Genomic DNA, 65,388 nt, shown 5'->3' on the forward strand with positions numbered 1-65,388 from the left:
TCTCACTGCTGGTTCTAAGTCATGTTTACATTGACAAGGAAGATGGACACAAAATGCTGGTGTAACTCAGCGGGGCAGGCAGCATCTCTGGATAAAAGGAATGGATGACTTTTCGGGCCGAGGCCATTTTTCAGACTAGGTCTCGACCCGAAACATCACAGATTTCCTTCTATCCAGAGATGCTGCCTGACCCGCTGAATTATTCCAGCATTTTGTATCGACCTTCAGTGTAAACCAGCATCTGCAGTTCCTTCCTGCACATTACAATGACAAGGAACAGGTCTGTGCCTGGCCTGAGGTGTTGCAACACAAAATAACACACCAATGTAACATAGACAATAGGTGTCGGAGTAGGCCATTCGGCGCTTCGAGCCAGCACCGCCATCCAATATGATCATGGGTGATCATCCAAAATCAGTACCCCGTTCCTGCTTTCTCCCCCATATCCCTTGATTCCTTAGCCCTAAGAGCTATATCTAACTCAACCCTTGAATACATCCAGTGAATTGGCCTCCACTGCCTTCTGTGGCAGAGAATTCCACAGATTCACAACTCTCTGGGTGAATTTTTTTTCCCTCATCTCAGTCCTAAATGGCCTACATCTTATTCTTAAACTGTGACCCCTGGTTCTGGATTCCCCCAACATGGGGAACATTATTCCTGCATCTTGCCTTAAGCATTTTATATATTTCTATAAGATCCCCTCCAATCCTTCTAAATTCCAGTGAATGTAAGCCCAGTCGACCCATTCTTGCATCGTATGTGATCATACGTTAGAGAAACCTCGTTCACTAAGCCTCCAAACTGGAAGGACTTAAACACAGTTGGGCGTGGAAATGGGGTGGGGCAAAATGATACCTGATCTGGAGGTGTTTTCAAATTGAATGACAGGAATGTTCACTGCCTGGCAGGAACATCGATAGACCGAACTCTGGAGGTTTAGCAGAACTACCCTCTCATTATAATAGTGCGGCTGTAACATTCGTGGAGACAAAGGTCTCCAAGTAAATTATAATTTGCAGGCAGTCTCTTAGCAACATTTCTAAACAGTGAGGCACTGCAACAAAAGGGCTGCTGTTTGTATAAGGATGGTCCTTCTTTCCTGTATTGGGTTGAATGGTTCTGTGCATTATTGGCAATAAACATGACAATATTTCACTCCTTTGCCCCCAATTTTGAGAGAGGGTTTAATCTAATGGGTCGGATCATGTTGCCGACTAATCACTGCTGTATGCAGACCATAGTCACCCTTGTTTCTGCACCTTCGAGTTAGAACAAAGAGTAATACCATAGAAACACGGTCCCTTCAGCCGAAGATAGACACGAAATGCTGGAGCAACTCAGTGGGTCAGGTAGTTTCTCTGGAGAAAAGGAATAGGTGATGTTTCAGGTCGAAGCCATTCTTCAGCCCACACAGTGTCTGTGCCGAACATGATGTCAAGTTAAAGTCATGGACGTGATCCACATCGCTTCATTCCCTGCATATCCATGTGCCAATAGCTACTTGTGTGAGAAGGAACTGCAGATGCTGGTTTATACTGAAGATGCTGAAGTAACTGAGTGGGTCAGGCAGCATCTCTGGAGAGGAGGAATGGATGACGTTTCGGGTCGACACCTACAAACCGGTATGTCTTTGGAAAGTGGGAGGAAACCAGAGCACGTGGAGAGAACCCATGCAGTCACGATGGCTTCGGGTCAAGACCCTTCATCAGACTGGGAGTCAGGGAGTGGGGAACTAGAGGTATCGGAAGGCACAGAAAGCAGAGCCTGCATAGAAGCATAGAAACATAGAAAATAGGTGCAGTGGTAGGCCATTCGGCCCTTCGAGCCTGCACCGCCATTCAATATGATCATGGCTGATCATCCAACTCAGTATCCTGTACCTGCCTTCTCTCCATACCCCCTGATCCCTTTAGCCACAAGGGCCACATCTAACTCCCTCTTAAATATAGCCAATGAACTGGCCTCAACTACATTCTGTGGCAGAGAGTTCCAGAGATATAATTCAGTCAGTGCATAATTCAGTCAGACTCTGACGAAGGGTCTCATTCGGAAACGTCACCCATTCCTTCTCTTCAGGGATGCTGCCTGTCCCGCTGAGATACTCCAGCTTTTTGTGTCTATCTTAGGTTTAAACCAGCATCTGCAGTTCCTTCCTATAAATACTGCATAATTATTTGCCATGATTATACTTGCTATAGTTCAATTCTGTATTTTTAATCATCATTCAGTAGGTATCTAAAAGCCGCTGTCGTATGTATCTCCAAAAGCACCCTCTCTGGCAGCGCCTTCCAAGCACCCACCACACACTGTGTGGGCCACATCACACTTGCACCTCGCATCTCCTTTCATCTTTGCCCCTCTCACCTCAATTAAACAAACATTACAATGCAGAAGTCGGCCAAACACTGGCCAAGACAGCTACATTCTTGAATAGTACATGCATCAAGGGTTATGGGGAGAAGACAGGAGAATGGGGTTAAGAGGGAGAGACAGATTAGCCATGATTGAATGGCAGAGTAGACTTGATGGCCGAATGGACTAATTCTGCTCCTATCGCTTATGACTGAATGACCTTATGACACTGGATCACCCTTCTGTTCAACTGTTGGATTCAGCAACTGGTCCAGATGGAACCTCTATACATTGAGCTGGGGGCTTAAAACATTTCACTTGTTGTAATGTATAGCACAGCGCATTCATTTGAATAAACTAAAAGGTTCTTTCATTATTTTACATAATCTTAATTTTTATTGACATATTTTAATTGTTTTAATTCATCTTAATCACTCAATTATCTAAATCTTTTCCCACAGTTCCTAGGAAGGCCTTTGATAAAAATGCGTTAGCGTGCTATCCAGTCACATCCTACCATACACAAATACAATAAGCCATGCACGTACAACAGGTAGTTCAAAGAGAGAAATAACCAGAGAGCTGAATATAGTGTTACAGCTGCAGAGAAAATGCAGATTAAAAAGGGCCACAACAAAGTAAATCGGGAAACGCGTTCAATAGTTTGTTAACAGTGGAGATGAAGCTGTTTCTGCTTTCAAGCTGTTGGCATCTTCTGCCTGACGGGGAGAGGGAAGAGAGAATGACCAGGGTGTGAATGTGTTGGCTGCTTTCCTGAGGCATTGTGAAGTGGAGATGGTGTTGACTGGGTGGGGGAGGGGTGGTTGGAGGGGGAGAGGTGGAGGGTGGTGTGAGGCTAGGTGATGGACTAGGCTGGACTAGGCTGCATCCACAACTGATGGACTAGGCTGCATCCACAACGTTCTGCAATTTCTTGCGGTTTTGGGTGAAGTCGTCGCAAAACCAAGTCGTGCAGGATGCTTTCTACAGTGTAGGTGTTGCAAATGGTGAAACTCATTGGAGACTTGTCGGATTTCCAAATGAAAACACAACCAATGCTCTGGTGCCCTTCAGCGACCTTGCTCCAAATTGTCTTTTTCACCATCCTCACTGAAGCAGATGGAGTTAGAGGAGATTAGTTGAACTTGGCATCATGTTTGCCATGGATATTGTGGGTCAAAGGGACTCTTCCAGTGCTGTACAGAGTTGACGTGGATAAGCTTTTCCCACTGAGAGTAGGGAAGCTTCAAACAAGGGGACATGACTTGAGAATTAAGGGACAGAAGTTTAGGGGTAACATGAGGGGGAACTTCTTTACTCAGAGAGTGGTGGCTGTGTGGAATGAGCTTCCAGTGAAGGTGGTGGAGACAGGTTAGTTTTTATCATTTAAAAATAAATTGGATAGTTATATGGACGGGAAAGGAATGGAGGGTTATGGTCTGAGCGCAGGTATATGGGACTAGGGGAGAATACGTGTTCGGCACGGACTAGAAGGGTCGAGATGGCCTGTTTCCGTGCTGTAATTGTTATATGGTTATATGGTTATATGTACTGCCCTATGTTCAATGTTCAAGATTCAAGAGAGTTTATTGTCATGTGTCCCTGATAGGACAATGAAATTCTTGCTTTGCTTCAGCACAACAGAACATAGTAGGCATTGACTACAAAACAGATCAGTGTGTCCATATTCCATTATATAAATATATACACACTTGAATAAATAAACTGATATGTTCTGTGTTCTATGTGGGCACCCAGGCCCAAATGTCTCAATGTAAAATTCTTGTCTCCGTGTCCTAAATCCAGCCAGGCTCTTCTGACCTCTCACGTCTGACACCGACTCCAGCTCAACAGGGTTGGAGAATGCCCCAATCCTCTAAATCATCACAACATATCTTTTCCTGAACCATCAGCTGCCTATGACCTATGACATAAGATGTTGGATTCTCTACCAATCCTCATGGCGGCACGGTGGCGCAGCGGTAGAGCTCCTACTTTACAGCACCAGAGACCCGTGTTCCATCTTGACCACGGGACGCTCCCTGTACGGAGTTTACACATTCTTCCCCGTGAGCGTGTGGGTTTCCTCCAGGGGGTTCTGGTTTCCTCCCACATTCCAAAGATGTGGGGGTTTGTGTGTTAATTGGCTTCTGTAAATTTGTCCCAGGGTGTAGGATAGAACTAGTCTACCAGTGTAGAACTAGATTGTTGGTCAGCGCGGATTCGGTGAGCCGAAGTGCCTGTTTCCACACAGTATCTATAAAGGGAACTCTCCAACTCGGTGGGCCGAAGGGTCTGTTTGCACGCTGTATCTCTAAACTAAACTAAACTAAACTATCCACCTGTTTAAGGAGGAACTGCAGATGCTGGAAAATCGAAGGAACACAAAATTGCTGGAGAAAATCAGCGGGTGCAGCAGCATCTATGGAGCGAAGGAGATAGGCAACGTTTCGGGCCGAAACCCTTCTTCAGGATCGAACACAGGTCTCTGGTGCTGTAAAGTAGGAATTCTACCGCTGCGCCACCGTGCCAGTTCATTGGCTATATTTAAGAGGGAGTTAGATGTGGCCCTTGTGGCTAAAGGGATCAGGGGGTATGGAGAGAAGGCAGGTACAGGATACTGAGTTGGATTATCAGCCATGATCATATGGAATGGCGGTGCAGGCTCGAAGGGCCGAATGGCCTACTCCTGCACCTAATTTCTATGTTTCTATGAGGATTGGTAGAGAGTCCCAGATCTTAGGTCTGAAGAAGGGTTTCGGCCCAAAATGTTCTCCTTCACTCCATAGATGCTGCTGCACCCGCTGAGTTTCTCCAGTATTTTGTGTACCTTAAACTCTCCACCTCTCGGTTGTTTGATTATCTACTTTTATGAGACCTCCTTTGCCATAATGTCAATTTTCGATGGATTATGGTTCGGTGAAGCAAGTTGCAAATGTGTTACCAATATAAAGGAGCAACATTCATCTCGAACTTCATATCCTTGTTGATCAAGAGAAGCCATTATTAACATAAACCATCTCACCATGTACCTCCCTTTCAAGAACATGGGGCTTCCCAACCACCAACCCACCACTCCCGGAACATATCATTACGTTTACAGATAGTTCAGACGAATAAAGAATCCCATTTGGTTTTGCTTATGGACAGTAGCAGAAAGCAATGAATGCCTTCTGTATCATATCAATTTCGGAGAGTTAAATATAGAAGTATGGAGAGTTAGACATGGGCGGAAAGGCTATAATTTACTTGGTGGCATCACAAACCGCCATAGCAGTTTTTAAGCAATTTATGAATATTGCCTCAACCAAAGGGATTAAATTACAGCCTTCCACTGTCTACCATCTGTGTTTTCTTAAAAACAAGATACACAGCACCCTCAGTATGAAGGGAAGGATGCTAATCATTCCTATAGAAGCGCTGCCGCCAGTAAATCTGTTTTACTAATCTCTTCCTGTGTTTGTCTGTGCATTGGTGGTATTGCATCCAGCCAGCGAGGCACCAAGGGCTGGAATGTGTCCCTTGCACCCAACATATTCTCCACCCTTCAAACCCCCCATCCAGAAACAACCCCAAAGGGACAGGCAGCATATGTGGAAAGAATGGAAAGTTGGCATTTCAGGTCAGACTGAGGAAGGATCCAAAAAAGGAAGAAAGGTCTGGAAAAGTCTACAGTCTCCAATCTGAAGAAAGGTCCCTATCCAAAACGTATGGAGTTGTAGAAACATACACCACAGGCCCTTCAGCCCGTAACTCCATGTTGAACATCAAATGCTTATCTACACCAACCCCACTCATAACAAACTGCAAGGTCACCCATCCTTTTTCTCCAGAGATGTTACAGGACTCAGTGAGTAACTCCAGCACTTTTTGTCTATCTCCAGTATAAACTAGCATCTGTAGTTCCTTCCTACACAGGGTTCTGGTACACTTCCCTGCGATACATCACTGTCATAAGGTTTCCCATCACAAAGTCAATCTTTGACCATCGTCCTCCACCCTGTCATCTTGGATCCAATTTGCTCATTTGCCGTGGATCCCTTGGATTCTGACCTATTGGTCCCATCTTCCATTTGAGAGATTGTCAAAGACCCAACTGAAACTCGTGAAAACAACATAAATGTGGCACGGTGGCGCAGCGGTAGAGTTGCTGCCTTACAGCGCCAGAGGCCCGGGTTCGATCCTGACTACGGGTGCTGTCTGTATGGAGTTTGTACGTTCTCCCCATGACCTGTGTGGGGTTTCTCTGAGATCTTTGGTTTCCTCCCACACTCCAATGACGTACATGTTTGTAACTTATTTGGCTTGGTATAAATGTAAAAGCAAAATTGTCCCTAGTGTAGGACTGTTGGTTGGTGGGCCGAAGGGCCTGTTTTCACGCTGCATCTCTAAACTAAATTAAACATCAACTGCGCTACCCCCACTAACACACTAAGCTACCTATTTGAACAATGCAATTATACTAGTAAAGCAGTAGCAGTAACAGTACTAGGTAGCAGAGCTATGCTGACTAATCCTGGCCCTCAGTATTTTTCCCAATAATTCCCTTCCCACTGATGTTAGACTCACCAGTCTGTAATTATCGGGCTTATCCCTGTTGGCCTTCTTGAATAAAGATATCACATTTGCTGTGTCTCATTCATTAGCAAGAGAAGAAATGAACATTTTGGTTACAATCCCAACAATCTCCTCTCTTGCCTCTCCCATAGCAGCCTGAGATATATCTAATCAGACCCTGGGCATTTATCTAACTCTAAGCCTGCCAAAACATTAGGACCATACAATATAGGAGCAGAATTAGGCCATTTGGCCCGTCAAGTCTTCTCTGCCATTCTGTCACGGCTGATCTATTTTTCCCTCTCAACCCCATTCTCCTACCTCCCCATATCTACTGCATCTGTTGTTCAAGATGTGGACTCTTATACATCGGCGAGATCAAACGTATACTGGCAGATCGTTTCACTGGACACCTTTACTCAGTCAGCCTAGACGTACCTGTCCTTCCGTTTGCCAAGCACTTTAATTCCCCATTAGGGAATGGGGGTACCCCTCTTCCATCATAGATGAAGTTCTCACTCGGGTCTCCTCGATATCATGCAGCTCCGCTCTTGCACCCCCTCTCCCCGGTCGTAACAGGAGTAGAGAGTCCTCCTAGTCCTCACCTTCCACATCAGCCATCGCATTCAGCACATAATCCCCCAACATTTTCACCACCTTCGATGGGATCCCACTACTGACCAGGTCTTACTATCGCCACCCACCCCCACCCCCACTTCCGCTTTCCGCAACTCGCTGATCAACTCGTCCCCTCCCACCCAAACCACTCCCTCCCCAGGTATCTTCACCTGCAACCCCAGGAGATACAACAACTGTCCCTATACCTCCCCCCTCCACTATGTCTAAGGACCCTGACAGTCTTTTCAGCTGAGGCAGAGGTTCGCTTTCACCTCCTCCAACCTCACCTACTGTATCCGTTATTCCAGTTGTGGACTCCTGTATGTCGGCGAGACCAAGCACAGGCTCGGCGATCGTTTTGCTGCACACCTCCGCTCAGTCCGCCTCAACCTACCTGATCTCCCGGTTGCTGAACACTTTACCTCCCCCTTCCATTGCCACACTGACCTTTCTGTCCTGGGCCTCCTCCATTGTCAGAGTGAGGCCCAGCGCAAATTGGAGGAACAGCATCTCATATTTCACTTGGGCAGCTTACACCCCAGCGGTATGAACATTGACTTCTCTAACCTAAGTAACCCTTGCTTTCCCTCTCTCTCCATCCCTCCCCCTTTGCAGTTCTCTGATCAGTCTTACTGTCTCTGACTACATTTTATCTCTGTTTGCTTTGTTGTTACTTTCTCCAGCTAACAATGATCTGTTCTACATTTCCCTTGATCTACATTCCCTTTGCCCTGTTTTCACACCTCGCACTTCCTTATCTGATATTCCTGACATCAGTCTGAAGAAGGGTCTCAACCCGAAACGTCACCCATTCCTTCTCTCCAGAGATGCTGCCTGTCCCGCTGTGTCACTCCAGCATTTTGTGTCTATCTTCGGTTTAAACTAGCATCTGCAGTTCCTTCCTACACACTCCTCCCATACCCTTTGATGTCCTAACCAACCAAGAAGAATCCAAAACCTTTTTTTTCAATGTTGTTTTGCTGTAAATTTCTTCCCGAATACTTCTTCATTGATTTGCCTTTCCTGTTTTATTTTCCATGCAACAATGTTGTTCTGTGGGTGCTCAGTTACATTTTCACCTGACAGACAATAAATTAAATTCTGTATTTAGAAACTTGCTTCCCCTTTTTAATTCAACGACCAAAAGTAAGTCTCAGAGAAACAGCCCCCCCTAATGGGTGAGAAAATAACTGCATGACTGAAAATTCTGGACCTTCCAAACTATCTTTAATGGCTTTGACCAATGAGTTGACCTGATCTATACTTGGCCTCCTGCAGTTACCAACCCTCGATGTCTAGACTCGGAGTCTCCAGGAATTGTCGACAAAAATACAGGGAACTTGGAGAAAATTCAACAGAACATAAAACAAAATTCATTGATTGGGACAAAGCAGAGTACAGCAAAGGCACAGGCCCTTCGGCCCGCAATGTCTGTACTGAATATGATATCAAGATGAAGTAAACTCCTTTGCTAGCACGTGATCCATATTCCTCCATTACCTGCATATCAATGTGCCATAACTATTTGGGGTCTAAAGAAGGATCAGGACCCAAAAAGTCACCTGTCCATTTTCTCCAGAGCTGCTTCCTGACCCATTGAGTTACTCCAGTATTTTGTGTCTATCTTTGGTATAAACCAACATCTGCAATTCTTTCGTCTTACATTATGCCATAACTACGTGTCATGTTTATATTTGCTATAATTTAATGTGTGTTTTATTTTCTAAGCATTATTCAGGCCAACTAGTGTGGCACTCTCGTCAACACTAAGGTGCTGTGGATTTAGAAACATAGAAAATAGGCCCATCGAGCCAGTCATCCAAAATCAGCACCCAGTTCCTGCTTGCTCGCCATATCCCTTGATTCCATTAACCCCGGGAGCTGTATGTAACTCACTCTTGAAAACATCCAGTGAATTGGCCTCCACTGCCTTCTGTGGCAGAGAATTCCACAGATAACAACTCTCTGGGTGAAAACGTTTTTTCTCATCTCAGTCCCAAACAGGCCACCCCTTATTCTTACACTGTGATTTCTGATGGTACTGTGATTCTCATTAAGCTGAATAAGGTCATAAGTGATAGGAGCAGAATTAGGCCATTCGGCCCATCGTCTACTCGGCCACTGCCATTCAATCATAGCTGATCTATCTTTTTCTCCTAACCCCATTCACCTGCCTTCTCCCCATTACCCCATGATCACATTGAATGGCGGTGCTGGCTCGAAGGGCCGAATGGCCTCCTCCTGCACCTATTGTATATTGACACCCGTACTAATCAATGTAAGACCCGTACGAATCTTGAACGGTTTGATATCTACGACAGATTCTCAGATAGAGTTGATCTCATGTTCCTGTCATCTGGTGCAGCTAATATACTGGAGATAGACACGAAATGCTGGAGTAACTCAGAGGGACAGGCGGCATCTCTGGAGAGAAAGAATGGGCGATGTTTCGGGTCGAGACCCTTCTTCAGACTGAGCAGGCAGAGTAAACCAGTGAGTGGGTAATTGCTAAATAAAGAGGGTATGATTTCCGAAACCACTTCACGGGGCCCGAAAGGGTTAACTTTACTCCCACAGACACTGTCAGCTGACCGAGGGAGCGAGAGAGTGAAATGCACTAATCGGAGCGCAGCCGGAGTGGTGTTGGGACTATCTAAACGAGGTAAGGAAATAATTTGGGTTAACGGCGGAATATCACCCTCAGCCTTCCACCACTAGCTGCTGGGGAAATATAATTAGTCAGTGTCCCAGTAACTCGAAGTAACAGAGGCGTGTTGCGCGGCTATTGCAAGGTGTGTGGGGTTTGCAAGGCCGGGCTGGTGCTTAACGTTTTATTGCCGCGCTCTCTTGTGCGTTTTATTGCAAAATGTGGTTCTACTGGTGTTAATTGCAATCTTGCAACTCCCTCGATGGAAGTATTTGGGTTGAAGGTTACGAGCTGATAGTCGTGGACTGGGGTGAAACTGCAAACAGCTGGAAACTGACACCGGTCTGTTACTGTAGCCATTGAGCATTGATACATTGAGGATTGATACAGTCATACTTCCGGCCGTGGTTTGTACACATACCCTGTTCTCTGCCAACCTTGACAATCTCCTTCCCTCTTCCCTGGATCCGGTTCCACTCAGGAAATTTGAGGTGTAAATCAGGATGCCCCTCCCAGTGTAACGGGGAGAATACTGCGCCGTGGGAGGTGCTGCTTCAAGGCTGTACGTTGAACGAGGTAGCTCTCAGGAACTCTCCCAAGCCTCTATTGTAACGAGATCAGGGGAGTTCTTTACTGTTTTCAAACGAATATTTATACCTCATCGTATTCATCCGGTTGTTGATTCATGTTCCTGCGTCTGAGGTTGTTGCTGTGGGCTGTTTGATGATTGTATTTCCTACAACAGCGACAAAAAAATGGCACTTAATTGGTTTTAAACCCCCGAGGTTCAATAAAGTACAACAATAACGCAGTCTTATTAATTCCGTTTCACACTGTGTTTCTTGGGTGGGGCCTGTCAGCTTCCCGGGGCTTATCTGATTGTAGGGGCGCCGTTTACTGTTGTAAATTGTTAAATGTGCTTTTTATTTTTTTTCAAGTTTTCAAACGTTGTATGGCGACATGGCGTGTGATACAATGATGTCATTGCTTTTGCCTGGGCAATGTTGTCTCATCAAAGCTACCAGAAAGACACATTTTCCTTAATTGAACCGTAAAAGGTTAGCGTCAGCAAGGTTTGTAACTGTGGGAGGTATCTCACCAATCCTTCTAGTAGTCTGAAGAAGGGTCTCGGCCCAAAAACGTCACCCATTCCTTCTATCCAGAGATGCGGCCTAACCCGCTGAGTTACTCCAGCATTTTGTGTCCATCTTCGGTTTAAACTAGCATCTGCAGATCCTTCCTACAATTTGTCACACGGACAGGATTGCTTTTTCCTGACAACTGGCTAAGGGCAGTTGGTAGAATTGTTGCCACACAGTGCTAGAGACCCGGGCTAAATTCCAGCCTTGGGGTTCGATTTTGACCTCGGTTGCTGCCATTGTGGAGTTGGCATGTTCTCCCTGTGACCAGCATGGGTGTCCTCTGATTTTCTCCCACATCGCAAAGGTATGTAGGTTAATTGGCTTCAGTAAATTGCCCCCAGTGTGAAGGGAGCAGATGTGTGAGTGAGATAACATAGAATTAGTGTGAAAGGGTGATCGATGGCTAGCATAGACTCGGTGGGCCGAAGGGCCTGTTTCCATGCTGTATCTTAGGATCAATGAACTGGGCGCTCGGTTGATTATAACTACCTTGGGGAAACAGCCCACGTGATAAGTAAGGACATTTTGAAGTAATTTTATTGATGCTGTGGCACGTCAGCCTCTTAGGAGAGGAAACCCATTCATTCCAGAGTAATTTTTCAAACGTATTTCAAACAATATTTTAATGTAGATGACATCGTAAAATTTCACAAAGCCGAACTTGAGTTGAAGTTGGCATTGGTGGGTCACCTTGAGGCACTCTATACGTTCTAGGAGCAGAATTGGACCATTTGGCCCATCAAGTTTACTCCACCATTCAATCATGGCTGATTTATCTTTCCCTCTCAACCCCATTCTCCTGCCTTCTTCCTATAACCCCTGACTCCCTTACTAATCAGTCATTCACAATCCTATGGGAGTGCTAGCCAAGAATCTCTTGAATCTCTCCACCTTAAAAATATCAATTGACATGACTTCCACTGCTGTCTGTTGTCACTTCATTGTTGAGGAGGATCCAGAGTTATAAACCAGGGGCAATAAAGGCCTAATGACTAGCTTGGAGGAGGGAGCAAGAGACTGGACATTGCACAAGGCTAACGGAATCAAGGGATATGGGGGGGAAAAAGCAGGAAAGGGGTACTGATTTTGGATGATCAGCCATGATCATATTGAATAGTGTTGCTGTCTCGAAGGGCCGAATGGTCTACTCCTGCACCTATTTTCTATATTTCTAAATCCTTGTGTTTCAATCCTATGCTTGTAGGTAATACAGACCTTGGGGTGACATCCTTCTTCACAGAATGGCGGCCGCCACTGGCAATGTCCCCTCTTCCTGTGACTGCTTCGTTGCACTCCCACCGGCCACCGAAGGGAAAGAAGTGATTTTTGGGAAAAACTCGGACAGACCACGGGAGGAAGTCCAGGAAGTGGTCTACTTTCCTGCAGCTGAACATGCAAAGGACTCCAAGGTGGAGGTAAGAGACTGGACATTGCACTTGATTAGCTACATCAGCTACATCTGGCCAACGTCAGATTAGCTACTTCCAGGTATCGAGAGTCAAGAGTGTGTAAGAAGGAACTGCAGATGCTGGTTTAAACCGAAGATAGACACAAAAAGCTGGGGTAACTCAGCAGGACTGAGCATCTCTGGAGAGAAGGAATGGGTAACATTCTGTGTCTATCTTTGATTTAAACCAGCATCTGCAGTTCTTTCCTACACATTTTGACTCCGGTATTGTGGTTCTGGCAACATTTAGCCTTGTCACTGATCTCCCTGCCATACTCTGACTCATCTTTAACTGTTATCCCTTCAACAATGGAGATATTGTGCACAAGCTTAAAGCTTGGAGCTCTACAGCAGTGGGTATATAGAGAGAGTAGAGCAGGGGAGTGAGCATGCCACAGTGAAGTATATAAAGACTCTGGCAATCTTATTGATTCTAAACAAAAATAAATGATGGTTGCAGTCAGCAGGTAGATGCATTAGCATGTTGTAGTTTGCACCATGCATTTCTTCTTCACTTGTGGGCTTTTAGATAGGCACGTGGACATGCAGGGGATGGAGGCATGTGGATCATGTTTGCCATGGATATTATGAGCTAAAGGGTGTGTCCGGTGTTTAAGGTGAGGAGGGAGGGAGGGGGGGGGGGGGGTGGAGGTTTTAATAGGAACCTGAGGGGCAACTTATTTTCACACAAAATGTGGGGGTGTATGAAACAAGTAGACAAAGGGGGTAGATGAGGCAAGGACTCTCACACCATTTAAGAGCTTTGGACAAGTTCATGGCTAGGACAGGTTTAGAAGGATACTAGACCAAGTGCAGACCCGTTGGGTCTGTTTCCCCAACAGCGTTTTAACCACCCCCCAACCACACAGGTGGGTGGAGGGGGGGGGGTGAGAAGAGGGGAGAGGAGGAGGAGGAAACGGGACAGATTTGGGAGGGAAAGGAGAGCGGGGTAGGGGGTGAGAGAGGGGGATGGGGAGAGTGATGTGGGGGAGGTTGGGGAGGGAGGGGTGGAGGGAGGGAGGGGGAGAGGGGTTGGGGGAGAGAGGGGAAAGAGTGGGGAGGGAGAGTGGAGGGGGAAGGGGAGAGGTGCAAGAGTGGGGAGGGAGAAGGAGAGGGGTAGGGGGAGTGATGGAAGAGGGACAGAGGGGTAGGATGAAGGGGGCGGGTGGAGAGAGGGAAGGGGGTGGTGGAGAGAGGGATGGGTAGGAGAGCGGTGAGGAGAGAGAAACATAGAAACATAGAAATTAAGTGCAGGAGTAGGCCATTCGGCCCTTCGAGCCTGCAACACCATTCAATATGATCATGGCTAATCATCCAACTCAGTATCCTGTACCTGCCTTCTCTCCATACCCCCTGATCCCTTTAGCCACAAGGGCCACATCTAACTCCCTCTTAAATATAGCCAATGAACTGGCCTCAACTACCTTCTGTGGCAGAGAATTCCAGAGATTCACCACTCTCTGTGTGAAAAATGTTTTTCTCATCTCGGTCCTAAAGGATTTCCCCCTTGTCCTTAAACTGTGACCCCTTGTCCTGGACTTCCCCAACATCGGGAACAATCTTCCTGCATCAGACAAATGTAATTCAGGACTTTTCACTTCACAAGCAAAGTCAGAATGACGGTTAGTGAAGAATTCGAATATTCGCTGAGCGTTCAGATGCTGCGCGCGCTTCCTGCACCAAAGAGGGGGGAGAGCGTGTGTCGTCACACACAAGATCTTGTAGCGGAGAGCTCCGCTATAAGATCTTTGGTCACATACTAAGCACGCGCCTCCACAAACAGATGAGCGTCTTCTTGAATGGAGAGCGCGTGGCCGCCTCCACAAACAGTCACACACACTGAGGACCCGCCCCCACAAAAAATATTTTGTGAGGAAGGGGAGGAGGAGGGTGGAGAGGGAGAGGGGGAGGGGGGGGAGAAGAGGATGGGGGAGAGAGGTGAAGGGGGGGAGGGGGAGGGGTTGGAGCGGGCGTGCATGAGTCGAGAGAAGAGAAAAGGGCAGAGAGAGAGAGAGAGAGGCTGGTACAACATCAAAAAAGCTGGATAAACTCAGCGGGTGCAGCAGCACCTATGGACCGAAGGAAAAGGGCAACGTTTGTGGCCGAACCCCTTCTTCCGTGTTTCGGCCAAAAACGTTGACCATTCAATTCGCTCCATAGATGCTGCCGCACCCGCTGAGTTTATCCAGCTTTTTTTATGTCTACCTTCGATTTTCCAACATCTGTAGTTCCTTCTTAAAGACAGAGACTGTGCACGGTAAGGGAATGAGGAGGGAGAGGGGGAAGAGTGTGGAGGGAGGGGGAGAGTGTAATTGGAGGGGGAGAGGGGTGGGGGGAGAGAGAAGTGGAAGAGAGGGGAGGGAGGGGGAGAGGGGTAGCAGGAGTGGTGGAAGAGGGACAGAGGGGAAGGGGGCGGGGAGAGAGGGAAGGGGGTGGGGTAGAGAGGGAAGGGGTGGGGGAGAGAGGGATGGAAGAGGGGTGAGGAGAGGGGGAGGGGGAGGAGAGAAGGGGGAGAGAAGTGGAAGAGTGGGGAGGGAGGGAGGGGTAGCGGGAGTGGTGGAAGAGGGACGGGGGAGTGGTGGAAGAGGGACAGAGGGGTAGGGGGTGGGACAGGGAGGGGAAGAGAGAGGGGTGAGGGAGGGAGAGGGGTGGGGTAAGCGGGAAGGGGGGTGGGAGAGAGAGTGATGGGTGGGAGAGGGTGAGGAGAGGGAAACATAGAAATTAAGTGCAGGAGTAGGCTATTTGTCCCTTCGAGCCTGCACCACCATTCAATATGATCATGGCTGATCATCCAACTCAGTATCATGTACCTGCCTTCTCTCCATACCCCCTGATCCCTTTAGCCACAGAGGCCACATCTATCTCCCTCTTAAATACAGCCAATGAACAGGCCTCAACTACCTTCTGTGCCAGTGAATTCCAGAGATTCACCACTCTCTGTGTGTAAAAAGTTTTTCTCATCTCGGTCGTAAATGTTTTACCCCTTATCCTTAAACTGTGACCCCTTGTCCTGGACTTCCCCAACATCTGGAACAATTTTCCTGCATCCAGCCTGTCCAACCCCTTAAGAATTTTGTAAGTTTCTATAAGATACCCCCTCAATCTTCTAAAATCTTGCGAGTACAAATCGAGTCTGGGGCTGATTCTATGGGTGAGATGCCAGTTTTTAAAAAAATATTTGGGTGGGGGGGGGGGGAGGATTTGATTAAAAATGTGTTCATAAACACGACGAAATGTAATCAGGAGTTTCTATAAAATCCCCCCCCCCCCCAAATCTTCTAAAATCTAGCGAGTACAAGCCGAGTCTATCCAGTCTTTATTCATATGAAAGTCCTGACATCCCAGGAATCAGTCTGGTGAACCTTCTCTGTACTCCCTCTATGGCAACAATGTATTTGAGCATTGGGCATTGTGACATCACACGATGGAACGTTCACCATTGGCTGGGGCTCCTGCAAAGGCATATGTAAATGTATCCATTCCGATTGGACATATGTGAGCATCGGGCATTGTGACATCACACGATGGAACGTTCACCAGGGGCTGGGGCTGGTGCTGATTCTATGGGTGAGAAGCCAGTTTATTTTTGAAATATTGGGGGGGGGGGGGGGGGGGGGAAGGATTTGATTAAAAACGTGTACTTAAACACGACAAAATGTAATGAGGAGCGGATACTTAGAAAGAAAAGTGAAATCTCTACCGAAATGGAAAAGATGTCGGCGATTCTGCGTCTGGTTTCGGAGTTGCAGTGAATCAAAGGAAGAAATGCAGCCGGAAGCCGTACGTGTAAATGGATCCATTCCGATTGGACATCTGCGAGCATTGAGCATTGTGATTGGACATCTGCGAGCATTGGGCATTGTGACATCACACGATGGAAACGAATCAAAAGGCAGAAAGGCAGCCGGACGGACGGCAGGCGACAGGCACAGACTTTTGATAGATAGATAGATAGATAGATAGATAGATAGATAGATAGATAGATAGATAGATAGATAGATAGATAGATAGATAGATAGATAGATAGATAGATAGATAGATAGATAGATAGATAGATAGATAGATAGATAGATAGATAGATAGATAGATAGATAGATAGATAGATAGATAGATAGATAGATAGATAGATAGATAGATAGATAGATAGATAGATAGATAGATAGATAGATAGATAGATAGATAGATAGATAGATAGATAGATAGATAGATAGATAGATAGATAGATAGATAGATAGATAGATAGATAGATAGATAGATAGATAGATAGATAGATAGATAGATAGATAGATAGATAGATAGATAGATAGATAGATAGATAGATAGATAGATAGATAGATAGATAGATAGATAGATAGATAGATAGATAGATAGATAGATAGATAGATAGATAGATAGATAGATAGATAGATAGATAGATAGATAGATAGATAGATAGATAGATAGATAGATAGATAGATAGATAGATAGATAGATAGATAGATAGATAGATAGATAGATAGATAGATAGATAGATAGATAGATAGATAGATAGATAGATAGATAGATAGATCACAGGCTGGTGGGACTAGTTTAGATGGGGCAAGTTGGGCTGAAGGGCATGTTTCCACACTGTGTGACCATGACTCTGAAACCAAAGAATGGCTGTTTGTTTCAAAATCATGATTGAAATGCAGAAGCAGAGGTAGGTTAATGTTTCAGTAAGCATAATAGTGATGTAAGAGCAGTAGAAATACATGTATCCCTCTGTCACTCAGTAATGTATCCTGTATCTCAAATATTTCTGCCCGAGCTTGAGTTGCCTGCTGTCCAACAATCTATTGATATCGGCCTTGCTGATACTCGAGATGGATTTGAAGTGTCACAAAGACTTGTGACCTTTTTTTAGAGATACAGGCTCTTTGCCCTGGCGGTTCCGCGCCGATCAGTGATCCCCACAAACTAACACAATCCTACAAACACTAGGGATAATTTACTATTTTACCCAGCCAATTAACCTACAAACCTGCACATCTTTGAAGTGTGGGAGGAAACCGGAGCACTCGGAGAAAACTCACGGGGAGAGCGTACAAGCCCGGTGCAGATAGCACCCATAGTCAGGATTCTTTTGGTGAGGTAGCAACTCTACCACTGTGCCACCATGCCGCCCTTCTGTGCGAAAGAATATCTCTTCAGAAATAGCCAGTCCCTTATCCCAAGAGTATCCTATTTCTAGACTCACCAGCCAGAGAAAGAGGCAGCTTGGGAATATTCTCTGCCAATCCTGGCAGAATCTTATTGATAACATTCAAGCAGCAAGTCTTTCCACAGACATGCAAACGCCATTATACTTGGCAGTAGGACAGTCGGAACCATAAATGCTATCCGCAGTCTGCAAATTGAGAATTAACTAGTTTTTGCTCTTGAAATCTGGAATATGGTCTCAAGGTTTGGAAGAGCTTTGAGGGAAAGTATGTGAGAGTTAGGCAAGAGTATGAATTGGTTGTGTGTGTGTGGTTTGACAGGGCCACATAAAATATATTATAAATAACTTTAGGAGAAGTGCATTTTTGGAACAAGGCGGCGTTTGAATGGAAACAAATAGGGGCAAGAGGTTTGAGTCTAATGGCTTTTCAAGTAGCTTTCATAAAGTTGGCTGCAATTTTTATTTTATTTTAAATTTATTTATTTTTTATCATCTAATATCCAGATGTAGTTAATCTTTTTAGTTTGGAGGTAAGGCATGGAAACAGGCCCTTTGCCCCACCAACTCCAGGCTGGCCACCGATCAACCGTTTTACACTTGTTCTGTGGACGACATCGTCGGGAGCTCGCAGGTCACAGGTTGGTGCCTGTTTTCCGGAGCTCCCGCAGCAACAGCTGCGTCCGCTGGACTGGAGGGTGGCAGCTTCGACCACCCCGGGCCGCGGAGCTTGAACCGGCCCGTTCGCGGAGCTTGGTTGAGCCGTGGGACTGACTACCATCGCCCGGTGGGGTAACAAGATATCGCCTCAGCGCAGAGGGAGAATAAGGAGGGAAGAGACAGTAATTTAAGACTTTTGCCTCCATCACAGTGAGGGGGTGCCTGGTGAACTCACTGTGGTGGATGTTAATTTGTGTTTATTGTGTGTTTTGTTGTTTATGTATGGCTGCAGGCAACGACATTTCGTTCAGACCGAAAGGTCTGAATGACAAATAAAGGATCTAATCTAATCTATGTTAGCCCACTTTTGCCCCAACTCTCTAAACCAGGGGCAATTTGCAGAGGCCAATTAACTCGCGAACTCTCATGTCTATGGGATATGGGGGGGAAGACTGGAGTACCGAGAGGAAACCCAGGCGGTCACGGAGAGAACGTGCAAACCCCACACAGACAGTACCCAAGATCCAGATCAAACCTGGGTCTCTGGCACTTTGAGGCAGCAACTATACCAGCTGTGCCACTGTGACGCCCTATCTCTCCTCACCTCCTCTGAACAACAGCCTTGCAGATCAATGAGAGTCGATGTGATATGCGTTACCCCATTAATATTTCATGTTTATTTAGAATATTTCTTCCTGTTGGATTAATGGAGATGGATCCATTAAAGTACCACTTAAAATAATATGGAGCAATTTACAGTAATCTCATTAAACAATAATGTGCTGTCACTGTTAGTATTTTCAAGTTCTGATGTATATTAATGACTCAATAGAGATCTTAAGTTCAAAACTTTCTTTGTACCACTTTCAATTCCTGCACATCTTATTTTTTTGGCAATAGTTCACTGATGCTATTGCTGGTTAAGAATGCTTTTATAGTTTGTTCTGTGGCACTAATGCAGCTTTTCATCCTGCTATATGAAAGAATACACGTACTGGTTTTCAGTACTCTTAATTAGTGCCTTTTAATATCATAGATCGCTGCATTTTAAAAATTAATAGCACTTGAAAAATGTCCAATTTCAGACATTTTCAACATCAAGGGCAGGTAGTCTTGCTTTGAGGTGAATTACAGTCATAGAGTGATACAGGATGGAAACAGGCCCTTTGGCCTAACTTGCCCACACAACATGCCCCAGCTACACTCGTCCCACATGCCCTCATTTGACCCATATCCCTCCAAACCTGTCCGATCCATGTACCTGTTCCTTAAACATTGGGATAGTCCCAGCCTCATCTACATCCTCTGGCAGCACGTTTCATACCCCCACCGCCCTTTGTGTGGAGAAAGTCACCCCTCAGATTCCTATTGAATCTTTCCCCTTCACCTTAAACCTATGTCCTCTGGTCCTCGATTCACCCACTCTGGGCAAGAGACTCTGTGGAGGTGCAAGTAGAATTTCAATTCCGGCACAGATTTGGGTTTCTCCTGATTCGGGGGCAGTCTCTTCCCAAGTGTTATCAGACATCTGAACCATCCTACCACCAACTAGAGAGTGGTCCTGTCCACTCATCTACCTCATTGGAGACCCTTGGATTATCTTCAATTGGACTTTTCTGGACTTTATCTTGCACTAAACGTTATTCCCTTCATCCTGTATCTGTGGACTGCTCGATTGTAATCATATAACCATATAACAATTACAGCATGGAAACAGGCCATCTCGGCCCTTCAAGTCTGTGCCGAACCCTTATTTTCCCCTAGTCCCATTTACCTGCACTCAGACCATAACCCTCTATTCCTTTCCCGTCCATATACCTATCCAATTTATTTTTAAATGATAAAATTGAACCTGCCTCCACCACTTCCACTGGAAGCTCATTCCACACAGCTACCATTATCTGAGTAAAGAAGTTCCCCCTCATGTTACCCCTAAACTTCTGTCCCTTAATTCTCGTCATGTCCCCTTGTTTGAATCTTCCCTACTCTCAATGGGAAAAGCTTATCCACGTCAACTCTGTCTATCCCTCTCATCATTTTAAAGACCTCTATCAAGTCCCTCCTTAACCTTCTGCGCTCCAAAGAATAAAGACCCTTATTATGTATAGTCTTTCTACTGACCAGATAGCACACAATAATAAAGCCTTTTCACTGTACCTCTAATTTTATGGCCCATGGCACTAATTATTTCACTGATTATTTTTTAACACTGCCACAAACTTTGCTGTTAAATACCTTCATTGGAAATAACTTGTATCTATCATGGATCAATGTGGTCACTAAAATGGCAGAGGCTGGAATCTTGAATAAAAGAGAGTCTTTGACACAATCTAAAGAAGGTTCTCAATCTGAAAGGTAACCTATCCATTTTGGTCAGTAGATTACCTTGTTGCAATCCATGTGTTGTATTTGAAGATGGACACAAAGCTGGAGTAACTCAGCGGGACAGGCAGCATCTCAGAAGAGAAGGAATGGATGATGTTTTGGGTCGAGACCAGGCCAGTCTGAAGCAGGGTCTCCACCCGAAACATCACCCATTCCTTCCCTCCAGAGACGCTGCCTGTCCCGCTGAGTTACTCCAGCTTTTTGTGTCTATCTTCGGTTTAAACCAGCAACTGCAGTTCCTTCCGACACATGCGTTGCATTTCTTCACTTGCATGCCCACTGTGCAAAAGGCAAAGAATCGTCCATGCTTGCTTCAGCGTTATGTTCCCTTGTTATTTTATTGAACAGTGCACATACATTGAAATCGATCAGGTGGAGAAGACGCACGCAGTGATTCTCAGCCGCCCAGCCTGGCTATGGGGAGCAGAGATGGGCGCCAACAAGCATGGCGTCTGTATAGGCAATGAGGCCGTGTGGACGATAGAACCTCTAGCAGAGAAGGAAGCACTGCTTGGAATGGACCTTGTCAGGTAAAGGCTCCTGTTCTAGTTTGTATTGCATGGTATGAAGTCCCTTGCATTTAAATATTGAATTACAATACGATTCAATTTATCTGGTAAGAAAATAATTTTATTTGTAATTTTTACTCTTTTCACAACCTGGGCCAGCATTAATTTGCCCTTTAGATGCGCTCATCAGCTTCTGCCTTCAATCTTCCTCGTGCGCAAAGGGAGTTTGAGGATTTGGACAGGGTGATACATTTCAAGTTAGGATGGTGGGCAACTATGGGAACTTGAGAGTGATTAGTTTATTTTAGAGATACATTGTGTACTTTACCTGACCAGGTCCATCCGATTCCATGGCGACCAACTATCACAGACATCAGTTCTATCCTGCACACTAGGGACAATTTGCAGAAGCTGCAAGCCTGTCAGAAAAAACTGCAGATTCTGGTTTAAACCAAAGATAGACACGGAATGCTGGATTAATTCAGCGGGACAGGCAGCATCTCTGGAGAGAAGGAATGGATGACTTTCGGATCCTGAATGTCTTTGGAAAGTGGGAGGAAACCAGAGCACGTGGAGAGAACCCATGCAGTCACGACGGCCTGTTGTCAGGGCAGTGTTGCAGGGTCGGCCTGGCTAAGCGTAGCCATAGCAACCTCATGGTCCAGCAGAGCCCCGGGCTGTTGCAGGGCCTCCATCTTTGTAATGTGCCTGTGGTTATATATGGCCACAATGGAATGTGGAGAGAAAGTTCTTTTTTGGGAAGTACATTAGCAAACCAGCTGATTTGAGTTCAATGTTTCTTGGCCATGAATGAGCATTTTAATTGTATATAATTTCACAGCTCATCATAATGGTATATGAACTCGTTGTTAGACTTCTAATCCACCAATACCTAAATATCAGCCAATGTAAAACTACTCTTCCTGTTACTTGTCTGTAAATAATTTGAAGTTGGTTAACACCTGTGTTTAAAAATAAATGAAAGAACATGCTTCAAGCTTGTGAAAAAATCTAATTTGAACCAAGTCTTTATAAGAACGTGTTAAAAAGCATTTACTTGCCAACAATAAAAGCTTTAACAAGCTCTTATAAAGACTTAAGATAGACACCAAAAGCTGGAATAACTCAGTGGATCAGACAGCATCTTTGGAGAAAAGCAATAGTTGTTGTTTCAGGTCGAGACCTTTCTCGGAGTTTGGATGAGGGTCATGACCCGAAACGTCACCGATTCCTTTTCTCCAGAGATGCTGTCTGACCTGCTGAGTTACTCCAGCCTTTTGTGTCCAGCATTGCCAGTTCCTTCCTACACATTCTGTCTTATGAAGACTTGTTCAGAACTGAAAGTGTGCACCTACAGGTGGAACCAAGGAACTGTAGGCACGACCCGAAAAGTACTTATGCATAGGTACACAAAAATGCTGGAGAAACTCAGCGGGTGCAGCAGCATCTATGGAGCGAAGGAAATGGGCAAAGTTTCGGGCCGAAACCCTTCTTCAGACACATGATGAAGGGTTTCGGTCCGAAACGTTGCCTATTTCCTTCGCTCCAGCATTTTTGTGTACCTTTGATTTTCCAGCATCTGTAGTTCCTTCTTAAACTCTTAAGTACTTATCCATGTTCTCCAGACATACTGCCTGACCCGTTGAGTTACGCCAGCACGTTGTGTCCTTTAGTGCTCCTTGCATGATCAGTGCTAGACAAATCATGGTTGAAATCAAATCACAGTGACATTATGTGGAGCACAATGCATTGATGTTTATCTGGGACTTTATAAAGAGTATGACATATAGAATTCTCCCCAAAGCAACCACTTCGATGGTCCGAAGCGCCTGTTTCCGTGCCGTATCTCTGAACATAACAGGGTGGTGCAGCGGTAGATTTGCTGACCTACAGCGTCGGAGACCATGGTTCGATCCTGACTATGGATGCTATCTGTACGGAGTTTGTACATTCTCCCTGTGACCTGCGTGGGTTTTCTCCAGCAACTCTGCTTTCCTCCCACTCTTCAAAGACGTACAAGTTTGTAGGCTAAATTACTTTGGTTAAATTGTCCTTGGTGTGTGTGTGATAGTGTGCGGAGATCGCTGGTCGGCGTGGATTTGGTGGGCCGAAGGGCCTGTTTCTGTGCTGTATTGCTAAGCTAAACTATTTTCCTTTTGTGAATGGTATAGATTGTACCCTGTATCTCTCTTGAATTCCTATTCCTCATTCTTCTACTAGGCTTGGGCTGGAGAGAGGTTCCACTGCCAAGCAAGCACTGGACGTCATTACTTCCCTGGTGGAGCTCCATGGCCAGGGAGGGAACTGCAAGGAGTCCCAGGAAGCATTCAGCTACTACAATACGTTTCTAATCGTGGACCGAGGGGAGGCCTGGGTACTGGAGACATCTGGGAGATACTGGGCCGCTCAGCAAATTACAGGTTAATTATTCATAGTCATGGAGTGATACAGTATAATAATAATAATAATACATTTTATTTATGGGCGCCTTTCCAGAGTCTCAAGGACACCTTACAAAAATTTAGCAGGTAGAGGAAAAACATGTAAGGGGAATGAAATAAATAGTAGAGACATGACTAGTACACAAAGTAAAGGCAGAATTCAATACAAAACACAATATGAGGCAATTAATGCACATATGAAAAGGGAGGGGGACGTGGGGCTAAGGATAGGCAGAGGTGAAGAGATGGGTCTTGAGGCGGGACTGGAAGATGGTGAGGGACACGGAATTGCGGATCAGTTGGGGGAGGGAGTTCCAGAGCCTGGGAGCTGCCCTGGAGAAGGCTCTGTCCCCAAAACTGCGGAGGTTGGACTTGTGGATGGAGAGGAGACTGGCTGATGTGGATCTGAGGGACCGTGAGGGTTGGTAGGGGGAGAGGAGGTCAGTGAGATATGGGGAGTATGGAAACAGGCCCTTCAGCCCAACTAGCCCACACCGGCCAACATGTCCCAGGTACACTAGTCCCACCTGCCAGCATTTGGTCCATATCCTTCCAAACCTGTACTATCCATGTGGTGCATTTAAGAAAGAAGTTTAAAATCAATTTAATAAATCCACAGGTTCATAGTCATTCGGTTAATAAATCGGGCCATTTGGCCCAACAAGGCCACATCAACCATCCACGTGCACCAATCCTACTAATTCTGTGTTACTTAGAAACAAATTCTGAAGCGTGTTCACCTAAGCCTCTATCGGGTTTAGAAATGTCTTGAAATTGCTTCTTGCTGGGGTTACTTGAAGCTGCAATCTGACGGAACGGATTGTTTCTGTGTGTGAAGGCAATGTGGTAAAATTCGTCCCACATTGTTAAAACGTCATGTTGCGTAGTTGGGTTTACAAAATCAAGATGCTGGTGTCTTGGTGTAACCTGTTCAAAGTGTAGTTATTGAACACTACTGGGGCAGTTTCTTCCCAGCAGTTATCAGGCAACTGAACCGTCCTATCACCAACTAGAGAGTGGTCCTAACCTACCCTCTACCTCATTGAAGACCATACTATCTTTAATCGGATTTACTGGACTTTATCTTGCACTAAACGTTATTCCTTTATCCTATATCTGTGGACGGCTTTATTGTAATCATACCTGGTCTTTTTGCTGACTGGATAGCACACAATAAAAGCTTTTCATTGTACTTTGGTACATGTGACAATAATAACCTGTTCAACATGTAGCTAATGGATACCAGGAGATTTTCTGATATTGGCTCTTCCTCTGAGGTTGCCAATTTTATAACTGTGATCCTGCAGTATTTCACCAGGAACATCATTCGTCTCTTAATGTGTAAGAAAGAACTGCTGATCCTGGTTTAAATCTTTTAATTATTATTTGTGCACCATTCACAACTTGCAATATTGGGAAGCGATGATGAGTACAGGCAAATGCTCATCCAAATTCTGTTCTTTATTTCCCATCCACTGGAATCTTAAAAATGCATAATGGCTGCAGGAAGATTAAGTTCCAGTTTGAAACAAAACTAACACTCGCTCCAAAGTGCATTAAGTGCCCTACTTTGTACCTTTAGTTTCGAGACACAGCATGGAAATGGACCCTTCGACCCACCAAGTCCATGCCAACCATTGATCACCCATTCACAATAGTTCTATGTATTCCACTTTCTCATCTCTTCTCAACACACTTGGAGCAATTTACACAGGCCAATTAAGATACAAACCCACACATCTTTGGGATGTGGGAGGAAATTGGAGCACCCGTAAGAAATCCACATGGTCACAGGGAGATCATGCAAACTCCACGCAGACAGCACCCGTAGAAAAGCTACATGGTGACAGGGAGAACGTGCAAACTCCACATAGACAGCACCCGATGTCAATATCCAACCACACCCGATCTTTATTGAATTATTTGATCTTGCCCTGAGGTACAGTAGACTTGGTGTTAACATGCATTGATATAGAGGAGGAATGCTCAACCCACATGTATTGATTAGGTAGGCATCCATGTGTTCATGAGCAAGTAATTTAGCATATGACTAAAGCCAAAATTATGCCTGTTAATTAAACAGAAAAGGCAGAAATTCTTGCCAGGTCAGGCGGCCTCTGTGGAAAGTGAAACACTTGACATTTCAGATGGACATTTCACTCCTTTTCCACAGATGCTGCCTGACTTGCTGAGTGTTCCCTGCATTTTCTGTTTTTATTTTAGATTTCTAGCTTCGGCATTGTGGCCTTATATTAAATGACATGCTCTCTGAAACTGCTGAGGGATTAGCCGTTTGAACTAGGCGTGACTGATGAGACGATTAAGCCAAGATTGATTTATTGTCCTCCTTGGTCTACGCGATCTCCCTCGCGCTCAGGCTGCCTTGGACAACGCAATTTCCTGGTTTCTAAACATGTTAACTTCCCTTCCCATTCCCATTCCCATATTGCCCTTTCTGTCCTGGGGCCTCCTCCATAGTTAAAGTGAGGCCACGCGCTAATTGGAGGAATAGTAACTCGTATTTTGCTTGGGTGGCTTGCAACCCAGCAGTGTGCCTAATATCCTAGTATCCCTTCATTGTTATCACCTCTTCCCCAGCCAACAATGGGCCATTATAGGCTCCACCCTTCCTTGCCCATAAGTTGGCAGCCTTGCTTTGTTCTGGCCTTTTCTTACCTCCAGTCACCCTCTCTCCACAACCCCCCCCCCCCCCCCCCCCCCCGCATTAATTCTGAAGAAGGATGCAGGCCTGAAACGTCACCCATCCTTTTTCTCCAACTATGCTGCCTGACCCGTTGAATGACTCCAGCACTTTGCGTCTATCTTCAGTATTACAACCTGCGCATTCTCCCAAGAGTGTCTTCCTCGGAAATGAGGAGGCCTTTAGTTCTTTAGTCGGAGTGTGGTGAATCTGTGGAATTCATTGCCACAGAAGGCTGTGGAGGCCCAGTCGGTGGATACTTTAGTATGGGTGTCGGGGGTTATGGGGAGAAGGCAGGAGAAGGGGGGTTAGGAGCGAGAGATGATTGAATGGTGGAGTAGACTTGATGGGCCGAAAGGCCTAATTCTGCCCCTGTCACTTATGAGGAGAGCGCGTACCCAGTGCCTTTTATGCTCCTGTGCTCTTTATACTCTACAGAAGGTGCCAAAAACATCTCCAATCAGCTGACCATCACCACGGAAATCAACGCGGAGCATCCCGACCTTCGGAATTATGCCCAGGGTCAGGGATGGTGGGACGGCGAGAGGGAGTTCAACTTCTCCCAGGTTTTCTCTCTGGCCAACCCGCCAGCGAGGATGGAGGCGGCAAAGGCTCGTTACTCTGGAGGCTGCGAGCTGCTTCACAAGCAAGAAGGTGAATAAAGCCCAAGCGCCCAAAAGGTAGCTCACTATTGCATGTGGGAGTCTTCAGGAATGTGAGGTAAAGCTCAATTTACGCTGGTTGAATGCAGACGTATTTATTTGCTCTCCCAATCTTTGCGCACACCGAACGGCGTGGTTGGTAAAGTTGGGAGATGGAGATGAAGAACTCTTTGAGAGTCTCTGCGAGCATTGTGCATCTAGGACACAGGGCAGAGATGGTAGAGGGTACGGTATCAATGACGTGACCTATTACAGTCAGGGTCAAACAGCGTGGGAACACACAGCCAAATTCAGAGGCATTTCTGATCGTGGTCATTGAAATAATATTCTTTATTCCGTGCTTCTGGATATTCATTCAATAGAAACATGCGGCGTGAAGCTGGAGGCCATGTAGTCATAGTGATACAGCGTGGAAACAGGCCCTTTGGCCCAACTTGCCCACACTGACCAACATGCCCCATCTACACGAGTCCCACCTGCCTGTGTTTGGCCTGTATCCCTGTAAACCTGCCCTATCCATGTGCCTGTCCAAATGTTTCTTGAACGTTGCGATACTACCTGCCTCAACTACCTCCTCCGGCAGCTAGTTCCATACACCCACCCCCCTCTGTGTGGGAAAAGTTACCCCTTGGATTCCTATTAAATCTTTCCCCCCTCACCTTAAACCTATGTCCTCTGGATCTTGATTCCCCTACTCTGGACCTGAGATTCTGTGCATCTACCGATCAATTCCTCTGATGATTATGTACACAAGTCTATCAACGGGTCACTCCTATCAATAAGTGTCCGTTAAACCCTAGACGTGATGCAATGATAATGTGATTTGCTGCGTGTCTACGGGAGACTAAAGGTGATTTGTGTTTTGGGTCATTGTAGGTAGCATTAATGCAGAGACTATCATGGACATCCTACGCAATAAGGAGACTGGGATCTGCATGGACTCTGGAGCATTCTGTACCACGGGCAGCATGGTGTCCATCCTGCCCCAAGACGATGACTTGCCTTGCGTGCATTTCTTTACAGCAACCCCTGACCCATCAAGGTCAGTAGGCCAGTGTTGGTGAACGCACTCTGCAACAGGTTTTCTTTACTTGTGCATATAGTATGCTTTTATGTGTAGGAAGTAACTGCAGATGCTGGTTTATAACAGAAGATGGACACAAAATGCTGGAGTAACTTAGCAGGTCAGGCAGCATCCCTGGGGGGGGGGGGGGGGGAAAGGAATAGGTGACGTTTTGGGTTGGAACCCTTCTTCGGACTCGTATTCTTCAGTGGACTTGTATAGTGAGCGGCGCAGCTGATAAAGTTGCTGAGTCTCAGCGCCAGAGACTCGGGTTCGATTCTGACTCGGGTGCCGTCCATGTGCAGTTTTCGCATCTCGCTGTGACCGCGTGGATTTCCTCCGGGTGCTCCTGTCACCTCATCCCACATCCCAAAGACGTGCGGGTTGGTACGTTGATTGTCCTCTAAATTGTCCCGAATGTCTATGGAGTGAATGAGGGAGTGGGATGACATAGATTGGTTTGACTGGGTGATCAATGGTCAGTGTGGGCGATGTGGCCTGTTCCCATGTGTATCTTTTAATCAATCAACCTTGTCTGTGCAAAAATTAGCACCAGTGCATTAAAGTGTAGCCTCGAAGGATCCAGGCATCTGACAGATATCTTACTTTTTACTAGAGCAAGGGTTTCCAACCTGGGATATGTTTCGCCTACTCATGGGGTTAATTTGTTGATTCTGAATTTGTTCATATTTTTTCTCATTGACTGACTGTGTTTGGTTCTGGTACCTATGTTCATCATTAGTTGTCCATAAATAAGTGAAATAACATTGTTATGTGCTATAAATGTTGCCTGGGGTAAACGGGACAAAAAAGGTTGGGAACCCCTGTATCAGAGGTTAGACCTCTAGCAACTTTGCTTGAAAGTGAAAATGGATCAAAAATGAGTAAAAGCTAAGTGAACAGAAATGTAACACTGATCTCATTTAGTGGGTTGCATAATGGATTAATAATGTTTGAACTGACCTGATTATCTTGAAAGATTATGCTGAAGAGGCACAAAGTTTAAAAAAAAAATTTTAAATAAAAAATTTAAAAAAAAGTTTTGCAAACCGTTGTTCTTGTATATGAGGGAGTGGGAGCACAGGGAAGATGTTATGCTTATTTAGTACTATCATCAGTGATCTTGCTCTTTCCCCTTTGCATTGTGTCGTTTTATATATAAGAGACTCTCCCTTGATTAAGCCACCAGCATAATCAAGGATGAATCTCACCCCCAGTCACTCCCTCTTCTCCCCTCTCCCATCAGGCAAGAGGTACAGAAGTGCAAAAACATGAAAATATCTCCAGATTCAGGGACAGTTTTCAGGCAACTGAACCAACTAGAGAGCGGTCCTGACCTCCCATTTAACTAATTGGAGATCCTCGGACTATCTTTCATTGGACTTTACTAGACTTCATCTTGCACTAAACGTTATTCCCTTTGTCTTGTATCTGTACACTGTGGACGGCTTGGTTGTAATCATGTATAGTCTCTCCACTGACTGGGTAGCATGCAATAAAAGTTTTTCACTGTACTTTGGTACACGTGTCAATTAACTAAACTAAATAAACTTTTTCTGACTAGATCTGTCTTCAAGCCCTTTATCTTCATTGATGATGTGACACCCGTTCCTATGGTGATTTCTCCGTATTATGGGGATGAGGATCCTGTCCGGAAGCATCCTCGGTTCCAGAGCAGTCGGGATCGTCGGCATGAGTTGTACAAGGCACATCAGCATGCCAAAGCCACCATGGAGAGTGGGCAGGTACCGTTGCTTTTAATTCAATGATACTTTATTGTCTCGTGTACCTCGGTAGAATGGAATGCTTTGTTTTGCATCCAACATACCGAAGATAGACACAAAACGCTGGAGTAACTCAGCGGGTCAGACAGCATCCCTGGAGAAAAGGAATGGGTGATGGTTATGAATAGTCAAGATGTCAAGTCTTCAGGTCGGGTCAGTTCGGGGGGAGATCCCACCCCCCGCCACGGGTACCATGTAATCCCGTGCTACCTGCTCCACGGTCGGATAGTCGGCGACTAAACTGTCTCCCCCACCTGGTTTGCCAGGTGAGGAGGGGGCTGTGGCACCGTGCCAAATCTTAAATTCATTAAGATGTTACAAAGTGTTATTCATTATAACCATATACCAATTACAGCACGGAAACAGGCCATCTCGGCATTTCTAGTCCGTGCCGAACACTTATTCTCCCCTAGTCCCATCTACCTGCAATCAGACCATAACCCTCCATTCCTATCCCGTCCATATACCTATCCAATTTATTTTTAAATGATAAAATCGAACCTGCCTCCACCACTTCCACTGGAAGCTCATTCCACACAGCTACCACTCTCTGAGTAAAGAACTCCCCCCTCATGTTACCCCTAAACTTCTGCCCCTTAATTCTCAAATCATGTCCTCTTGTTTGAATCTTCCCTACTCTCAATTTAAGATGTTTCAATGTTTTTGGCACCTCCCTTAATTTTCAAGGGAGCATTGGAACTGTGAGATTCATGGTAGCACGAGTCTGATGTTGAACCATCAGGAAAACTATTCTGCACTCTGGTAATTTTCTCATTGCACGACTTGTTGTATCTGCGTACAGCCTAGTTGTACTTGTGTAGAGTACGATGTGATTCTAATTGGATAATAATTCACGAACAAATGCTTTTCACTGTACCTCTGTTCATGAGGCAATAATAAACCAAACCAAAGAAATCCTGTGGTGTAGAGTTGGAGGGAGAGCGAGGGAGCACTGGAGTAAGAAGATTGCAGAGCCATTCATTTGACTCTGCTGACTAATGCTGTTATAACATTATAATGCTGGCTTCTTCCCTTTCAGGAGCAGGGTGAGAAGTTACACCAGACTATGCAGAGCCTTGAGAGGCAGGGACTGCAAGCTATCAAGAGCATGTTGACCAGTGGAGGGTCCTTTGACCCAGAAGAGATGGCAGATTTGTTCTTCGACTGTGTTGACACGGAGATCAAGTTTTATAAATAGACCACCCCCCCCCCTTCTGAGGTGTCACTTCGCAACTCCTACCGTAGGTACTTTTATACTCTTGGTTTCAATCTTAAAATCTATCTCTTGCTCAGAGTCAGCACTGGGACTATCACTCAGCGATTGGAAAACCTCTTCTGTTTGCCCCTCATAATGGTTTTTTTCTAATATTGATTTTCAGATATTGATAACTGCCAGACTGGTGACCTGCAGAAGCAAAGGGAATGGGTGCCTTCCTTGGAGCCATTAGTGTCTGTAGATCACGCATGTGCACACACACACACACACACACACACACACAGTCACCTGCCCAATGAATTCACTGTTGTATTGATTGTTATCTGAGCCAATATTGCCATTTGCTGCTGCTATTCTTAAGAGATTGCCTGTGAACCGACTGGTGGCCAACCTGTCTGAAGTATTCAACGGTGAGCTAACTTATGTAGAGTTGATTTAATTTCTCCTACCCCTTCAGTTTTACCTGTTTCAATGTCCTTCTGATGTCCCATTACTGGGAATGATTCGACGTACAGTTAAGTGATAAAATTATGTAGCATTTACTTTATTTCCAGTTTAAAGGCACCTTGTATCATGGAGAAAATCATGTACATTTTCAGAATTAATTAAAAGGAAAGCATAATCTACTAAATTGCTGCATAATCCTGTTTATTTTAAAAAGATATATTTACTGGCGTCTCTCTGTCTGTGGTCTGAGGGATGAAATTTCTAGTACATTTATATTTTACCTTGTAATTAAAGACCGCCACCAAGAAGAAAAAAAAATTTCCATGACTTCAGAGATGCATTTGTAGCTAGAGTTTGGTGAGAAACACCAGGTAGTTTGAACTCTCTTACAGAGAGTCTGTCCGAGTGGGCAGTGATGGGTGGTGGGTAGGCTTGGAGATTTTTGGGGAGAGTTTTCCCCACTGCAGAGGCAGGAGAAAACGATTTGCCAATCATTCCCAAGTTTTGTCCCATCGCTACTTCCCATCATGATGACATAGTGTTAACATTGGAGGTTTTGGAGCATCCAGGGTGGCGCGGAGGAGCTGCTTTCTCACAGCGCCAGAGACCCAGGTTTGATCCTGATCTCCAGTACTGTCATTGTGGAATTTGTACCTTCTCCCAGTGGCTGCATGGGTTTTATCCGGGTGCTGTAGTTTCCACATTCCAAAGACATGCGGATTTATAGGTAGACCAAAATGCTAGATTAACTCAGCGGGACAGGCAGCATCTCTGGGGAGAAGGAATGGGCGACGTTTCGGGTCGAGACCCTTCTTCAGACCTCTCTCCGGTGGGTTTATAGGTTAATTGGCTTCGGTAAATTGTCCTTCATATGTAGGACATAGAACTGGTGAACAGGTGATCGATGGTCAGCGTGGACTCAGTGGACCGAAGGGCCTGTTTCCATGCTGGATCATTAAACCAAACTGATTATCTTGATGCTTGAAAGTTTATAATATCAACACAGAATATTAAATTTATTGATCCTCAAATTGAAAACTGTGATGCAGAAACAATACTTGAAATGATTTTCATGGAATTTTAGTTTGTTGTGCTCTTTAAAATTAAATGATGTTGTATTTTCTTGCTTCCACCCTTCATTGCACTTTCTCATCCAATCTGGTTTTATACGTCTAATGTATGAGCAACCCATATGAAGAATATAATTTCATCTTTCCTTCATGAATGTATCAACTTTCATCTGCTATCTGAGCTTTTTAGCGCAGTGGGTTTATACTAGACTGATATGGTTTGAATTGCAAGTTAATACACAGACTAAACGGGTAGCAAATCTCCAAATGTCTGCTTCAAACTAATGTTTGAGCCAATGATTTCAAGGGATAGCAGTATGGACCAGATGTGGGTACATGTTCAGTTTAGGTACATGTTCAGGTTCTTCTGTAGTATTCAATATTGTGAGCAATTCTGGTGAATACACTTCCATTTATGCCTTTCTGAATGTGAAATAAAGAAATGTGTGATCTAATACTCTGCCAAGTTGGTGAATTTGTGGTGTGCACTTTTGTAGATTAGGGAATTGAGTTAGAAATGTGTTCAGAGATCAGCAGTAGAGCAAGGCGATTCGGCTGTCGGCTGTATTATTTATGGTAGATAATTAATAAAGTATATGAATGATTATTGGTAGAATATCAGTTTGTTCATAAAATATACCTTGCTTTTTTTTTTTTTCTAAGTGCTACATTACTTCCTACCTCGAAACGGAGACAGTGAACCTGCTACTGAACACAGCATTGTGGACTAAAACTGATCCACACACAACACTCATCTATTCCAAATGGTATCTAGTGCCATAGATTCACCCCACTACAGAGGAGAAACATGTTAAAATTGCATTGGATTAATTTGTTATTATTTTATCTATGAATCTCCAATCCGGTATCTATCCTGTATGGTAAAGGTTTCTGTGCCATTGGAAATCTTAAAGGACAGCTATTGGGTTGTGCCTCAGTCTTCTCTGACAGAAAGTGTTCCTACCCAATTCTATTTGCTATAAACCTATCAGTTTTATTGCTCTTGATCAGGGGCGGCACGGTGGCGCAGTGGTAGAATTACTGCTTCAGAATGCTAGAGACCCGGGTTCAATCTTGACTACGGTTGCTGTCTGTCTGGAGTTTGTACGTTCTCCCCGTGACCTCGTGGGGTTTTTCCGGGTGCTCTGGTTTCCTCCCACAAAGACGAATAGGTTTGTAGGTTCATTGGCTTCAGTAAAATTATAAATTTTACTGTAGGAAAGTGTTAGTGGATGGGGATTGCTGGTCGGCACGGACTCGGTGGGCTGACAGGCCTGTTTCTGCACTGTATCTCTGAAGCTTGAAGTCCAAAGCTGATTAAGTAGTTTGTGCCAATGAAGTCTTGCAAAGTGAAAATTGCAGGAAGGACTATGGGGACTTGGGACTTGATAAATGAATTTCAAGGTGTCAGAAATGTAGCAGCTTAAATAAAGAGTAATATCTACAATGGAAGCCCATGGCACAAAGGTCAGTATGGGAATGGGAGGGTGGAGTTAGTGTTTAGCAACTGGGAAACCAGGTAGGTTTAGGCGGACTGAGTGGAGGTGTTCAGCAGAATGATTGCTGAGCCTGCGATTGGCCTCCTTCAGTCTGAAGAAGCGTCTCGACCCGAAACGTCACCCATTCCTTCTCTCCAGAGATGCTGCCTGTCCCGCTGAGTTACTCCAACATTTTATGTCTATCATTGGTCTCGCTGATATGTAAGGAGTCCACACCTGGAACAGCGGAGACAGTAGATGAGGTTGGAGGAGGTGTAAGTGAGCAGCTGCCTCTCCTGGAAAGAATGTCGGGGTTCCTGAGTCACTGCAGCATTTTGTGTCAATCTTTGGTGGCAACCAGCATCTGCAGTTCCTTGCTGGTGAAAGAGGTCAATCAGCTGAGTGCATTGGTTTGGGGGGCGATGGTCCTCCCGGCCGCTAGGGGGCGATGGATGCCGGAGTGTAGGGAGGGGGGTTGCTCTTGGACATGCTGGGAACTTGTTGGCGGCAGGAGGGCGGTTGCCGGGGCAACGGGACGCGGAGCGGGCGGACGGACAGCGGCCTGGAGATGGCGCGGAGCGGCCCGGGGTCGGCGGGGGAAAATCCCCCGGACAGCGGCCTGGAGCCGGCGGACAGCGGCCCGCAGCAGGAGAGCGACCTTCGGCGGGGTAGGTAGAGGCCTGGATGTAGGGGCGGTGGATCCGCCGCCTGGAGAGGGCCGCACCACGGCCGGTTGGTCGCTGCTCCCCCCCCCCGCAGCTCACCAGTGGGCAATAAACTCGGGTCAAGGGGTCATATGCCCGGGTCAAGGGGTCATAGACTAGGGTCACAGGCACAGGACAGGGGGTCATAGACTCGAGTCAAGGGGGATAGACCCGGGTCAAGGGGTCATAGACCCGGGTCAGGGGGTCATAGGGCCAAGTCAGAGGGTCACAGACACAGGACAGGGGGTCATAGACTCGAGTCAAGGGGGATAGACCCGGGTCAGGGGTCATACACCCGGGTCAGGGGGTCATAGGCCCGTGTCAAGGGGTCATATGCCCGGGTCAAGGGATCATAGACTAGGGTCAAGGGGGGCATAGACCCGGGTCAGGGGGTCACAGGGCCAGGTCAGAGGGTCACAGACACAGGACAGGGGGTCATAGACTCGAGTCAAGGGAGATAGACCCGGGTCAGGGGGTCATAGACCCGGGTCAGGGGGGTCATAGACGTAGGTCAGGGGGTCATAGACGCGGGTATGGGAGCAATAGACCCCTGGTCTATAGAGCCAAGCCAGGGGACAGTAGACCGGGGTCAGGGTCCCATAGACACGGCCAGTGTGTAGCCGAGTCTGGGCCCTCCACTCTGGGAGTCAGGAAGGTGAGTAGGTTTCTGGCTGGAGCCAGGGCCGGGGGCTCCTGGACGTTTCTGTTTCCTTGACAAACTGACACACACACACAAACACACCTCATGGCTCTCATTTTTCACTCCCTTTAGTTTAAACGCTCTGGTTTCAATGAAATAAAATTGTGATTCTACTTTGTAACAAGTGACAAAGAGAAACAAATGTCTGGTGGGGCACTATTAGGAGTAACATCCAATCGTCCGGATAATCTGCCCGACGTCGTCATCAAAGTCCTGAAAGGGTTGGATTATCAGAGTTTTTGTGTAAATAACTTGAATGATATGGTTCATGGTATGGTTGCCAAATATGCTGATGATATAAACTAAGGAGGGAGATTCATGTCATTGAAGCTGAATTAGGCCATTTGGTCCATCGAATGTACTCTGCCATTCAATCTTAGTTGATCTATCTTTCCCTCTCAACCCCATTCTCCTGCCTTCTCCCCATAACTTTTGACACCCTTACTAATCAAGAAACTATCAATCTCCACTTTAAAATACCCACTGACTTGGCCTCCAGCTGTCTGTGGCGACGAATTTCATCGATTCACCACCCACTGGCCAAAGGAATTCCTCCTCATCTAATGACCATATAACCATATAACAATGTACAGCACGGAAACAGGCCATCTCGACCCTTCTAGTCCGTGCCGAACACGTATTCTCCCCAAGTCCCATATACCTGCGCTCAGACCATAACCCTCCATTCCTTTCCCGTCCATATAACTATCCAATTTATTTTTAAATGATAAAAACGAACCTGCCTCCACCACCTTCACTGGAAGCTCATTCCACACAGCCACCACTCTCTGAGTAAAGAAGTTCCCCCTCATGTTACCCCTAAACTTCTGTCCCTTAATTCTCAAGTCATGTCCCCTTGTTTGAATCTTCCCTACTCTCAGTGGGAAAAGCTTATCCACATCAACTCTGTCTATCTCTCTCATCATTTTAAAGACCTCTATCAAGTCCCCCCCTTAACCTTCTGCGCTCCAAAGAATAAAGCCCTAACATGTTCAACCTTTCTCTGTAACTTAGTTGCTGAAACCCAGGCAACATTCCTCCTCCGAATACGGAGGAGGAGCCATCTTGGGGAACGGCTGCTAACCAGCAGCCGTCCGTTTAATTCACTTTTTTTTGCAGTTTTAGTGAGTCCTATGCCTTGTTTGTGGGAGAGATAGACTTTTTAATGTGGGGGGTAGGGGGTAACATTATTTCCAGGTCCCTACCTGGTCGGTGAGGCAGCTTTTTCTCCGGGCTGCCCCGTCGACCCGTCCTCGTGGCCTACCAGCGGGCGTGGAGCGCCGTTTCCTGGCGGGGACCGCCCAGCACCTCGGCTTCGGTGGCGGCACAGCGCTGGAGCGCTATCGTGGAGCGGAGCGGGCGATGCCTTGCCTGGGTCGCCGCGCTGGATCGACGCGCTGGAGCTCTGGTGAGCTGTGACCGCCGAGATCAACACCTCTGGGCTGCGGGTCTGCGGAGCGGAGCGGGCGGCGCCAACTTTAACATCGGGAGCCTGGGAGCTCCAAACCAGCGCGGCCTTGTCGGCTTCGGAAGCCGCGGTCCCCAGTTAGGAAGCGGCCGTTCCAGGTGGCCCAGCCGCTGAAAGGACTCTCCCGACGCCGGGGCAACAGCACCCGGCCAGAACGGCCAGGAACATCGGGCCTCCGTCGAGGCAATAGCGGAGGCCTCAATAGGCCTGACTTTGAGAGAACTGGGGATGGGGACTGGACATTGTGCCTTCCCCCACACGGGTAACCAATGTGGGGGGATGATTTTTTGTGTGTAATGTGAATATGTTAGTTTGTGTCCAAGATGGCTGTCGGAAGGGAGAGTGGAAGCTGGCTCGGTTTAGCTGTCGTTGCTCTCTCTTCACATTCTGTCTTTAATTTGTGTATTGTGTATTGTGTATTTATTTTACTCCGACTATATGTTTTTTCTCTCTTGTTAATTTCTGTAAGGTGTCCTTGAGACTTTGAAAGGCGCCCGCAAATAAAATGTATTATTATTATTATTATTATTCTAGTAAATCTCCTCTGTACTCTCTCTATTTTGTTGACATCCTTCCTATAATTAGGCGACCAAAATTGTACACCATACTCCAGAATTGGCCTCACCAATGCCTTGTACAATTTTAACATTACATCCCAACTTCTATACTCAATGCTCTGATTTATAAAGGCCAGCACACCAAAAGCTTTCTTTACCACCCTATCTACATGAGATTCCACTTTCAGGGAACTGTGCACAGTTATTCCCAGATCCCTCTGTTCACCTGCATTCTTCAATTCCCTACCATTTACCATGTACGTCCTATTTTGATTTGTCCTGCCAAGATGTAGCACCTCACACTTATCAGCATTAAACTCCATCTGCCATCTTTCAGCCCACTCTTCCAACTGGCATAAATCTCTCTGTAGACTTTGAAAATCTACTTCATTATCCACAACCCCACCTATCTTAGTATCATCTGCATACTTACTAATCCAATTTACCACACCATCATCCAGATCATTGATGTATATGACAAACAACCGTGGACCCAACACAGATCCCTGTGGCACCCCACTAGTCACTGGCCTCCAACCTGACAAACAACCATCCACCATTACTCTCTGGCATCTCCCATTCAGCCACTGTTGAATCCATCTTGCTACTCCACCATTAATACCCAACCATTGAACCTTCTTAACCAACCTTCCGTGAGGAACCTTGTCAAAGGCCTTACTGAAGTCCATATATACAACATCCACTGCTTTACCCTCATCAATTTCCCGAGTAACCTCTTCAAAAAATTCAAGAAGATTAGTCAAACATGACCTTCCAGGCACAAATCCATGTTGACTTTTCCTAATCAGACCCTGTTTATCCAGATGCTTATATATATTATCTCTAAGTATCCTTTCCATTCATTTGCCCACCACTGACGTCAAACTAACAGGTCTATAATTGCTAGGTTTACTCTTAGACCCCTTTTTAAACAATGGAACAACATGTGCAGTACGCCAATCCTCCGGTACTATTCCCGTTTCTAATGACATTTGAAATATTTCTGTCATAGCCCCTGCTATTTCTACACTAACTTCCCTCAATGTCCTAGGGAATATCCTGTCCGGACCTGGAGACTTATCCACTTTTATATTTCTCAAAAGTGTCAGTACTTCCTCTTCTTTGAATCTCATAGTTTCCATAGCTACTCTACTTGTTTCCCTTACCTCACATAATTCAATATCCTTCTCCTTGGTGAATACCGAAGAAAAGCAATTGTTCAATATCTCCCCCATCTCTTTTGGCTCTGCAGATAGCTGTCCACTCTGACTCTAATGGACCAATTTTATCCCTCGTTATCCTTTTGCTATTAATATAGCTGTGGAAACCCTTTGGATTTACCTTCATCTTACTTGCCAAAGCAACCTCATATCTTCTTTTAGCTTTTCTAATTTCTTTCTTAAGATTCTTTTTACATTCTTTATACTCCTCAAGCACCTCATTTACTCCATGCTACCTATAATTATTGTAGATCTCTCTCTTTTTCCGAACCAAGTGTCCAATTTCCCTTGATAACCATGGCTCTTTCTAATTTTTACTATTTCCTTTCAACCGAACAGGGACATAAAGATTCTGTACTCTTAAAATTTCACCTTTAAATGTCCTCCATTTCTCTTCCTCATCTTTCCCATAAAACAAACTGTCCCAATTTACTCATTTTAAATCCTTTCGCATCTCCTCAAAGTTAGCCTTTCTCCAATCAAAAATCTCAACCCTAGGTCCAGTTCTGACCCTCTCCATAATTATATTGAAACTAATGATATTGTGATCACTGGTCCCGAACTGTTCCCCAACGCATACCTCTGCCACCTGACCCGTCTCATTTCCTAACAGGAGGTCCAGCATCGCCCCTTCTCTAGTAGGTGCTTCTATGTATTGCTGCAAAAAACTATCCTGCACACATTTTACAAACTCCAACCCATCCAGCCCATTTACAGAATGTGTTTCCCAGTCTATGTGTGGAAAATTGAAATCTCCCACAATCACTACCTTGTGCTTACTACTAATATCTGCAATCTCCTTACATATGCTCTTCCAATTCTCGCTCCCCATTTGGCGGTCTATAATACACCCCTATAAGTGTTGCTACCCCTTTCCCATTTCTCAGTTCCACCCAAATAGCCTGCCTAGACGAGCCCTGTAATCTATCCTGCCAAAGTACTGCTGTAATATCTTCCCTGATAAGCAATGCAACACCTCCACCTCTTGCCCCTCCAATTCTATCACACCTGAAGCAACGAAATCCTGGAATATTTAGTTTCCAATCACAGCCCTCCTGCAACCATGTTTCACTGATCGCCATAACATCATACTTCCAGGTGTCAATCCAGGCTCTAAGTTCATCCACCTTTCTTACAATGCTCCTAGCATTAAAATATACACATTTAAGAAACCCACCCTCTCTTATTCTCTGTTTATTGTCTTTTTCTTCTCTCTCCCCTACATTTTGGGTCAGAGTGCTACCATTCTCTGTCTCCTGCCTCACACATGGACTGCTAGCTTTCCCAATTTGAGTCCCTCCCTCCAACCATACTAGTTTAAAGTCTCCCCAGTAGCCTTTGCAAATCTCCCCGCCAGGATATTGGTCCCCCTCGAGTTCAAGTGCAACCCGTCCTTTCTGTACAGGTTACACCTTCCCCAAAAGAGGTCCCAATGATCCAGAAACTTGAATCCATACCCACTGCACCAGTCCCTCATCCACTCATTTATCCTCCACCTCGCTCCATTCCTACTCTCACTGTCGGGTGGCACAGGCAGTAATCCTGAGATTGTTACCTTTGCAGTCCTTCTCCTTAACTCTCTACCTAACTCCCTAAATTCTTCTTTCAGGACCTCTTCTCTTTTTTTACCTATGTCGTTGGTGCCTATATGTACCACAACCTCAGGCTCCTCTCCCTCCCATTTCAGGATTTCTTGGACACGTTCAGACACATCCCTGATCTACTTTCTAAAGGTATGTCCTTTTATTCTGAGGCTGTGCTCTCTGGTCCTAGACTCTCCCAGTAGTGGAAACATCCTCTCCACATTCACTCTATCCAGGTCTTTCACTATTTGGTAAGTTTTAATGAGATCTCCCTTCATCCTTCTAAACTCCAGCGAGTACAGGCCCAGAGCCATCAAATGCTCAGCATGCAGGAAACATAAGGAGGCTACAGAGGGGAAAACGTGGGTTGAGTGTTTTGGCAAACATCGTGCAAATGGACTATAATCCAAAAATATGATATTGCTCTATTTTTGGAAGACGTTATTTAAAAGGTTTGCCATAGAAATGCTGAGCAATTACAGCCCTGTTATGGAGGGATCAGCATACCTGGGGCACGCATCACAATCAGCTATTATGAAGATAGAGCAAATAATTAAGAAAGCTGACAGTAGAAACAAGGAACTGCAGACGCTGGTTTACACAAGAGGGCACAAAGTCCTGGAGTAACTCAACCGGTCAGGCAGCATCTCTGGAAAACACGGATAGACTTGGTGTAAAGAAGGGGCCTGACTCAAAACGTCACCTATCCATGTCCTCGTGTTTTATTGTTTATTGCTAGGTACTTTAAATAGGGGACTCGTGCCTCAGTTATAAAGGACACTGGTGAGATTTTATCTGGAAAACTATGTACATACCCTGTATAATATTTGAGTCATTGCTTAAAGACAGATAGAAATACATTGAAAGCAGTTCAAAGCAGGCTTAGTCGACTAATACTTGAAAATTAGAGCTTAAAAGGGTGAGAAAGAACTTAATTTTAGATTCTGATCAGTTTGGAATCTATGAATTTGAAGAGGATTTCTCCTTGTACGAGAATCCAGAGCTAGTGATTGCCTTTAAAAAAAGTTGTTGCTCATTTAAGACAGATAAGATGATTCTCATCTGTCTTAAAAGACAGATTTCTCTCTAGGGGTCATGAGTTTTTGGAACTCTCTTCCTCAGATATATATTTAATGTGTAGGAAGGAACTGTAGATGCTGGTTTAAACTGAACATAGACACAAAATGCTGGAGTAACTCAGTGGGATAGGCAGCATATCTGGCGAGAAGGAATGGGTGACATTTCGGGTTGAGACCCTTCTTCAGACAGATTGAGTCTGAAAATTGATATTTTAAGGAAGGGTCTCGACCAGAAACATCACCCATTCCTTCTGTCCAGAGATGCTGCCGGTCCCGCTGATTTTCTCCAGCATTTGTGTCTATCTTCGGATATACATTTAAACCAGAGACAGGCAAGCAAGAGGGCTGAATAATTTGCAGGGAGATTGGAAAATGTGAGGTTTGTCAACAATGAAAAGTCAAATATAATATCATTAAACGGAGGTACAGGCTTGAGCGGCCCAGTGGTCCTAATGCATGTGCTCATGTACAAACTTAGAACTTGAATATACAATGGAGTACTTCCAGATTAAAATAGGCCACCACATTTCTTATAATACATTTTTAAATGCAGTTCTTAAGTGAATCATTGGCTGTAAAGTGCTTTTGGGTATTTAGACAGAGAGAGGTCCAAGGAGGGCCACTCATATGAAATATTAACACTGTCTCAGTATAAATGCATTAAACGCCTGGGCAGACGTCTGCTTCTGACTGTCTTTGGTGGTTCTACATGAATAATAGGCGTGGTGGAGGTAAAGCAAGGACGGGTCAAGCTGGCAAATGATTTACCGGCTGAGGTTGCCACATCAAGAATGGTTATTAATGTTGAATGGCAGCAGAATGGAATCTTACCCCTTTGTCACCTAGAAACCACAGAAAGTTGAGAGAGGATAACTGGAGGAGCAAAAATAATAAAATAAAGATGAAATATGTACTGAATATAAAGGATAAGCCTATCACATATATTCAATGTCACAGACTTTGAATTTAGAGTAAAATTGTGGGTGTCTTTTCACTAAAGGTTGATATGCCAGTTTCAACTGAAAAACCTGATTAGGAATGATTTTCAGGATCTCTATTTTTAGTTTAGTTTTGTTTTAAAGATACAGCGTGGAAACAGACCCTTCGCCCCACCGAGTCCGCGCCGACCAGCGATCCCCGTACACTAACACTATCCTACACACTGGGGACAATTTACAATTTTTACCAAACCAATTAACCTACAAACCTGCATGTCTTTGGAGTGTGGGAGGAAACTTGATGTTGTTTTCATTGCCACATTTGGAGGCCAAGTCATTGGGTATTTTTAAGGCGCAGATTGACAGATTCTTGATTAGTATGGGTGTCAGGGGTTATGGGGAGAAGGCAGGAAAATGGGGTTGAGAGACAAAGACAGATCAGCCATGATTGAATGGCGGAGTAGACTTGATGCTCCGAATGACCTAATCCTGCTCCTATAAATTAGGAACATAATAACTAGGATGTGTTCATGTTGATTTCAGAACACGCGCCTGAATCAACGAAGATGGTAGGGATTTCCACGTCGCTGATTGCTGAGAGAAATTTACTTCTGTGTGCCGGGGAATACAAACTGGAAGATATGTGAGTAGCAGTTCTACAGTAGGAACTGAGAATGAGCAGAGCTGTGTCTTTAACACTGAATGGTGATGATAATGATCCTTCTACGATAGTTGTCTTGCAAACGTAAAAGTCCAATGCATTACTGAGTGAATGTTCTTCGAAGGAGAAGTCTTGGGGATGAGACATCAAACAGGAACTTTGTCTGACCTCAGTCAAAGGTGGATGTAGAACACCTCACGTCAGTACTTAAATTTCTCATCCGCATTCCGCTCAATATTTATCCCATAGCTAATGTGAATCAAATAAAAAATTCTGGTAATTGTCTCAATAGACAATAGACAATAGGTGCAGCAGTAGGCCATTCGGCCCTTTGAGCCAGCACCGCCATTCAATATGATCATGGTCTCGTCTATGTGGGTCTCTTTCTATTCACAGATTCACCCAGTAACATTGTGGCAAAATACTGAAGTAATAATCTGGATTACAGTGTTAATGATTAAAGAGAAAGAACTTTAATTCCCACGAAAATAGTCGTGGAGTTAAAATTCAAATAAATTATTAAATAATTCTGGAACGAACCTGATAGAAGGAACAATCACTAAGAAGCTGTGCATGTTGTTAAAACCTATCTGGTAACAATCTGTATTTATTTAAATAAATTTGCCATCCTTCCCTGGTCTGACATCTCTATGTCACCATACCTGTTAGTGTCCTTGCCTTAATTGCCCACTTCACTGGCCAGCCCGTCAGTCGGTCTACGCCCAAATTCGTATGGGAAATAAATACTTACCAGTGATGTCTATGAGCCATGAAAGAACAGGCCCTACATTGCAACAATCACTACGTCACAAAAGTTCTTCACTTTGTTCTCAAGTGTTTAGGTATTTCTGAGATTGAGGGAGGTTTTTTTTCTAAATTCACTGGTGATACACCATGGAACAGGCCATTCGGCCCACCGGGTCCACACTGACCATTGATCGCCTGTTCACACTAGTTCTATGTTATTCCACTTATCCACTCCCACTCCCTACGTGTGTAAGGGCAATTTTGCACAGACCTACAAACCCACACATCTTTGGGATTCTCTGAGAATTTGAAGACAAACCACATACATTTATATAAAAATTATTTCAGAAAAGTATTATTGTTATTTTGAAATGAAATCTATGCAGGATCAGATTACAGAAATTACTACTGAATGAGGTTAGAAATAATTCACAGAATTTTGTTATAACAATGTTTTAATTTCCTATTATAGATTGTATTTTGCATTAATATAAATTGACATAGGACTTATTTTACCCATATTAACGAGCAATGTTTTTAAATTTACAGAATACTGATTTTCCTTCCATTCAATGTGTTTGCAGCATCAAGATTATCATCAGTCTAGCAACCCCCCACTTTCAGTTACTTCTCCCTTAGATTTGCTTCTTTCAATTTGAAAATACTTCAATTTGGATTGTTAAAATGAATGTAAAGACTCCATCTGGTGGCTATTCTTATTAGTGACCTAATTTCTAACTACAGGTACTGTGACAAATAAATCTGTCCCTAGGTATACAAAGTAATACTCAGATTTTTCTTCATTGACCTGAATGAAGAGAAGAAGGGTCTCGACCCACAACATCACCCATTCCTTCTCTCCAGAGATGCTGCCTGACCCACTGAGTTACTCCAGCATTTTGTGTCTATCTTCGGTTTAAACCGACATCTGCAGTTCCTTCCTACACTTTATAAATTTCCAGTCTGAGGAAGGGTCACGACCCAAAACGTCACCTATCCATTTTCTCCAGAGATGCTGTCTGTTGTTTGAAGTTAAACTAAAAGTCCCCATTTTCTATCCAGAAAAGAAGCTCTGACAAACCTGATGACTGTTCGGTTGGACCGTGAGAATATCAACGTCCTTGGAAATTTTGAGCATTTGGAAAATACCAGCAGTCTTTACCTCCAACAGGTAATTCCTTCCCCGCTGGTGGTTTCACTGAGTTGATTGGTTTAGACGGCCAGGTGTCTTTTGAGGTGGCTCTTTGGGTAAAGCATCGACTGGAAAATTAAACCTTACAGATTATAAATCTCCAATCTGAAGAAGGGCCCCGACCCGAAATGTCACCTGTCCATTTTCTCCAGAGATGCTGCCTGACCCACTGAGTTATTCAAGATTCAAGATTCAAGAGAGTTTATTGTCATGTGTCCCAGATAGGACAATGAAATTCTTGCTTTGCTTCAGCACAACAGAATATAGTAGGCATGACTACAGAACAGATCCATATACCATTATATAAATACATACACACATGAATAATTAAACAGATAAAGTGCAAATAAACAGATAATGGGCTATTAATGCTCAGAATTTTGTTTGGGTTGAGTTTAATAGCCTGATGGCTGTGGGGAAGCAGCTATTCCTGAACCTGGACGTTGCAGTCTTCAGGCTTCAGGCTCCTGTACCTTCTACCTGAAGGTAGTGGGGAGATGAGTGAGTGGCCAGGATGGTGTGGGTCCTTGATGATACTCCAGCTTTTTGTGTCTATCTTTGTAACTGTCCACATTTGTTTGCAAATAGTGTAGTGTTGGTTGGTTTCAACCAGAGAAGTAGCAGTGGTGGGATGGTGAGCTAGTAATGTTGAATAAGCAAACTGATATATGATGATGCAGTCAATTATGCAGGGGGGTATGAAATGGGACAAATAGTGCAGGAATCAGAATGAAATCCAGGCTTATATTTGCTGAAGATGTGACACTTTATCTGTCATCTATATATCTTTATTAATTAACAAAACAAATAAAAATGTGGAAACTTTTATGACAAATGTTTATTGAATTTCAAAAATGTACTACAATCATTTGTTTAAGTGTTAATATTTATGAACTAAAAGTCCTCCTTTCCTCACAATCCAATCAAATTCACTTCAGATTCCAGCTATGTAAATTGAAATAAAACAGAAGGTGCTGAAAATATATAATGGGCCAGCTTTAATCTGAAGCTTTAAACAGGTTATGTTTTATCTGTAACTCCTCACGTGAATAAGATTGTAGACAGTTTGACTGGCAGTGCCAGACATCATTTCACCTTGAAACAGGTCAGCCTTTAACTGGAATTTTATATCAGTTATTCAGTCACTCTTTCCGTTTCTTCCATTCTACTGCAGAATCAAATTAAGAAGATAGAAAATTTAGAATCACTTCAAAATTTAAGGTAAGTGACTTTAATGTGATAGTAAGATTCATTGTTTGTGGGTTTTGTCACCAGTGACATACTTGTTCTGAGTCACTCACTCACTCACTCACTCACTCACTCACTCACTCACTCACTCACTCACTCACTCACTCACTCACTCACTCACTCACTCACTCACTCACTCCGCAGATGCTTCAAGCTGCTTCACTCCTTCTCATTGGCACCACTCACCATTGATCCTCCTTGAACTTGGATTGTCTTTACTAACTGAGGAAGTCACCAATCATTCAGTGCAAAGATTTATGTTTGTTCTGCATGGAGTCATTACTGATGGGGGAGGGTGATTTAGCTCTTGGGTCTACAATCACCAGTTTTAAGGGCCATTGCTCATTCTTTATAATTGCCCAGTGTAGCGATGCCTACTGGTTCAGGGTGAAGGTTCTTGCACTGTGCAGTGCTATTAATATCTAGTTCAAAAGCCATATTGAGAGGGAGTCCATAAAAAATTCATTGGGATCTGACAGGAAGAGAGAAGTATTAAGCAATTTAATTTGGCTTTACAGATTTTTGACCCTGGCTGGCAACAGAATCCAGAAGGTGGAAAACCTTAAATGCTTACAGAAATTGGGATTCTTAGACCTCTCAAATAATCAAATTGAACAAGTGGATCCAGGTTAGTTTGCTTTAGTCATGATTCCACATCTTAAAGTAGATATTTCTCGTAATTGCTTGCTCCACTTGGTCTGTCATTTCATTTCTAGAAGCTATTTGGATCCACATCAAGTCAATGGAAGCAAAGTGTTCCCTCATTAATGTCTATGGTGATGAATACAATTGGTTACAGTAATTGCTAGTCATGGATAGAATTAAACATGAAATTGCCATGATTCAGTGCAGATTATTATCCCAGCGTCTGGCTCATTCAAAAGGAATCTGTCAATTATGCTGTTTCATGTTTTGAGCATTGAGGCAGCAAATCTTCGGCGAATGGTAGAGAGTTTTCATCAACCTGTAACCAACTGGCTTGGGAGAAGTTAATATTTCCTTCGCTCCATAGATGCTGCCTCACCCGCTGAGTTTCTCCGGCATTTTTGTCTACCTGCTGAAAGTATAAAGTATTTTGTCCACCAGTACGCAAAGAAAAAGCATTTTCAATGAAAAATAAATGTTAGAGAGAAATAAAATACTTTTGTTCTCCCAGAAGATATGTCAAGTCAATTTTAGGATTTTCATAAAACTGCCAAAACAGAAACATTTGAATTTAACATAGAAACATTGAAAAATAGGTGCAGGAGTAGGCCATTCGGCCCTTCGAGCCAACACTACCATTCAATATGATCATTGCTGATAATCTAAAATTAGTACCCGCTCCCTGCTTTTTTTCCCCAAATCCCTTGATTCCTTTAGCCCTAAGAGCTAAATCTAATTCTCTCTTGAAAACATTATGGTACCTGAATTATTTGAATGCTAATCAATTGTAAATGTCCTTTCAAAGTTAAGATTTTACATATAAAGCTTGGGTAAAAATCCCTGGCATTAATACATTACTGCTTATCTGCCTTTCCCTGGCAAGAATTAGTTACCAAAGGAATGCCACAGTTAAAGGGCCATAAATAGTAATTAAAATGATTAAAGAAGATGTGAAAAAAGCAAACAAGAGATCTGATATATATTTGTTCATTTGTATTATAATGTTGAATTGCTATGAAACTGCCTATCACGCCCCAAGGACCTATTGGTATGTTTTCAAACGAACGTAAACATTGCAGTATTCTGTAATAGCATTGTGATTACGATATTGAAGATAGACACAAAAAGCTGGAGTAACTCAGAGGGACAGGCAGCATCTCTGGAGAGAAGGAATGGGTGACGTTTCGGATCGAGATCCTTCTCGGCAGGGGATCTATATAATGCTCTGGCGGTATTTAATTCCTAGTGCTGGAATAAGTACAAGTGTAGAATTAAGAATTTAAAATCACTAATAGTGACAGAACATCACTGGTCTATTGTAAAAATATATTTGCTTCACCAATTACCTGAATGGACGAAACTCAACAGTTCTGGCTTGGGTTGACCGGAATATGTTCCTGCTCTAGTCTAAAATGCTTGGGCTTTCACTGCCATTCAGTTCAAGGGCAGTTAGAGTTTACCAGCATTGCCCAAATCACACAATAGAGTATAAAATAGTCCTGTGATCCAGCTAGAGGTTTTAGTTTGGTGTTGTTTTTTGTCACATGTACTGAGGTACAGTGAAAAGCTTTTTAGTTGCATGCTATCCAGCCAGCGAAAAGACTATACATTATTACAATCAAGCTGTCCACAGTGTCCAGTTACAGGATAACAGGAATAACGTTTATTGCAAGATAAAGTCCAGTAAAGTCTGATTAAAGATAGTCCAGAGGTCTCCAATGAGGTAGATAGTAGATTAGGACTGCTCTCAATAGGATAAATGTAACTGATAATGCTCATTCTGCAACCCAGACAATTTTAGAAAGTTTATCTTGGCATTCAGTTGGTTCAAATGATTTCAGGGTTTTCGTTAATCTCTACATCTTTGTCGATCCAGCACAGTGGCCAATATTTTATGGAGAACTTCCTTTAATTGGCCTTGAATTTATCTTTTAGTGTTTGAATGAGTGCCCCCGAACTATGAGCTGCTAACTTAGTGTAACTTGTATCATCATTTAAAAATATGCCTTTCATATTATGCGCCTCTCTCATGCAAGAATAAATGTAAACTTCTGGTGCCAAACAGTTGTCAAGGTCGATTTGCATCAGGTTACTGAAAGGAGAATGCAAATTTTCTGTAAGCTTCATGTTTTGGAAGCCTCTAAATTATGTACAGAGAGGATATATGAGCTCGAAAGATGTGTTCTTAGTGCAGCATTTACATCTTTCATATCCAAAGTGAATAGATTAATAATCATAGATTGATCAAGTACCAAACAAGGCCATTTTGTTCTTTACACACATGCCAACTCTTTGAAAGAGCTATCCACTTAATGTTTGAACATTATATTGATTTTTTTTAATTCAGTTTTTGGTATCCAAGCATTGCAGCCAAGGCTAGGATGTATTGTTCTTTCCCTCAATGCCCTTGAGAAGACTGTATTGAGCTGCTGTCCAGAGCCACGTGAGTGCATCTCAAAAGCTACGTGGGAGATAGTTCAAGGGAGTGCAGGGAGGAACTGCAGATGCTGGTTTCAACCGAAGATAAACAAATATAAGCTGGAGTAACTCAGTGGGTCAGACAGCATCTCTGGAGAAAAGGAATAGGTCTCGTTTCGGGTGGAGACCCTTCTTCAGACTTGACCGAAATGTCACCTATTCCTTTTTTTACAGAGCTGCTGCCTGACCCGCTTAATTTTACTCCAATTTTTTGTGTCTTTATTAAATAGTTCAAGGATTTGGGCCCAGCTGCAATGAAGGAATTGTAGTATTTTCCAAGCATGGATGGTAAATAAACTGGAGGGCAACATGCAGCTGGTGATGTTTCCATGTACATAAAGCTCTTGGTTTCCGTGATGCATTTCACGTGATGGGGAGATGCTGCCTGGGTGGCCAGGGAGGCTAACTGCAATGCTAGTGGTGCAGGAAACAACTGATGAGTTTCCAATCATTCAGGCTATTTTGTGCTTCATTCATCTTCGTTGAAAACATTAGCGACGCAGTGGTGCTGGTTTCCAACGGGAACGGTGAAGGACGCACCATACATCTCTGTCCTCCAGTTCTTGCGGGCTTCCGCCGCTGGAAGTATAGGATTTTGGTGTGTGTGTGGTTTATCATTGTTCCTTGCAATGCGATGTACGACGGTGATCGCAACTTCTACTGAAGTGTGGATGGCTGTTGGCTCGCTAAAAGATAATTCACCCATTGACAGGTCTTGTTTTTGGTCCTGCTGGGTGTCCACAGCCCCCTCCTCACCTGGCAAACCAGGTGGGGGAGACGGTTTAGTCGCCGACTATCTGACCATGGAGCAGGTAGCACGGGATTACATGGTACCCGTGGCGGGGGGAACTGCCCCTGCCCTGACCTATTTTGTGCTGAGTGTGAATATTGTTGGACGCACTCACTCACTTTCGTCATGTTGAATCATTCTCACAACGAGCTATCAATGTACACCCCCACCCCCAAATTATGGCATCCCTCAGGAACCTGTCTGGTTTCATTTTCAAAGCTCACAATCTCTCCATTCACCACATTTGTCGAAGGTTTATTCCCAGAGCTAATGAATCTCAGTGCAGGCATGTAAACCAACTATTTCCTATGGACCATGTATTCACTTCATCCAAGTTGTACCATCTTTATACTGTACAAAAAAAAACTCAGTTCAAACTAATTATCTAATCACAATATCATTCTGAAAAGCTTTTAAAAAATTGCTCACTTCATTAGCCAAGTATATAATGACATTGTAATTATCTAGTGATAGTCAATGCAGCAAAATTAAGAAATTATGACTTTAGCATTTCCAATGGATGGGTTGAGAAAAGTATGTGACCATGGATCAGGCCTGAGAGATGGGAAGTGATTGGGGGAAAATAGGGTGAATTATGTACATTGTTATCTGCAGTAAATGTTCGGCCAAAGCTTCCAAACCCCTAATTATTGACGTGTAAGAAAGAACTGCAGATGCTGGATAAAATCAAAGGTAGACACAAAATGCTGGAGTAACACAGCGGGTGAGGCAGCATCTATGGAGAGAAGGAATGGGTGACGTTTCGGGTCGAGACCCGCTGAGTTACACCAGCATTTTGTGTCTACCCTAATTATTATTATTTTTTTTTAAATATTTTTATTAGAAGTATTGTACAATAATATAAGACATGAATAACATATTACATTTCGTGTACAACTTCTTATTTTAAATTTAATAGTAAAGAAAAAGAGTAAGAAAAGTCAGAAATAGAGAGAAAGAGAGTATTATATAAAGTAGTGATATTGTTAGTATGTCTACCCTAATTATTGACCTTTAATTTTGTCTTTACACCAAGGCGAATTTCCAGAGAGCCTTATAATTCTGAATATGTCGGGCAATGGATGCACAAAACAGGACGAATACAGGTGAGCGTTCTGGCGCATTGTCGCAAGAGCTTGCGTGCCCAGACTTTGAGGGGGGCATCAAGGGATATGAAACAGTGAATAGTTGATGTCTACCCTGCAGACCAAGGGAAAGAAGATGGAGGTTGCAAGATGATTGCATAGTTTGTTGACTCTGTCTGAATTAGAAGGGGCGTTACTGATGAGGACATCATTTATTGCCTACCCCACCCGCCCTGGCATTGGTGGGTGATACATCAGCTCATGTCATAGAGAGATATTTGACAGGAACAGATCCTATGGCCCTTCACATTTGTGCCAACATCAGCCACCCATTTGCACTAATCCTACATTAATCCCATAAAAATAAAAAATAAAATCCTTACAATTTCTTCAATACCCCTTCCCCTCCAACATTCTACCGCTCCCCTACTCATCAGTACTATTTATCAATTGGGATGTAGGGATAAACCCAGGCTGTGGTGAATGTGCAAACTCCACACAGACAGCACGTGATTGAAACTAGTTCTGTGGTGCTGTGAGGCAGTGGCTCTACTAGCTGCGCCACCTACTTGCACTGCTGCGAATCGCTCAGAGAGTGGTGGGCGTTTGGGATGAGCTTCCATGGGAAGGTAGTTGAGGTAGGTTATATAAAACCATTTAAAAACATACATGGGCAGGTACAGAGATAGAAAATGTGACTAGTTTAGATGGAGAATCTTGGTCGGCATGGATGTATCGGGCAGAAGTATATGTTTCCCGGCTGCATGGCTCTATGACCTTAAGTCACAGCAAATAACCTCAGTGATTAGGTTTAGATGGGACGTAACTCAAGCAACAAAGGCCATAAATGTTTAAGGCATTGGATAGGATGCCTGTGGAGGGGGTTGCTTCATCCTGAATGGTGTTGAGCTTCTTCAATGTTTTTGGAGCTATTCATCTGGGCAATTAGTTTAGTTTAGTTTATAGATACAGCGCGGAAACAGGCCATTCAGCCCACCGAGTCCACACCAACCAACGATCATCCACAAACTAGGGGACAATGTACAATTTTACCAAGTCAATGAACATACAAACCAGTACATCTTTGGAGTGCGGGAGGAAACCGGAGCTCCTGGGGAAAACCTACGCAGGTCACGGGGAGAACGTACAAACTCCATACAGACAGCATCCGTAGTTGGGATCGAACCTAGATCTCTGGCACTGTAAGGCAGCATCTCTACCTCTGTGCCACTGGGAGGTATTCTATGCCATATATCTTTAAGATGGTAAAAAGGAATCAGGAGGTGAACCACTGGATACCCAGCATGTGGTAACCCTGGTACTTATATGGCTGGTTTCTTTAAATTTGTGGTCAATAATGACTCCTGAGATATTGATGATGGGTATTTGGTGATAGTCATGTCATTGCATGTTTAGAGGGCGTGGTTAAACTCTCCTGTGTTAGAAATGGTCACAGCCTGGTATCCGCGTGGCATAAATGTGACCTGCTACATACCCAGCCATGCCTGAATGTTTTCCCCCTGATTGCTTCAGACTTGTCACAAAGAGTTTCATTTTAACAACACTCATTTGGCAGAGCACCCTTCCCAATTTCCCACAGATTTCCCCCAAAAAAATCTGTCCCTGTTTGAAATGAGCAATCAATACAACGATCCTGTCACGTTCCTCCCCCCACCTCCCCCGTGTGATAGAGGAACTGCTGGTGTTCACGCTCCATCCACAATGTCAGATGACATTTCCCATTGTTGATGGGTGCTGATGATCGAGCCTTCATCAATGATTGCCCATATTTTACAGGGAGCAGATGATACAAACTCTCCCTGCCCTGCAGCAGCTCGATGGTGTCTTTGTCCAAAGAAGGAAAGATCCAAATGAAGCTGATGAAGGTGGAGACAATCAGGATTTAGAGGGTTCCGAAAATGAGGAGGATTCCGATGAACTGTACGACTCTGAGTCTGAAAAAATGCATCCACCACCTGACATCTCCTATTCATCAGGAAAAGTAAAAGGTATACACTGTTTACAGCTTAGTTCATGGGTTGCCCTGTGATTCATTCCAACATATAAAGCATTCCCAGTGTCGTGTACAAAGGATATTCTAACAGGTTGTTCGGCACAAATATTGTGGGCCACAAGGCCCGTTCCTGTGTTTAGAGATACAGCGCGGAAACAGGCCCTTTGGCCAATCAAGTCTGCACCAACCAGTGATCACTCCATACACTAACACACACACACACACACACACACACATACACTTTTACCGAAGCCAATTAGACTTCAAACCTGTACGTCTTTGGAGTGTGGGAGGAGGCTGGAGCACCCAGAGAAAACCCACGAGGGTCACGGAAGAATGTACAAACTCCGTACCGACAGCACCCTTAGTCAGAATTGAACCCAGGACTCTGGCGATATAGGGCACCATCGTACTGTACTGTTCGACATAATATTACTGGGGTAATCTCTTAATTGTGCTGAAAAGAATTGCTTTCCTGTCTCCTCAATCAGAACCACCTCGATTTCTCAATTCACCTGTTGTTGAAAGGCCCTGAAAATAGAACGGCTTAATAAGCTGAAGATAAATTTGCCAGTACTCTGGTGGGATACGAACTGGTGTCTTCAGATTGTAGGTCCAAGACTCTGGATTGCTAGTTGAGTACCATAACCTGTGGTGCTATGAAATTATTTTTTTATTATACTGTATTAACTAGTTTATTTGCAAAGACCATTTTTTAACACCGAGTCTCTTGTGCAGGAAATTATCTAACATGGATCCCAAATTGGCATGTGTGATGTGCTCCTCGTTCACAATAAAGACTCATGTCACAGATGGTCATGGAATAATATGTTCCTGACACCATCCACAAGTGATAACTTATCAACTATAAAGAAAGAAAATCTTTGAAGCTCACTGTCCTGCACAATATCTTTGAAAACAGGAATATTCAAACCTTTAAGAGCCAGCAGTTCCCATCGTTAAGGGAAACCAAGTGGTTATGAAAATACCTAGCAGACAAAAAATGCTGGAGAAACTCAGCGGGTGAGGCAGCATCTATGACTTCCCCATAGATGCTGCCTCACCTGCTGAGTTTCTCCAGTATGTTTTGTCTACTTTCGATTTTTCCAACATCTGCAGACTGCAGTTCCTTCTTAAACATGAAAATACCGAGGATTACTTTTCTAAAAATCTTTGAAAATATCTTTCTAACCTACAGTGGTTGATCTCTTTATACACTTATCACTAACACGTATAGAAATCATTCTGTGTTATTACAGCTAGAGAAACTCTATTCAATCAACCAAATCACAACAGACGGCCTCCGATACGAGTTGCAAATAATTGTACAACATTCATCGTAATGAATTTCTTCGAGAGGTTGGTTGCAGGCCGAGTCAGCTGTGTTTCGGAAGTGGCCCGGATCCACTTCAATTTGTCAATCCCCACATCTGGACAACAGCGGGTGCTGTCTCGCTGGCTCACCACTGTGCTCTGGACCATCTGGAAAGCAGATGTCGGGCTGCTGTTCAGTGACAACAGCCTGGCGTCTAACAGAGATGGCCCCTCCAAGCGCATCACCAAGCTCCCAGATCTGGGCCTCAGTCAGTGCCGATTGGCAACAACATCTCCTCTCCATTGACCATCAACACATCAAGGCTAGATGTAGAAACCAGGAACTGCAGCTGCTGGTTTACTAAAAAAAGACACATAGTGCTGGAGTAACTCATCGGGTCAAGCAACATCCCTGGATAACATGGATAGGTGACGTTTCGGGTCAGGACGCTTCTTCAGTCTGAAGATGTATTACAACCCGAAATGTCAACTATCCATGTTCTCCAAGGATGTTGCTTGACCCAAAGAGTTACTCCAGCACTTTGTGTCTTTTTTTTACACCTCAGGGCTGCATGCTTAGCCCCCTGCTTTAATCTCTTCACAACCATGAACGTGCGGCTAAGCATAGCTCCAATGCTATCAATGAATTTGCTGATGGCAGCACTGATTGTTGACTTCGGAAAGGGTGGAAGACCACACACACCAGTCTTTATTGGTGGGTCTATGGTGGAGAGAGTTAGCAGCTTCCAATTGCTGCGTGCTAACATCTCCGATGCTACCAGAGCCTCTACATTTTTACAAGTTTAAAGAGATTCAATATATCTCTGAAAACTGTTACAAACTTTTACACATGTATTGTAGAAAGTATCCTGAATGGTTGCATCATGGCCCGGTACAGCAATTCACCAATGCACAGAAAAGCAAGAGGCTGCAGAGAGCGATGGACTCAGCCCTGTGCATCGTAGGCACAGGCCTCCCTGCCATCGAAAGCATCTACTTGAAGCGCTACGTCAAGAAGGCAGCATCAATCATAAAGAATCCCCACCATGTCCTCTATCTCGCTGCTGCCATCAGGCAAGAGGTACAGAGGCCTGGAGTCCAACACCAACAGGTTCAGATATAAATAGTATCAGGTATAAATGTAAATTGACCCTAGTGTGTGTACAGTAGTGTTAATATATGGGGATCGCTGATCGTTGTGGACTCGGTGGGCCGACGGGCCTGTTTCCACGCAGTATCTCTAAACTAAACTAAACTAAACCTACAGATACAGGAACAGCTACTTCCCCACAACTTCATCGGGTCTTGAACCAACCGACATACTGTAACCCTAACCCTGCTTTGATAATGTAACACCACAACCCATCTCTCGCACTATGATGGACTTTTTTTTCCCCAATTATGTTTTTCCACTAATGTCTTGTTTTTGTTTGCATGTTGTTTCTTTCAGAATTTTAAGTAAAATTTATGTTTAATTTACTTTCTGTGCGTTTGAGTCTATGTGCCTGCAATATTGCTGCACTTCACTCAAACAAATGACAATAAAGGGTTTCGGCCCGAAACGTCGCCTATTTCCTTCGCTCCATAGATGCTGCTGCACCCGCTGAGTTTCTCCAGCATTTTTGTGTACCGACAATAAACTTAAACTTGGTACATTTCATAACCTGGATATTTGACATTCGTCGCATCTTATTGTCTATTTGACTCAGTACTGAGAGTGGTATCTAAATAGATTTGCTATTCATTTTGCTAATATCATTAAAATCCAAATTTGGTCCAATAAATAGATTTAATAAATTGGTACATTTATTATTACCTATTGTGATTCCATCTGTGAACATGACTAACGATACAGGCAGGGACATTTTATATTTTTATTTGGTCTTTATTAATAAAATGACATTGATTTATTTGAGAATTAAATATCTTACTTATTTTTAAGTTATTGGGTTAATTCTCCCCGTAATTTCTGATGTATTTTGGGTTAGGTTAGTCTTTATCTTCATTTCTAATCTATCTTTATTTTCTCTCAACTTCTAGACTAGCATTCACTGCAATCTGCCACCAGGCGGCACCTGAAGCCATCAGGTACCACTCCACTTTCAATCTTTTCCTTTCCCCGCTGGAATATACCAGCACTTCAACTTTGGACTTTTCCACTCCAGCTTGAGAGCCGAGCAGAGCAGCTTTCATAGCTTTATAGTTCCTGAGCACATTAACGCACAATGAAACTAGCCTTTTTGTAGCTCCTACCTATTAACCTCCACAACTGACAATCTGAAGGAGTTATTCTCATCCCAAAATGGAGAAACAATGAACTGCAGATGCTAGTTTACAACAAAAAAAGACACAAATTTGCTGGAGTAACTCAGCGGGTTAGGCAGCATCTCTGGAGAACATGGACAGGTGATGGACAGGTCAGGACCCTCCACAGACTCAGTCCCTGGAGAACATGGAAGTTTCAGGTCAGGACCTTTCCTCAGACTGTCTATGGAAGGGTCCAAACTTGAAACGTCACCTATCCATGTTCTTCAAGAATGTTTCCTGACCCGCTGCATCACTCCAGCACTTTGTGTCTTTTTTATCCTGACTCAAAATGTCATCTGTCCATTCCCTTCACAGATGCTGCCTTACACACTGAGTTCCTCCAGCGCTTTGTGTTGTGCTTTTAATCTCTACAGCTTTGTTTTCCCTACCCAACATTTCATCTCTGGTTTAATGGAGCCATTTCAGAATGTCAAGACGCTCCTTCCTCCTCTGTTTGTTTTACCTTGTACTAATCATGAAACAAAAAAATAAGCATCACCCCATTACTCTTCCTCTGATTGTCCCCTCCATCTCATTGTCCTCTGCTTGGCTGCATCCAATTACTAAGATTGAAAATGCAGCACTGCAAGGAATGAAATGCACATAACCACATTACCTTACGCAGAGTAGCAGGGAGAGTGCTGCAGCCCACTTCATCACCAGACACTCAAATGCAACTTGAATATTTATTGAACACATTTACTTGATTAAAAAATATGGAAAAAAGTTTGTTGAAGTGATGTTTTCCATTTAAATCTGAGACTGACTGTCATGTTTATGTATCACTTCCCTGGCAGAAAATATAACTCAGATAAACTCACATCGAGTTTAATGGAGCTGTTTTCATTAATATATTAAGCAGCGATATAACCAACATGTTTAATTTAGCCTGAAAGAGCTCGCTTTCAGTGGATTGGCAAGATGTACCAAGAATTTGGGGATTGAAAGAAGGAGAAAGGTTTTTGAAGAGAGGATTGAATTACTGATTGAACCAGAGATTATTTTAAGAATAGGTTTAGATGATTGAGACAAAGGGTAATAACGGGATTAAAGGAATTGAGCAGGCGCACAGATTTAGAATTAATACCGACATGAGGAATGAATTCTAAAAACCAACAAGCAGGGCAAAACAGACTTCTGAATAATGTTCATATAATTTAATGTAATGGGGGTCACTGATGCCCATACCAGCTCACTAATGCAATTTGCGAGAAAGCAGCAAGTAACATGATTAAATATGCAGTGACTGAGGCCTTCGATGAGACTACAAATAGGAAGAGGCGTATCACCCTGGCAAGTCGGAAATGTAAGCTGATTCTGTAAGAAATGCCCAGATTTTTGTCATCACGTGGCTTTTACGGAGAGTTTATCATTAGAAGAACTGTATTTCCAACATTGAGCCAAAAATACCGCATATGTGCTGCAGCCTGGTATCTTTAGAGCATTGCGGATGTTAGAAGATACGGCAGATGCTGAAATCTGATATTAAAAAAACAAGAAGCGGTAGAAATGCGCTGCAGGCCAGGCAGTGTCTGTAAGAGGGAAAGAGTGGGTGGCACGGTGGTGCAGCAATAGAGTTGCTGCCTTACGGCGCTTTCAGTGCCAGAGACGCGGGTTTGATCCCGACTACGAGTGCTGTCTGTGTGGAGTTTGTATGTTCTCCCCGTGACCTGCGAGGGTATTCGCCGAGATCTTCGTTTCCTCCCACACTCCAAAGGCATACAGGATTGTAGGTTCATTAGCTTGGTATGAATGTAAATAGCCCCTAGTGTGTGTAGGATAGTGTTAATATGTGGGGATCGCTGGTCGGTGCGGACTCGGCGGGCAGAAGAGCATGTCTTCACGCTGTATCTCTAAACTCAAAGAGTGAGGGTTTAGAAAAGTCAGTGCCTGGTGGGAGCAGAAACTCACAACATATTTAGCGATAGAGTTGCAGCCTTGCAGCACCGGAGACCCGTGTTCGATCCTGACTACGGGCGCAGTCCAACTGCACGATGTTTGCACGTTATCCCCGTGACGGCGTGGGTTTTTCCAGGTGCTCATGCTTCTTCCCACACTCCGATGGTGTACAGGTTTGTAGGTAAATTGTCCCTAGTGTGTGCAGGACACTGCTAGTCTACAGGGTGATCGCTGGGATCCTAGTGTGTAGGATAGTGCTAGTGTACAGGGTGATCGCTGGATGGCACGGACACAGTGGGCCAAAGGACATACTTAAATGCATGTGTAACTGGTCTGTAAAAGACATGAACAGCTCCTGTGCCATAACTAATGTGCTTGAATGAGAGAAGCTTTCTTTGGCTGTATTCTTAATTTTAAAATAACTTGAAATGTTCCCAAACTTTTTAGTGCTCAAAATAGTGTTGTGTTCTTTGTCTGGTATATCAATTATTTTAAACGAAGTGGCTACTAAGATTGTTAGTCAATAAGTATAACAACGTTTAGGCAGAAGAAGGTTCTCGAACCCAGAAACGTCGCCCATTCCTTCTCTTCAGGAATACTGCCTCTCCTGCTGACTTACTCCAGTTTATTTGTGTCTGGGTATCTTCGGTTTAACCCAGCACCTGCAGTTCCTTCCTACACATTTAGGCAATATTTACTGTGTTTGTGCTTTTGGGTTTGCAGAATTCTTCGCCGAGCTTCGCAAAACAATGGTCCGTCGGTCTCAAGAGCGGAGGAAGGAAGTCGAAAAATACCACAAGACGAGGCTGAATGAAATGCATGAGATCCGTAACCAGTTGGCACGGATGCGATGCGAACTGATAGGAGCGAACGAGATGTCTAGTTATCCAAAGAGCGAACCAAATTGTGTGCGAAAAGGGGAAGGTGAACAAAATGAAGAACATGAGGCTTAGGCTGAAATCTTGGCTTGAGAATCCAAGGCTGATGTTGTCACATATATAACTGGGAAACTAGTTCAATCAGTTGTAACTACTTCAGTTGGAAGAATTAATTTTTATCCGGTTCATACTTATCAGAAAAGAATTCTGATCATTTTCAAAAGACCAGTGAAGAATTGGGGCAGAGCAATTTTGTCATTGAAGGGGTCAGAAATTTATTTGAATCAAATTAAAATTGAAAGAAACCTCTTCCCTTAATCTCCACCTTTTCTTTGCCTCACTAGATAAATCTTCTGGCCCGTGTGTACATAAACCCATGTTCTTTCTGTAGACCGTGAAGGATTTACAGCGCTCAGTTGTTCAAGCTGTAAATACTCGGGATGGTTCTCTATTGAGCCTTATAATTCAGGTTGATCTCAGCTTCATCTAAGAGATTCAATAACTTGAGGCTCGGATGAGATGTGTACTCGGTGAATGGAATGGAATATTTTATTGTCATAGGTGACTAGGCACAGTGAGATTCTTTCCTTGCATACTTGTCAAAACCCCTCAAGTTAAAACTCTGCTAGTATTAGCATTGCATAAACTGTCATGCTCCTCATAACCTCGTTCCATTTTCATCTGCCTCAAGCAATATCACTTTTCTTTTCTCCATAATGTTTATTTAACCTCTTTAAATATCTCAGCTGCCCATCCACGTATTTTTGTCTTTTTCCAATTTGTCAAACTAAGGAGAAAACTTGATGAATTTGACATCTACCAAGTGGACATCTCCTCCAAGCCTCAATAGTTAGCGGGCCTCTCAGAGATCACCCCTAGGTCTGTTCCGGGAGCCCATCGCCATATTTTTCCTTTATCCAATTTGTCAAAGTAAGGAATAAAGCTGATGAGTTTTGACATCCATCAAGTAGACATCTCCTCCGAGCCTCAATGGTTATTGAATCTCTGAGATGAAGGATAGATCAACCTGATTTATATGACTCATTAGAAAACCATTCAGAGTATTAACACCTTGAATTTACACCTCCATATCTCAAGAGTTTATTGAATCTATCAACATGCTGCGCCCTTTATTTTTTTTTAAGTTATATCTTAAATCAACTGTATGTGTAAAACTGTTACTGATTCCATCCAAATAGTTGCCATGCTTTACCATAGTTTCTTGTTAGTTGTTTTTCTGTCTCTGGGCATTGTGGAAAGACTACCATTTTTAGCCCTCCCCAACTATTTGAGGAACAATTCTCTCAAAACTGCACTCCTTCTACAATATTTACAGTGGCACTTTATGTGTCACATGTACTGAGGTACAGTGGAATTCATTTTTGTAAACGGTTCAGTACTGTACATAAGCATTTAGATACGTCTTAGATAAGCATCTCAGATACAGTACAAGTGTACAGCAGTAGTACACTGAAGGGCCTGTCCCATGAGCATGCGACTGCATGCGGCAAGAGCGAGCTAACGTGGTCGCTTGTGCCGTACAGCCTCGCGGGGCCGGTCCCACTTCGATCGCCGGAGCCGTATGCAGTTGAGCGGAGCTGGTTCCGAAATTGCGCGGGGCTCCGAAAAACTGACTGTCCAAAAATTCTGCGCGGCAACGGCCTGCCGGTTCGCGGCCGCATTGAGGCCATACGCACCGCCACGACGCCGTACGCACCGTCTTGACGCCTTACGCAGCGTCTTGACGGCGTACGTCACGTGCGAACTTCCCGCGGACTTCGCTCGAACTTCACGTCAACTCGTACGGGATCACTCGACCTCCGCGCGGCCCCCGCTTCCGGTTTGGTCACGCTCGCCGCATGCAGTCACATGCTCGTGGGACAGGCCCTTTAGACAGTATACAGGGTCGCCAGCTTTAGTAAAAAGAGCGATAATGTCATATAATTTTAAATCAGCATATGCGTGACTTGTAGGAAACTGAGATGGCATTGTTCATGTGTCAAGTGCCCTTGTACAGTTAGCTAGTAGACCTCAGAGTTTAGGGAGGTGATGCCGCAGTAGGCAAGGAGAGCAAATACTGTGGATGGTCCTCACTGCAGCCACTATGCACTGACGGATAGGAAGTAGCTGAGATATTTAAGCAGAAGCTAACCAAACTTGAGTTGGATGAAACAAAATACGAGAAAACTGATGAGGAGCATGAATATACAATACAATACAATTTTATTTGTCATTTGAACCTCATTGAGGTTCAAATGAAATGTTGTTTCTGCCGTCATACACACAATAAAAAGACCCAAGACACAACACAATTTACACAGACATCCATCACAGCGCATCTCCTCCTTGCTGTGATGGAAGGCAAAGACTTATCCCTCCCCTGCACTCCCCATTCCTCTCCCGGTGTCAGTCAAAGCCCCCGGTGGGCGATGGTAATTGTCCCGCGGCCATTGACGCTGCGCCGGGTGGTGCAAGGCCACGCTCCGGGTCTTGTTGTTGGAGCCCCCGGCGTGCGCTAGCAAAGTCCCGCAGCCATTCCAAGCTGCGCGGGGCGGTGATGTAAGGCCCCGCTCCAGGTACTCTTCGACCCCGCAACTCGGGCGGGAGAAGTCGCCATTGCGGAAGCCCCGAAATGCGGTCTCCCAGCAGGGACCCGCGGGCTCCCGGTATTACTGTCCACCAGACCTGTGGTTGGAGCCTCCGAATCTCCGGGGGTCTGGTCACAGCAGCGCGCCACCACCGCTCCTCCCGCTCCGAACTCGGCCAGCTCCATGATGGTGAGTAGGTCCGCAGTTCCGCGACTGGAGCCATAGGTCGTTCCTGCTGGAGGCCGCACCACGTTGCTCAGCCCCAACGACAACAGAGACCCGACAAGGAAAAGGTCGGGTTCTCCGTGCAGGGGAAAGATTTTAAAAGTTTCCCCAATCCCCCCCCCCCCCCCCCCCCCCCCCCCCGACCCCGTCAAAAAAAAATAAAAACTACTTTGAAACAAGACAAAAAATAATTAAAAGACAGACGGACTGCAGAGGCCGCTGCGACGTGAATATGGTTGTTGCCTTATGCATACCCTAAAATGCACACCAGTGATATTTTGTTGGGATACAGCACGGATCAGAAATGGAACCTGGAGGAGTCAGAGGAAAGGTCTCAATCCGAAACGCCTCCCATCCTTTCTCCCCAGAGATGCTGCCTTGACCCGCTGAATTATTCCAGCACTTTGTGTCTACCCTTGAAGGGAATGAATATTTTGTTTGGTGGACTAGGTACAGGGCAACGGAGATGTTCTATCTTGGGTGGTGTTGAGCTATCTAGGTCTTGTTGGAACTCCAAACAACCAGGCATCAGGGAATATTTCATCTTGAAGCTGTCGTGGCACTGTAATTTCCTGTCAAGGATTATTAAAGGTATAATCAATCAATCAATCAATCAATCAATCACAATTCTGTCTTGTGATTTGTGGACAGTGGGATGGCTTGGGTTTGCCAGACAGTGGGACAACTCTCCAGTGGATATCCAGCTCCTGACCCGTGGTTGTGGTGGTGATGGTGTTTATGTGACTGGCGCACGTGAGGTACTGGTCGATGGTAGCCGCCAGGATGTTAACAGTGGACGATTATAGAGATAGTAGTACTACTGAATAACAAAGAATATCAAACATCGGGAGCCTGGGATCTCTTGCCGAGATCGCCAGTGGTGGAGCTCCATCCAGTGCGGCCTGTCAGCTTCGGAAGCCGCGGTCTCCGGTAAGGAAGCGGCCGTTCCAGGTTTCCCATGCCGCTGAGAGGATTCTCCCGACGCTGGAGCACCATCATCCGGCAAAAACGGCCTGGAACATCGGGCCTCCGTAAAGGCGACTGCAGAGGCCTCAATAGGCCCGACTATGGGTGGACATGGGGATGGGGACTGGACTTTGTGCCTTCCCTCATAATGGGAACCATTGTTGGAGGATTTTTAATGTTTAAATTTGTTTATTATTATGTTGTATTCTTTTTAATGTGCTGCAATGGCAATCAGCATTTCACTCCGCCCATCGGTGTATGTGACTAATAAAGAACCTTTGAACCTTTGCTGGTTAGTTTCTTTCTTCCTGCAGGCAGTCATTGGCTGGCATATTTGAAGTATGAATGTCACTTGTCAATTATCCGTGGATCATTTCACAGGCCTTACTGATGACACACTTGGTCAACTTCAGCCTCAATATCAAAGGTACCCATTCTCACCTCAGCTCTGCAATTTAACTCATTTTATCTACGATGTATCTAAGTGTTTATGTATAGTGACACATACTGAACTGTGTACAAAAATAAATGTCACTGGACCTCGGTACATGCAACAAATAAAGTGCCATAGTAAGTATACCCTAGTTCAATCCATCTATGAGATCTTACTGTGAGATTTGGAGTCAAATTGGGCTTTGGCAAGTAATTTATTATGTACATGTGCAGATCCGTAGCACTGACATTGACATCTGATGATTTCGAGTGATGGGAAAGGAGGTAGCTGGATTATATATACCCTGTTTATTGTGAAGAGGATATATGGGAGGCGCTTTCTATGATGTCAGATAGATGCCAATGCTGTCACTCACTGCAATTATTAGAAAGCAAGATGACTGAAATGTTTCATTTTGACTCCAAAATATGCTTAATAATAATAATAATAAATTTTATTTAATGGGCGCCTTTCATACATCTCAAGGACACCTTACATAGTAATCGGAATAAAAACATATAATCGGAGTAAAACAAGTAATTAAAGACATCACAATGACACAAATTAAAAACAGAATTCAATCCAAAAACAGAAAATCAAAAACACAGTGTGAAGAGAGAGCAGCGGCAACCAAATCGTGCCAGCGTCCACTCTCTCTTCACGGCAGCCATCTTGGACACAGACCTACAAGACTACAGTTAGACAAAAAAAATCATCCCCCCACAGTGGATAGCACTGTGGAGGAAGGCACAATGTCCAGTCCCCACCCCATGTTCACCCCAAAGTCAGGCCTATTGGGGCCACCGCAGTTGCCTCTACGGAGGCCCGATGTCCCTGGCCGTTCTCACCGGGTGGTCTTGCCCCGGCGTCGGGGGAGTCCTTTCGGCGGCTGGGCCACTTGGAACGGCCGCTTCTTGGTTGGAGCCCGCGGCTGCCGAAGCCGACAAGGCCGCGTCGGTTTGGCGCTCCCAGGCTCCAGATGAAAAAGTCGGCGCCCGCTCTCCTCACTGCCGCCTTGCCGCCTCTACGCACGCCGTCTCTCCGCACGCCGCCTCTCCGCTCCGCAAACCCGCAGCCCGGAGATGTTGCTCACGGCGGTCCAGCTCGCCAGAGCTCCAGCGCGGCGACCCAGGCAAGGCATCGCCCGCTCCGCTCCGCTCCAGCGCTCCAGCGCTCCAATGCAGTGCCGCCACGCAGGCCGAGGTGCTGGGTGGTTCCCGCCAAGAAACGGCGCTCCAAGCCCGCTGGTAGGCCACGACGACGGGTCGACGGGCAGCCCGGAAAAAAGGCTGCCACACCGACCAGGTA

The 65,388-nt window shown here is 44.5% G+C and overlaps 2 protein-coding genes across 7 annotated transcripts; both read left to right on the forward strand.

Annotated features, from left to right (window-relative positions):
- Nucleotides 1-10,086: 10,086 nt before the first annotated feature.
- On the forward strand, nucleotides 10,087-32,120 carry scrn2 (secernin 2). 5 transcript variants are annotated; one of them, XR_004414309.1, is made up of 10 exons: nucleotides 10,087-10,192; nucleotides 12,524-12,734; nucleotides 21,339-21,520; nucleotides 23,720-23,919; nucleotides 27,080-27,295; nucleotides 28,180-28,345; nucleotides 29,931-30,111; nucleotides 31,190-31,395; nucleotides 31,530-31,953; nucleotides 32,028-32,120. XR_004414309.1 is itself a non-coding variant. In XM_033035012.1 (9 exons), exons 2-8 carry the CDS (start codon nucleotides 12,561-12,563, stop codon nucleotides 31,346-31,348), a joined length of 1,278 nt encoding a protein of 425 aa, XP_032890903.1. In that variant the 5' UTR covers nucleotides 10,087-10,192; nucleotides 12,524-12,560; the 3' UTR covers nucleotides 31,349-31,395; nucleotides 31,530-32,120. The 5 variants fall into 5 exon arrangements, 2 of the variants coding, with proteins under 2 accessions (XP_032890903.1, XP_032890902.1); XR_004414307.1 differs by having other exon boundaries at nucleotides 31,190-31,391; XR_004414308.1 differs by lacking the exon at nucleotides 10,087-10,192 and adding an exon at nucleotides 10,607-10,798 and having other exon boundaries at nucleotides 31,190-31,391.
- A 2,785-nt stretch (nucleotides 32,121-34,905) lies between these two features.
- On the forward strand, nucleotides 34,906-60,314 carry lrrc46 (leucine rich repeat containing 46). 2 transcript variants are annotated; one of them, XM_033035013.1, is made up of 9 exons: nucleotides 34,906-34,940; nucleotides 34,986-35,029; nucleotides 43,154-43,253; nucleotides 45,081-45,189; nucleotides 46,385-46,431; nucleotides 46,977-47,086; nucleotides 51,408-51,477; nucleotides 53,254-53,465; nucleotides 59,714-60,314. In XM_033035013.1, exons 1-9 carry the CDS (start codon nucleotides 34,930-34,932, stop codon nucleotides 59,941-59,943), a joined length of 933 nt encoding a protein of 310 aa, XP_032890904.1. In that variant the 5' UTR covers nucleotides 34,906-34,929; the 3' UTR covers nucleotides 59,944-60,314. The 2 variants fall into 2 exon arrangements, with proteins under 2 accessions (XP_032890904.1, XP_032890905.1); XM_033035014.1 differs by lacking the exon at nucleotides 59,714-60,314 and adding an exon at nucleotides 56,052-56,302.
- Nucleotides 60,315-65,388: the final 5,074 nt, after the last annotated feature.

The sequence above is a fragment of the Amblyraja radiata genome, chromosome 16, assembly GCF_010909765.2.
Source record: "Amblyraja radiata isolate CabotCenter1 chromosome 16, sAmbRad1.1.pri, whole genome shotgun sequence".
NCBI classification, from domain to species: domain Eukaryota; kingdom Metazoa; phylum Chordata; class Chondrichthyes; order Rajiformes; family Rajidae; genus Amblyraja; species Amblyraja radiata.

Coding starts and splice junctions, on each gene's coding strand:
- scrn2 (XM_033035012.1), top strand. CDS start 12,561: ATGGCGGCCGCCACTGGCAATGTCCCCTCTTCCTGTGACTGCTTCGTT. Junction 21,521..23,719: donor CTTGGAATGGACCTTGTCAG/GTAAAGGCTCCT, acceptor TTCTTCTACTAG/GCTTGGGCTGGAGAGAGGTT. Junction 30,112..31,189: donor CCACCATGGAGAGTGGGCAG/GTACCGTTGCTT, acceptor CTTCCCTTTCAG/GAGCAGGGTGAGAAGTTACA.
- lrrc46 (XM_033035013.1), top strand. Junction 45,190..46,384: donor GCAGTCTTTACCTCCAACAG/GTAATTCCTTCC, acceptor ATTCTACTGCAG/AATCAAATTAAGAAGATAGA. Junction 47,087..51,407: donor AATTGAACAAGTGGATCCAG/GTTAGTTTGCTT, acceptor CTTTACACCAAG/GCGAATTTCCAGAGAGCCTT.